The 56,114-nt window shown below is 54.7% G+C and overlaps 1 protein-coding gene and 1 long non-coding RNA gene across 4 annotated transcripts; one reads left to right on the forward strand and one right to left on the reverse strand.

Moving 5' to 3' along the window:
• On the forward strand, positions 11,015–55,825 carry ADGRG1 (adhesion G protein-coupled receptor G1). 3 transcript variants are annotated; one of them, XM_005692028.3, is made up of 14 exons: positions 11,015–11,503; positions 41,737–41,830; positions 42,394–42,816; positions 44,406–44,538; positions 45,075–45,222; positions 45,646–45,777; positions 46,226–46,342; positions 46,557–46,602; positions 46,863–46,966; positions 47,696–47,814; positions 49,846–50,114; positions 51,413–51,521; positions 52,559–52,827; positions 54,382–55,825. In XM_005692028.3, the coding sequence occupies exons 2-14, from the start codon at positions 41,743–41,745 to the stop codon at positions 54,510–54,512; spliced, it is 2,088 nt and encodes a 695-aa protein (XP_005692085.2). In that variant the 5' UTR covers positions 11,015–11,503; positions 41,737–41,742; the 3' UTR covers positions 54,513–55,825. The 3 variants fall into 3 exon arrangements, with proteins under 3 accessions (XP_005692085.2, XP_013826479.2, XP_017917534.1); XM_013971025.2 differs by lacking the exon at positions 11,015–11,503 and adding an exon at positions 20,005–20,186; XM_018062045.1 differs by lacking the exon at positions 11,015–11,503 and adding an exon at positions 32,533–32,709.
• LOC108637971 lies at positions 11,511–12,879 on the reverse strand. Its single transcript, XR_001919455.1, has 3 exons — positions 12,828–12,879; positions 12,032–12,162; positions 11,511–11,763 (listed from the first exon to the last, which is right to left on the reverse strand). It is a non-coding gene; the product is annotated as an uncharacterized LOC108637971 (long non-coding RNA).

A 56,114-nucleotide genomic window follows, 5' to 3' on the forward strand; every position in this document is an offset into this window, starting at 1 on the left:
CCTGCACTGTTGCTGCTGCTGCTGCTGCTAAGTCACTTCAGTCGTGTCCAACTCTGTGTGACCCCATAGACGGCAGCCCACCAGGCTCCCCCGTCCCTGGGATTCTCCAGGCAAGTGGGTTGCCATTTCCTTCTCCAATGCATGGAAGTGAAAAGTGAAAGTGAAGTTGCTCAGTAAGTGTCCGACACTGCGTGACCCCATGGACTGCAGCCAACCAGGCTCCTCCGTCCATGGGATTTTCCAGGCAAGAGTACTGGAGTGGGGTGTCATTGCCTTCTCCGCACCCTGCACTAGCAAACCTTATGTTAGGACAGGAGCTCAGAGACTAGGGAGAAAGAAGATTGGGAGGAGAGATAGCTGCCCCTTCTATGAACGGAGCAGGGGTGGGGGGCAGACATTCCTGCCGTGGGGGCCAGGGCGGCTCCCCAAGTTGCTGAGGCCGATCTCTGCAAGGCACAGTGAGTGCTGAGGGGACTGGAATCTGTGTCAGCTGTGGAGGTGGGCCTGAGATGCGCCCGTGCTGGCCTTCCCCAGCAAGAACAGACACCCTCTCTGACTCAGGAGCTGCGCCTGCCCGCCTCCGATTTCCTTAGTCTGCTCAGGTTTTTAGTCCTGACATGGGTTGGCATAACCTCAGAGAGCAACCAGCCAGCTGCATCTCCTGTCAGCTGTTCTAAAGATACACCTCCCGGAACGGCACGCTTTGGGGCCAGCCGCGGTGTCTGGGGTGCAGCCCTCCATCATACCCCCTCACCACAGTGTAACATTTGGTTTCAGGCTCTATTTATATCCACCCAGGTACATAGATACCTCCGGTTTTTGTTTTACTTTGATTGTGTTGCACAAAACAATTTTAGAACAGCCATAATGGAAATAATTCTAAAATGGAAAGAAACACCCACAATCCTTCCAACTGGCTTTGCTTCCTGGTAGCATCGGGCTTCCCTGGTGGCTCAGACTGCAGAGAAATCCACCTGCAATGCAGGAGACCAGGGTTTGATCCCTGGGTTGGGAAGATTCCCTGGAGAAAGGAATGGCAACCCACTCCAGTATTCTTGCCTGGAGAATCCCACGGACAGAGGAGCCTGGTGGACTACAGTCCGTGGGACTGCAAAGAGTCGGACACGACTGAGCAGCTACCATACATACAGCATTGTTTAAGTGCCGGCTGCATGCAGGCACTATGTTTTCTGTGATCGATCTCATGGAAGCTGCACAATCACCCAAGGTGGTAGGAGCAATTTACAGATGGAGACACTGAGAGACAGAGCTGTCAGGTCACCTCCCCAGGGTCACCCAGCAAGTGTGTGATAGAGCTGGGATTGGATGGGCTCCAGGGTCCCACACTTACCTACCCCTCAGGGTGGGGCCTCCTTTCCCCACACCTCTGCTATTGGAAGCTGGACCCAGAGACACAGATTTGATACCACCGGCTTTGCAGAGCATTTCTGAGTAGGCTCTGGGTACCAGCCTCACCTCAGAGGAGACAAACAGGTCCTCGGGATGGGTAGAGATGCCACATTTGTTTTCTGCTTATTTTCACCGAATTTATTTTATTTAAAAAATTTTTTAATTTATTTTATTATTTACTTTTGGCTGCACTGTTGTTGCTGCACTTGGGCTACTCTCTAGTTGTGGTGCATGGGCTTCCCTGGCGGCTCAGATGGGCAAGAATCTGCCTGCAATGCTGGAGACCTGGGTTCGATCCCTGGATCGAAATGATCCCCTGGAGAAGAGAATGGCAACCCACTCCAGTACTCTTGCCTGGAAATTTCCGTGGACAGAGGAGCCTGGTAGGCTACAGTCCATGGGGTCACAAAGAGTCGGACACGACTGAGCAACTTCGCTTTCTTTCTTTCTTCTAGCTGCAATGCACGATTTTCCTGTCGTGGTGGGCCTCTCTTGTTGTGGCTCGCGGGCTCTAGGGTGCAAGCTCAGTAGTTGTGATGAATGGGTCCAGCTGCCCCACGGCATGCGGGATCCTCCTGGACCAGGGATCAAACCTGTGTCCCCTGGATTAGCAGGCAGACTCTCCACCACTGGAGATGATTTGTCACCCTAGTGGGGGCAAGCTGGGCTGCACTTTCTGAGCCGCTTCCTGACACTGAGCACTTGGACTGTTTCTAGCTCTTGGCTGGCTGGGTCAGGAAGCCCTGTGACCACAGCTTGTCACTGGCACATCCTTCCCTCAGGACCCTTTCCTGGTAAGAAGAGACTGGGCTCTCAGGGTTCCTCAGAGGAGACGTTCAGGACTTACCCCCAGCTTTTCTGACTTGTCCCTCATCTGAGCCTGCAGGGAGGTCAGTCGGGGACTTGGGGCAGGGCTGAGGGAGGCAAGGGCCTCCGATGTGTTGGAGCCTGTTCATACTGGCCTGCAAGAGCCAGTTGTTGGTTATGAAATAGTCCTTGTTAAGCATTAAATCACATAAACTTACAATTAAACTATAATCAAAATGGTAATAAATGCTCAAAATACACTACTTTCTAATTATTATACCACATTTTGCTATGGTTATGGGCTGAACTGTATCCTTCCCCTCAATTCATATGTGGGATTCCTCACCTTCAGTACTTCAGAATGTGACCTTATTTATAGATGGGGGTCTTTAGGGAGGGAAACAAGTTAATATGAGGTCATTAGGGTGGGCTCTAACCCAATATGACTGGTGTTTTTATAAAAGGGAGACATTTGGATGCAGACACACACACACACAGAATGTCATAAAAAGATGAAGGCAGAAATCAGCGTGATGCTTCGACAGACCAAGAAATGCCAAAGATAGCCAGTGAACCACCAGAAGCGAGGAGAAAGGTTCAGAATGGGCCCTTTCTCACAGCCAGCAGAAGGGACCAGCCCTGTGGACACCTTGATCTTGGACTCCCAGCTTCCAGAACTGTGAGACAGCCCGTTTCTGTCATCTCAGCTGTTCAGCCTGTGGTACTTAGTCACGGCAGCTTTAGCAAACGAGTCATCTATGTGCTTGTGGTTTTTGACATCCATCGCACTGATACCACAGAAATGCTGTGGAATAGGGAGCCGTGGCACAGCTTTCCTCCGATTCCACGTTCAAGGCGTGATACATCTTCTGGAAAAACACCTGGATGAACTTTTTGGTCAGTCCAATACCTTGAACTGGTCCATGGTGGGAGTATTGATACCACAGAAGTCTGCGCATGCTGCAATACAGATCAGGCCTTGATTGCTCGCTTTGTTGGTCGTCTCGCTAGACTTAAGGAAGTGGTGGAGAAAATGGTGGTAGAGCACACTCAATGCCTTGTGTCACATCTGTGGCTGTTATGTCGTGAATCGCACAAAACAACAGAAAACTGTTCTCCCGTTCAGCAGTGTATTCAGAAGCTTATCCGAGTCAGCAAGAATTCCAGGCTTTGAGGACTGTGATCCAATTCAGTAAAAAAAAAAAAAAATCGCTCATGTCACTGATGAACAAGAAAAGTTCCAACATGTCTTTGTCATTTCACTCTTGTCTTAGATGTTGATTCAAATGAAAAGTTCAGTGTTTGGGACTTCCCTGGCAATTCAGTGGTTAAGACTCTGAGCTTCCACTTCAGGGGCCACAGGTTTGATCCCTGGTCATGGAACTAAAATTCTGCATGCCACGCAGTGTGGCAAAAACGAAAGACAGAAGGAAAAAAGAAAATATCACTGTTTATGTCTGAACAATACACAGAGAGCCAGGTGTTACTGTTTAGCTGCTCACTGTTGGTGAGGGGCAGAGGAGGCCAGCCCTGGACCCAAGACTGCAGAGGGCTGTTGGGCAGATAGACAGAGAGACTGCCTGATGGATGGACAGGTGACTACCTGATGGATGAACAGATGCCAGCCTTCCAGTTCTGGGGGGACTAGCTACTGTGGATGGACCAGCCTCAGTGTCTCCCTCCTTGATGGGGTGGGAAGCTGCCCTGCCCTCTGCCCTAGGGAACTTCTGCACAGTTCCTGTTTGACCCTGCAGGACCCTTGATCCTTGACCCAGCCTTGATCAACAGCCTTGACCTAGTCAGGGCAGGGACTAGTTCTTCAGCTGCTGTTGCTGCTGCTGCTGCTGCTGCTGCTAAGTCGCTTCAGTCGTGTCTTACTCTGTGCGACCCCATAGATGGCAGCCCACCAGGCTCCCCCGTTCCTGGGATTCTCCAGGCAAGAGCACTGGAGTGGGTTGCCATTTCCTTCTCCAGTGCATGAAAGTGAAAAGTGAAAAGTAAAAGTGAAGTCGCTCAGTCGTGCCTAACTCTTAGCGACCCCATGGACTGCAGCCTTCCAGGCTCCTCCGTCCATGGGATTTTCCAGGCAAGAGCACTGAAGTGGGGTGCCATCACCTTCTCCGAGTTCTTCAGCTGCTCTCCTTAAAATGTAAATGGATGCCTTCACCTCTTGCCTAAGTCCACCCATGGCTTCTTCCTGCTCTGGGATCAAGATTGCACCTCCCTCCCTGTCTCCATGGCCCTCCTCTCCGGCCTCATCTCTCTTGCCTCTGTGCTCCAGACGCATTTAGCTGTCTGCTTCCCCAATGCTCTGAGCCCATTCTGAGCCTGTGTGCACAAGCTGTTCCTTCTGCCTGGTACTCTGTGCCTCAGGCTCATTCTTTCCAAGACTGGCTCTCCCTCGTCCACCAGAACAAATGTCACCTTCTCCAAGAATCCTTCCACGCTTACCTGGCCCTGTTGCATGTCATCTCTGCCCTTATGTGTGGGTTGGTTTTTTTTTTTTTTTTTTTGCCTTCTGCTTTGCCCTTACATTATGTAGAATTATTTTTCTTCATACTTATTGAATTACTTGATTCATGAATTACTTCGCTGAGTCTTTTTTTAATCCTTCACCCCATCTGGCTATAAATTCCATGAGGGCAGATGTGATGTCTGTCTCATGTTCACAGAACCCAAGGGTGAGGTCTGGCATTATAGTGGCTCTTGTAAAAATTTTGCTGAATGAATGAATGAAATACATTTACTGAGAAGCTGCGTAAAAGAGACAAGTTATGGTCCAACACAGATATGGGTTCAAATGCTAGCTCGGGCACTCATGGGCAATATGTTCTGGGGTAGGCGACTCAATTTCTTTGTGGTTCCATCTCCTTGCCTATAATAATAGCATCCCTCCATAGCTTCCCTGGAGGCTCAGCTGGTAAAGAATCTGCCTGTAGTGAGGGAGACCTGGGTTCAACCCCTGGGTAGGAAGATCTCCTGGAGAAGGGAAAGACTACCCACTCCAGTATTCTGGCCTGGAGAATTCCATGGACAGTATAGCCCAAGGGGTCGCAAAGAGTCAGACATGACTGAGCAACTTTCACTTTTGATCTTTCAATAGGACTGTTATGGGGATTAAATGAATCCGTCCATGCAGAGTTTAGGCTTCTCTGGTAGCTCAGATAGTAAAGAAACTTCCTGTAATTCAGGAGACCCAGGTTTGATCCCTGGGTTGGGAAGATCTCCTGGAGAAGGGAATGGCTACCCATTCCAGTGGGAGAAGGCAACCTATTGCAGTATTCTTGCCTAGAGAATCCCATGGACAGAGGAGCCTGATGGACTACAGTCCATGGGATTGCAAAAAGTCGGACATGACAAGGGACTAATATACACTTTAAAGCTTGAGAAAGGAAAGGGCCTGGCATAGAGATGCTCAGGAGAGTTGGATGGTAGTATTCTTGTAGGTAAAGTGCTGAGGACTTTTGAGATGGTGGGAATCAGGGCAGGCTGCCCCTAGTAGGCCACATTGGTGTATTGATTATTTTGAATTGAAGTTTTTCAAGCATCAGCCGATGCAAGAAGGAAGCTCTGATCCTCCTCTGTCTCCTTGAAAAGCAGGAAACAGTTCTCTGATGTGAAAGGTGCCCTTCCTGTGGATGGAGGAGGAAGGACACCCTTATCGCCAGACAGGGGGAGTTTGGGCTGAGAAGCTGCATAAACAAACCTTGTTACTTCTTTCCTAATTTACAGCCCCAAGTCCAAACTCTGTTTTATTTCTGGCTGTGCTGGGTCTTCGTGGCTGTGTGGGCTGTCTCTAGCTGTGGTGAGTGGGGGCTCCTCTCTAGCTGCGGTGCAACGGCTTCTCATTGAGGTGACTTCTCTTGTCACAGAGCACAGGCCTTAGGGTGCGTGGGCTTCGGCAGTTGCAGTTCGCGGGTCCAGAGCAGAGGCTCAGTAGTCGTGGCCCGTGTTCTCAGTCGCTCCACAACTTGTGACATCTTTCTGGACCAGGGGTGGAACCCGCATCTCCTTCATAGGCAGGTGGATTCTTGACCACAGAGCCACCAGGGAAGCCCCCAAACTCTGTTTAGGTTCTTCACTAATTAAGTGATAAGTTTGTCCTGTTAATTCCTCAAAAATTTATTGTTTCTCTGTCTAAAATATATAAAAGCTGCCAGCTTTGGCCACTTCTTGGTTTCGTTTTTTTTTTTTTCTTCTTTTCTTTCTTGGCTGCACTGCAAACTTGTGGGATCTTAGTTCCCCAACCAGGGATCGCACCTGCGCCCCCTGCAGCGGAAGCATGCAGTCCTAACTCCTGGACCAGGGAAGTCCCTTGGGTCCCAGTTCTGAGACCTCCCTGCTCACAAATTAAAATTTGTTTCTTTTTCTCCTGTTAATCTGTCTTGTGTCAGTCTTATTATTAGTCCATCCAAGAACTCAAGCAGAGTAGGGTTGAGATGCCCCCCTTTCCAACAGAGGTTCAGAGGCTGAATTCCCCTAGGGAAGAATGGGATAACTCCAAGAGGCCTATCTGAAGAGGGGACATTTGAATCAGGCTATAAGGACAGAGGGTGGGATTTGTCTGAGCAGACACGAGATAGGTGATCAGGAGAGGTGAGGGACACTTGGTCCCAATAAGAGACCCGTGGGCAGGTCAGGGCCACCCTGGGACTATGAAAAGAGATTCTTTAAGCTTTTCTGAGACATAGCCCCGGCAAGAGCTGCCCTGCTCTAGGCCCACAGCGCCTGCCCCCACAGTCTTCACAGCTGGTTTGTAACCCATTTCCTGTGTTTGTTGCTACCCGGGGAGTGCTGACTTCAAGAAGACATGGGGGCCCAGCAGAAAATGTGACTCAGTTGTCCTAGAACTTAGTCAACTTGACAGAGGACCCCGGGACTACAAAAGGACAGCCTCTGCAGGGTCACGGAATGCCAGGCATGTGGCCTGGCGCCACCCACACACATGGGCTATGAGCAAAGTTTTCTCTCTGGGTTGCCCTTGGTCTCAGACACTTGGGGACAGACACTCGACAGAGTTGTTGGGATGGCGAAATGAGTCTTTTGGTTGGCAGAGTGGTTTCAGAGTGCTTCGCTGCCCCAAGTCTCCTCCTGTGATTCATTTGAAAACACTGTAGCATGGGTCATCTTATTATCCCCATTTCACAGATGGGAACACTGAGGCTCAGGGGAGGGCCCTGACCTGTTCAGCCTCACAGAGCCAGTGAGCGGCAGACCCAGAACTGGAACCAGTTTCTCCCGATCCTCAGACTGGGTGCAGATGAAGGAGCAGGTGCGAGCAGAACCTGGAACACGTGTGTCCAAGGCTGCAGAAGGTGGGGAATGAACTCCTCGTGGGAAGCAGGGTAATTCCCTTGGCTATCTCTCTGCCCATCCCAGCACAGTGAGAGCTGTGGGTTTGTACACCCACATCTGGCCAGGGAGGTCACTTTCTTCCAAATGTGGCCAAAAAGGAGGAAGAGGCCAACTCTGTTCAATACAGAGACAGCAGTAAAAACTATAACGGGCTTTGAAAGTGAAAGTCAGTCTTGTCTGACTCTTTGCGACCCCATGGACTATGCAGTCTTTGCAAGGTCCATAATTTCATTTCCCCTCTGCATGTGGGTATGGCAAACACTGACAGAGCCCTTACCACATGCCAGCCACTGTTGGAAGCACTTAGCATTTTCTCATTTAATTCGCATAGATTGATACTGATATCACTCTAATTTTGCAGAGAAGCAAACCAAGGCTACGGGAGGCAAACTGACTGGCAAGAGGAGCTGGGATGTCCCACCCAGGCAGTCTGCTCTAGAGCCCCACGGCCAGTCACAGCGCCGCTGCCTGCCCTGTGGCAGTTTGCTTTCGAAAACGTGAGGAAGGTCCTGGCACCCAGGAGTCAATCTGCAAGTATTAGTTTAGTGAATGAATAAGTGAATTAGTGAAAAATGACCCATGTGAATTAACCTGGGATTAGAAAATTATTTTAGAGATCATTGAGAATTCCCTCGCAGTCCAGTGGTTAAGACTCTGTGCTTCCGTTATAGGTGACACAGGTTTGATCCCCGGCTGGGGAACTAAGATGCCACATGGCATGGCCAAAAAAGAAAAAGGTAGAGACCATTGAGTCCTCCTCACAGATGTGGCAAGTCTCTTTTCTGCAACACTTCAGCTTAGCACTGCTTGGTTTCCCTGGGGGTGGGGAGCTCGCTCTCTGACTGTGGGTAGCACTAGCTCTCAGAGGGAGCTTGAAGACTGAGCCTGAGGTCCTGCTAGAGTGTGAGATGTCAGAGCTGGGGACCCTTTACACCCCTTCACACGTCCCCCTCACCCCAGCAATGAAGGGGTCTGCATTTCCTGAGACTCCTCTCTGAGTGGGGGTGGGGTTGAGCAGAGGGAGGCAGGGCTCACCTAGGGTCAGCTAAAGGGCCCCAGTCCTGAGCCAGACTGTCTGGGTATGACCTCAGATGTGTTACTTAACAATCCCTCCACCCAACCCCGCCTGTATCTGTAAAACCCACATGAAAAAGCAGGTGTAGTGGGAGTTGAGGAGATAATCCACAGGTCCTGGATGGGGGTTCCTAGAGACCCAGCCCCCAGCCCCACAAGTGCTTCTCAGACACCTGCTCTGACAGGGCACTTTCCCATCCATCCCCTCCCCTCCTCCTTTTGCTGCTGGAAGAGAAGCAGGGCGAAGGTGTGTGCTTTCCTTCCATAGATGGCCCAAGGCACAGGCGTTAGGCAACCTCCCCCAGGTGCATCCAGCGAATGAGGGCTCCAACCCCTCCGGTTCACCTGAAGAGCCTGAGATGACATCACTAGCCAGGGCCCTGAGGGCACAGTGGGGCAGTGTGGGGGTTGGAATGTGGGTTCAGGAGTAGGGGAGTCCCCGGCAGGTATACAGGAAGTCACAGGGACTCCCCTGGTGTCCTTATCGGGGTGGGTGGCGTCTCTGGGGCCGTGGGTTCCGCTCTCAGAGCTCCAGGGAAACTCCGTGGTTTTAGGGGTCAGGCTGTCTTCCTGCAAGCCTATTTCTCCCTGACACCCCACCACTCTCCTGGTGCCCCATCTGTGCTCAATTGTGGGCACATCTTGCTGCTGAGCAGAGCAGCCACCCAAGCTCATGGGCAGAGCAGCAGTCGTATCAGCAGTTAGAAATTTCCCTGGGGTGAAGATGGAAAGGTGATCTGGGGACAACAAACCGCCTCCAGGAAAGGGGCTGGGCTGTGGCCAAGAGGCAGACCCTCCCTCAGGGAGTTGGATCTCTCCCACACTTCACCAGACCCGCATCCCTCCCTTGTTCCCATCTGTCCATCCATCCTTCCTTCATCTCCCTGGGCTCATCTCTACTTCGACCCCTTTATTCAGCAATGCCCAGCTCCTCCTTATTCCTTAAATGCATCAAGCAGCCACTCACCACAGGGCCTTTGCACGTGCTCTTCCTGCCCCCAGAATGCTCTTGCTCCAGACATCGCAAAGTCTACCTCCCTCATCACATTCAGTCTGTGTCGTGTCATATTCTTAGAGAAAATCAAAACAAACGCTCCCTCCTCCATCCTTCTCTGCCTCCCTTGCTTTATTTTGCTCCATGGTTCTTATCACTGAAAATATTTCATATTAACTTCCTAATCAAGTTATTATCTGTCTCTCTCAGCTCTAGGAAGGCAGAAGTTTTTTGGCTGTGCTGGGTCTTCGTTGCTGCACGTGGGTATTCTCTAGTTGCAGTGAGCAGGGGTTTCCTCTCTAGTTGCAGTGAATGGGCTTCTCATTGCAGTGGCTTCTCTTGTGGAGTACAGGTTCTAGGGCAGCGGCTTCAGTAGTCGTGATGCGTGGGTTAGTTGCCCCCTGGTATGCAGAATCTTCCCAGAGCAGGGATCAAACCCATTCCTCCTGCACAGGTAGGTGGACTCCCAGCCACTGGACCACCAGGGAAGTCCAGGCAGAGACTTTTATATTTTGTTTGCTGCTGTGTCCCCCGTGCCTAGAACAGTGTCTGGTACACAGTAGGCCCTCAATAAGCACTCACTAAGTATGTGGCTGAGTCTGTCCACATGTCCATCCATCTGTCCATCCATCATCCGCTGCTCCTCCCCATATTTGCTCCTTCACCCACCAGTCACCCAGAATTTCTCTGCACCAGGCCCTGTGCTGGGGTGTGGGTTTGGTCATCTGGCAGGGTTCACAGACAAGGAAAGAAATGACTCTGACCCTGGGGAATAGGCCCCAGATGAGGGGAACCCACGGGAACCCTGTGTTGTGGCAGGGGGAGGTGAGGAAAGTGCTCAAGGTGTCTTTATGTGGCTCAGGGCTTCACCTGGGGCCGAGTCCGCAGTGGCACCGGGAACAGACTTTGCCAAATGAATCAACAACTGCCTGGATGACTTCTTGGAAAAAGTGGTGGTTCAGTTCTCGATACTAGGGACACTGGGGTGGGGGGTGGGCAGGGAAACAAGCCACCTGTGGAAGTGGGGCCAGGAGAACTGCTGGCCTCAGGCAAAGCCTCAAGGGTGACGCAGGGGCCAAGCAGGTAGAGCTGGGCAGGGGAGGTGGGGGTGGGCACGAATGGTCCACAGAGGCCCAGGACTCTATGGGGACCTCCAGGATGGACGGAGCAGAGCCTGCCTGGACTACTCCCCACTGTACCCCTGGAAAGCTGGCGCAGCTGCCCACAACCCCTCCCATTCTTGCTCCCATCCTTCCTCTGTGTCAGCTCCTCTTTGTGCCCCACACGAGGCTGAATATCTGACAGCAGGGACCGTGCCCCCAGTCCCCAGGCCCCAGAGCCCCACCCTCGCCTCCTGTCTCCAGCCAGCTGCAGGCTGTTGGCTTGTTCCTACTGCAAGCAGGTGAGTCTGGGCCCAGGCTTCAGGTGGGGTCTGAGCTCAGACAGGAGGAGGCAGGAGCTTTCAGAGCTGGTCATCACATACGGTGATGGGGGAAGTGACGCCCACCAGCCCTGGGGAAGGGGGCACTGAGACTCAGAGACATTCAGGGACCCCTGGAGGGCCACAGCCCAGGAGGCCCCGAACAGAGGTGCTGAAAGCCCATTAAGGGCTGTGGTGAGGGCCGGGGAGGCTTCAGCACCCAAGAGTTCAAGTCAGCCCCTGCAGGGAAACCCAGGAATGAGAGAGGGAGGCAGGAGCTGTGAGGCCACCGGAAATGGGAAGAGACACGCACGCGGGCGGAGCCATACCTGGGCCTGCCTGCCCAGACAAGCTCCAGCTGGGTGCCTGGGAGCCCTGGGAGAAGGTGGACGGGGAGGAAGTCGCACAGGCAGAGTCTGGCCAGGGACCTGCCCAGACCTGAGGTAAGAAGCGGCTGCTTGGGGCGGAGAGGTTGGGGGAGCGTGGCTCCCAGCCTGGCTCACTTGACCTTGGCCGATCCTGGTCTAATTCCACATCTGAAGGCAGGTGTGTGGCCCCACGACTCAGGATTCTGGGCTGACGTGAAGGTCCTGGCGATCACAGGGTCGCCCCTTGGGGCTCTGAAGGGGGTTTGGTCGTCTCTCGTGCTGGTCATCAGGGAAGCTGGCAGGTGCGGTGTGCTCCCTGGGCTCAGCTGGGGAGACTGTGGAAGGTGGGGGGCAGAGGGGAGGCTGCAAACCTCGGTGCTTGGATGGGGAGGCAGGAGGCAGACACCCAGCACCCAGAACCTACTTCCACCAGGGATCTCATGGGAAACCGGTTTGGGAGCTGGTTGGCCCAGGTTGTCTGACTTTTGACAAGGCGGGGGATGGCAGTCTCCCTGGGTGAGACGGGACAGGGTGCAGGCCTGGGGGCGTCCCTGCCCCTCTGGCCAGCACAGGGTCCTTCCCACCACTCCCCAGACCCCTCACCTGGCAGCGTGTCCCATCCCAGCCTGGAGCAAAGGGCTGGTCCCGCCACTGCCACTAGTGGAAACTAGGGCAGCCTGCCGTCTCTGGGCTGATTCCGTATCTACCTCGAGGGAGGTGGCAGGAGCAGAGATCTGAAAACAAAGACGGGAGCAGACATCTGCACCTTCACCTCCACCCACACACACCCAGTCTCCTGGCCCCACATGGCAGCCAGACGGAGGTGGGGGGCTGGAGCCGGGAGGGGGCCCGGCGCCCGGCCAGCTCTGCCCCCATGAGCTTGGCTCCCTGGGGCGTGTGGGAAGCAGAAAGGGCTCCCCGTGTTGCCGCAGTTAATTAGGCCACCCCTGCTATTGAGTATCTGTCATCATCGCCCCATTACGCCTCCTGAACCATCTGCGCCCCAGCACTTATGGGGAGACCCTGGGGGCGCCCTGGCTCCAGGGCAGAGGCACAGGTGGGAAGTGGTGCTTTTGGGAGGCACTGGGGGCATCTCCCGGGGTGAGGATGGCCTTTCCACAAAGTACACGCCTTTTTATTTATCAAAAGAGGAGTAACGGAAGCCCCAGGTTCCAGGTAAGGACGCTGAGGCACCCTCTGTATGGCTCCCAGGTGCATCTCCGGCAGCCAACACCTTCTGCACAGCTGTGTGTGTGTGTGTGTGTGTGTGTGTGTGTGTGTGTGGGCGTGCACGCTCGGTTATGTCCAGCTCTGTGACCCCATTGACTGTAGCCCACCAGACTCCTCTCTCCATGGGTTTTTCCAGACAAGAATACTGGAATGGGTTGCCATTTCCTACCTCAGGGGATCTTCCTGACCCAGGGATCCAACCTGTGATTCCTGTGTCTCCTGCACGGGCAGGCGGATTCTTTACCACTAGCACCACCTGGGAAGCCTGTGCTGGTGGGTGTGTGTGGGTGGGTGGGTGTGTGTGTGTGGGTGTGTGTGTGTGTGGGTGTGTGTGTGTGTGTGTCTTGCCGGGGGTGTGGCATTGGCTGCATGAAGGTCAAAGTTGAGAGCCTGAGCCCTGGGGAGCCTGTGGCAGTCAAGTAACATGGCATCTTGTTACCCCACGATGAAGCAAGATCTGACGTCTTTGCCTGCTGCTGTGCCACCTGCCGGGTAGTGGCTCAACCTCTCTGGGCCTCATTTCCCTCCTGCGACTCAGGAGTGGCGATGCCTCACCCCTGGCCCAAGTCTTGGGTGTCTGAGTAGCCGCCACCCAAACCTCACAGGCCAGGGCTGGGGGTGAGCACTGACCAAAGGGGCACAGCCACCAAGACATCAGTGACAGCTGGGGTGGCCAGCCTGGGTCTCCTGTCCAGGAAGGGAAGCTCCTATGGAGGAGGGAGAAGCTTCTTCTGCTCCTCCTAAGGGCCAAATTTGCCTTGAAAGAGAGCTTGGGATAGTGAGAGTAACTGTGACTGCACTCCCTGGAAGCCCTGGCCTCAGACAAGCCTGCGCAGACCCATTTTACACCTGTAAACACTGAGGCTCAGAAGCTCGAATCTGGACAGTTGGATGCCAGGTCCCGGGCTGTGCTGATTGGAGGACTTTGGGAGCAGTGCTGGGAGGAATCCAGGTGAGAGAGGGGCAGTGGGGAGCCTCCTAATTACCAGGCAAAGAGTCCACTCATTGGAAAAGACCCTGATGATGGGGAAGATTGAAGGAAAATGGAGAAAGCGGTGGCAGAGGGTGAGACGGTTGAATGGCATCACTGACTGACTCAGTGGATACGAATCTGAACAAACTCTGGGAGACAGTGGAGGATAGGAGAGCCTGGCATCCTGTAGTCCGTGGGGCTGCAAAGAATCGGACACGACTTAGTGATTGAGCAGCAGCAATCACCAAGTCTCCCCCAGGCAAGCCTGCCTCAGAGCAGGGCACCAGAGGTCCCCTTGGGAACAGCAGTTCTCCCAGATGTCAGCCCCCCAACCCCGGAGGAAGGCTGCACCCAGCTCACCAGCTCGAAAACCCTGGGCTGCAAAGGGGTGCCTGATACATAAAGACAGCATGGGATCTCACCTGTGGAACCCAGGCCTCTGCATGCCCCGCCCTGCACCTACTTCCTGCAGCAAGGGTGGTTCAGGCTGGCGGCCTGGGGAGTGGGATTGTGGAGAGGGCTTGCGACCCCTGTTTGCTGGGCCTGCCCTTGCCCTGGGTTCAGGGGCTTCTGGAGGCAGGAGTGCGGTCAGAATGGCCTTCCAGGCCTGTTCTGGCTGGATCCAACCTTCCTGCCACGTGTACTTGGGGGGCTGGGCTGAGGTCAGACATTCCGTCATGCTCAGGGAGAGGGGGTGGCCGCCCTGTCTACCTTCTGTCTTAGGTAGCTGGTCACCCAGGCGTGCCTGCCTCCGGGGAAGGTCAGCAGGGTGGTCCGGGGAGGCCCAGCCAACCTGAACTTTGTCTAAGGACCTGCATAATGTGTCTAGGCAGGAATAGGGCAACTGTGGGAGGTGGCAGGTGGTAGATGGGGGTGGCGGTGTCTGTCTGTTTGTCTGTCTGGGGCAGGTCCAAGGACACTTCTTGTTGGCATGTGGTCAAGATGCCACTGGAAACAGGAAGAGGGTGTTAAGGGAAGACGCCGGCCTTGAAGTTGGATCCTGTGTGACCTTGGGCTGGTCACACAGGACCTCCCTCTCTGAGCCTCTGTCTCTCCCTTCAGCAAAACAGGCAAGATTTCCTTGGCAGGATTGTGGTAGAAAACACAAGTCCCTTGCTTGGTACACAGTGAGAGCTCAATAGGGCCACATGGACTTGCCTGAAGCCTTCAGGGGGAAAGGGGTGGTGAGAGGTCAGTGCTGGGGACACAGGAGCCCAGCGGCTGGTATCCAGGGAGTGTCTTTTTCCTCAGACCACAAGCCCCATGCTTTTGAAACCTGATGCAGGTAAACGTGGGTGGGGCACCTGCCTGGTGACCCAGGAGGAGCCAATGGGGTTGAGTCTGTCCTTGGCCCTCCAAATAAGGCCTCAGAAAGCCAGCTTGGACCTGGGTGACCCCTGCCCTTCATTCCACCGCTGGAGCTGGCACCAGCCTCTTGCACCCCAAGTCTGGACTTGAATCTCCATTAAACTTGTCCCATTGGCTGAAGGTGCCTCTAGCTCTCCTGCGTCTTGGATTTGTCAGGCTCTCTGCTCCTTCTCTGGCTGGGGGATGGCAGAGGCAGGCTTAAAGCACCAGGCACACAGCTTCCTTTGTGAGGGCGGCTGAGTCACATGGCCTGTGCCAAGCCCCTGCGCCCTGGGGTGGCTGTGATGGAGTTATCATGGGACTGTGGCTGCCCCCACGCCTGTGGCCAGGAAGCTTTCCCACGGGAATGAACAGGGAGGTGGCTGGGAGCATTGGCCACCAAGTACATAGTCTGAGTCACAGAACCAGGGTTCGAATCCTATCTCTCATACAGATGCGCTGTGAGGCTTTGGAAAAATTCTCTCTCTGAGCCTCAGTCTTCATCTCTGTTGAGTGGGAACAGTCATCACTGTCTGTAGAGGAGACACTGGACATGAAAGAGCTTTGCGAACGGTGGAGTGTGGGCCTGTGGCATTTGCGTTGACTTGGTGATAATCATCACATTGGCCAACATTTGTCGAGCACCTACTGTGTGCCAGGCATGGTACTCAGTTATTTCCAGGGACACTCAGCTTGCAAGGGGGAGAAGCCCGAACTTGAACAGTTCTTGTCCAATAAGGACCCACCCACACACAGGCAGTGGTGACCTTCCTGATGGTGGGCACAGTGCTTCACTGTTGGCAAGGCTGCCCAGGCTGGAAGATTAGAGTCGGGAAAGGGTGAGGCCTCCAAGCAGAAGCCCCACTGTACCCTCCTACTTGCCCAAGGCTCTGCCACTGTGACCACCACGAATGTCCCGTCCTCCCTCCTGTACTGGGGACCACACATCCTCCCACCGCCCTGACAGCCCCAGCTCTGTCTCCTGTGCAGGCTTCTCTGAACAGCAAAGCCCTTGCAAATACATCAGAGCACGCATTTGTGCCAGGCTGGGCCAGGAGCTTGACGTATGTGGCCTCATTTATTACTACTGGTGGTGCTGTTACTATCTGCACAGATGGTGGATGGCTACAGAGATGCTGCCTGAGTCCCTAGGCTGCCAGAGCCAGGAGCAGAAGCCCGTTGGCCTGAGCCCAGAGTCTGAGTCCAGCCTCTCGGCAGTGGCATTACCACCTCTCCACCGTCCCTTCAAATGAAGCCCTTTTCTGCAACTTTCTGTGCTCTCCACCCCATCTCTGGCCACTATCACCAGCCAGTAATGTTCATGACCTTCCCTGGCCCTGGAGGACTCCAGCCCTTTACCCCTGAGCCCTAGCTATGTGACCTTTCGGAAGGTTCCGACTATATCACAAGGATACCCCCATTCTGCTGTGCCCAAGGGCAGCCTCTTCCCTGTCACCCAGATCTGTAGTCCATCCCATGACCCCTGCATTTCAGGGCAGTCTATGATATCGTATCCTCTCTCACATGTGGGGTGGGGGTCCCAGCCTCTGCTTCTCATTACTTGGACCAAAGTCCCTAGCCTCCCACCCACTTCCATCCCTAAAGCCCCAGCGGGGCTCTGGCCTCCCTTCCATATCCCATCCCCTCACTGCTGGTGCAGCTTCTAGAGCAGACCAAGGTTCCTCCTGCTTGAATAAATGCTGGAGCCACCTGGGATCGTGTTTAAATATATATTCTGGTTCGGTAGGTCTGGGGCACACCTGAGATGCTGGATCCCTAATAACTCCTCTGGTCACGCTGTACATCTGTGGACCACCTTTTGCATGCTGGTCACAAGAAATTCCTTCCCTGGCTTCTCAGCGCCGTTGATGAAACCCCTTCAGAAGCAAACTCCCTGCTTTCAAGATCTTCCTGAAACTGCCCTCACCCACTAATTAGATCCTACTTCCTTCCAAGGATGCCTCCCATGCCCCGCTTCTCCCCTCTCTGTTGATGCTGTCCCCTCTGCCCAGAAAGTCCTGCCTGCTGGTCTCTGTTCATTGAAACTGATTCTTCAAGACCCAGCTGCTCTCAAGGACCGACAAACCCGTTTCAAACCCTGGCTGTGACCCTCACCCTCTCTGAGCCTCGTCCCTCTTCAGTGGAGCAGGATAACAACTGTCCTGAGATGCAGGGGAGATCATGAATGTAATGAACCTAGCAGGAGCCTGGTGCCTGACAGGTGCTTGGTTAAAGCCCATGGGTCTGGAGACCTAGACACAGACCATCTGTGTCTCTGAAACACGAGCACGACCAGCCCACAGGGTGGAGGATAAAACAAGAACTCAGAGCTGAGCATTTTACTCAGAGCCTACGGACACAGCCCTGGTAATTAGTCCTGGTAGCAGTTCTAGGAAGAGGCGGCATGTGCGCTAAGTTGCCTTAGTTGTGTCTGACTCTTTGCGACCCTGAGGACTGCAGCCTGCCAGGCTCCTCTGTCCATGGGGATTTTCCAGACTAGAATACTGGAGTGGGCTGCTCTTTCCTCCTCCAGGGGACCTTCCCTAGCCAGGGACTGAACCTGTGTCTCTTATGTCTTCTGCACTGGCAGGCAGGTTCTTTCCTGCTAGCACCACCTGGGAAGCCCAGTGACAGGTAGTGTTGTGATTAATAATAATTTATTTGGTTTCTCTTCTCCTTCTCCCAGAGCTCCCTAGGGCTCTATGGTGCTGATAAGTGACTCCCCAGTGTTGCTACAACGTGAGCCAGGCTTGTCACCCAAGCCCTGAAGCCTGGCACAGTACCCAGCACATAGTAGGTCTCTGAGCAGGCTGATGGTGAGAGAGCGGGCAGAGCCTGGTGAGCAGCTCCTGCACGGCTGGGCCACCTTCTAGGGCCTTTCCTATGTGGCCAGGGTGGCAGTTAGCTGGAGGCTTCTGAATCCCTTGCTTGGACATCCAGCTCAGCAAGTCCCTGCCAGTTCAGAGTGGCGCTGCTGACCCTCCATCTGCTCCCTGCTAGCCAGTACCCTCTGTGGCGTGTATGTATGTGTGTGTGTGTGTGTGTTTGTCTGTATGTGTGTGTGTCTGGTTGCTGTCTGGCTGGCCTGGATCCCAGAGAACAGCTGAGGCTGCTCCAGTGACCATCTGGCCTGGCCCTGAAGGACAGACCTTGGAGGAACTGAACCTTAGCAGTGATGATTTGCCCAAAGACATGAATTTAAGGAATCCTGGATCCTTTTCCTGGGTCCTTTCCTCCCTGTCCTTTCTCTGATGAGGAAGAACATCTTCACCCCTTGTTTCTTGGTCTCCAATGTGGACCAGCCCCTCCTGCCCTGGCCATGAGGCAGTGCTCACTGTAGCCCTGGGAGGGAGCAGCCGGCTGGACATAGACCCAGTGCCCACCTCTCCCAGGCAGGGGCACAGCCTGGTCAGTGGGCTGACTGCTTGGAGAGCACAGAACTGCTTTCCAGAAGCTCAGGCCTGGGGGCTTCCTTGTACCCCACTATGTAGCTTTATTGCCCTTCCTCTTCCCTGCAGCTTGATTTATACGAGCAGGTAAGGGATAGACTTCACCAGCAGCAGCCCCTGGCCTCCTGGGCTGCCTGAAAACTTCCATTCATGCTGCAGCAGGTGAATTTTCCAGGCCCTTCTGCAGATCCCCGTGAGAGAGAAGGGACCTTAGGGCCCTGGGCATTCGTAGTATCCAGGGCCCGCTCCAGAGGCCTGGGAGTCTAAGTTCATGAGCGGTTAAGACAGCTGGCTGTGGAGCCAGACCATCTGGGGTCCTGTCCCACCTCTGCCACTCCCCAGCTGTGTGATCTTGTGCAAGCTAATTCCCTTCTCTGGGCTTCCTGGCTCTCCCTTCTGTTTCATGGCGAACGTTGACTGAGGGCTCATCAAGTGTCAGGCGCTGGTCTGAGCGACGAGTTTCCCCGTGCTGCCATGGCTGTGGCGCCAGGGAAGAGTCTGGAATGCAGTAAATGGTCAGTGCGTATAATCCTTATTATTAATTATTATTATTACTGTTGTTATTGTTGCTCTCATCACTAGCCCTCATTAGGCTATGAAATCCTTCCAGCATCTGTGACTTGGAAATCACTGGTTCACATTGGAGGGATGAGGGAAGATGAGGGATTCCCCGCCCTCCACAGTGGGGGAGCGTGGGCCATCTGAAGTTTCCTGACTCCCAGGGTGGCCGTGAAGGTTAACAGTGACAGGAAACTGCAGACAGAGGCCAGTGGCCAGAAAGGGAAAGGGGGCATCAGCCCATTTTCAAATTTCTCTCTCTGAGCTTTCGGAGCCCTCTGGAAGTGTTCCTCCCCTGGGCCTCAGTTTCCCCCTTTGACCCAGCAGACAAACTAGAAGGCCATTTCAAGAAGCCCCTGGAGTCTCAGAGTGCAGAACTTGAGTCTGCTGAATGTTGTGAGTGCTTGGGGAACACTGAGGTGGGTCCCTCTGCTGGGAGGACGAACTGAGGCTCAGGGAGGAGTCAAGGTCAAGTGGCCAGTTGTGTGTGGCCTGGCTGGCCACATGCCAGGCGGCTTGACACCCGCCCCTCACCCCTTCCCTGGAGTCCCTTCCGCTCTGCTGGTCAGCACCGGCTCCTGCCTGCTGCAAAGGAGGCCGGCCTTTCTTTCAGGAAGGGGCAGTTGTTGTCGGGCCCTGGGTTGGAAGGGGGGGGCATCTGGGCAGACTGTTGCCATAGTAACCCTGGCCTCTCTGCCAGAACTTTGGGGGAGAACAGCCTTGGGGAAGTAACAGATGGAGGGCGAGGAGGCAGTTATCTCTGACTAGTATCCATCCACAAAGCCTGGCACCTGGATGGGGGGTGGGGAGGAGGTGAAGCTGAAGTGCCCCCTTGCCCAGCGCTGAGTCATGGGCATCCCTCAATGTCCCCGCCTCGGTGCTCTCAGCCCTGCCCCCTCCCAGCCTCCCTCTGAGAAATCCGTGTGACTCACGTATGGTCCCGTCATCCCCGGACGAGCTTGGAGGAGGGAGGAGCCCAGCTGGGGCAGGAGAGGGGTGTCCCCCCCCACCCCCCGCAAACACACCCCTGCGCCTCCCCCGGCTCCACACTGGCTGCCTGCCTTGCACAGTCTCAGGAGACTGAGTCTTCACGCACACCAGCTCCCTCGGCCGCTGCGGCTGGCAGGTTAAGCCTCAGAGGTGGATCTTGAAAGGTGGTTCCGCTGCCTGGTCCCACTCGGGACCTTCTGCTCATCACCAGGTACCGGATCAAGGGCTCGACAGCAGGAGGGAGGCGGAACAGGGGTGTGTGCGGCTGAGGGTGAGGTGGCGGTGGAGCGGGGCTCTGAAGTCTCTAGCCCACACATGAGCAGGGCTGTGCCGGGGCTGGAGAGTTGTGGGCAGATGGGCAGCGAGATGCCGCGGAAGGGGGTGGAGCCGGAGAGGGTGGAACCTCTCAGAGCCGTTTGTTAGCGGGGGAAACTGAGGCTGGGAGTGGTAGGGTCCCTGGGTCTGCTCCGTTGCCAGGGAAGTACTGTTGTCTCCTGCCTCTTACCGTTCAGATGAGATGTAAGGTTGGTGAGAGGGCAGGGGGCTCACTCAAGATCACAGAGCAAGTGTGGGGAGGGAAAGCCAGCCCCTGGCCTCAGGGAGGAGAGGATAGGGCCAGGTGGCTGGGCACAGGCACTTTGGAGGCAGCCTTGCCTGCCGCTGCCCTGGGACTGTGTCCGGGGACCCCCCGCTGCCCACTGAGACAGGGGCAACGTGGCTCTTCATGGCCCAGGCCCTGCCTTTGGGAGGAGACGAACCTGGCAGTGGGGTCTGAACATGGGGGACCTGGGATGAGAGAGAGCGTCCTGGGAACCAGCGGCAGTCGATGGGGAAGTGCTCCCCGCTTGCTAACCGCCAGGCCCCAGGTCCCCGTCTGCTCAGAGTTGAGAGGGCCTCCCCACCTGGGGGATGTCTGGCTCCTCTCCCCACCTCCTTCTCAACTGGCCTCCTTCCTGTGGTGCCGTTTCATGGGAGTTGGGGTCTCCTATGGCTCCCACGGAGGTGGCTGGTGCCTATTTTACTGAGGAGGGTTGGGGGGACATGAGTTGAGGCAGGGGCCCCTCTCACCATGCTGCCACCACTACTGTCCTGCTTGGAGCAGCTCTGGCCTGGGTGAGGTGGGGTAGGGAAGAATAGCCTTTGTGGCTGTAGAGGGCCCAAGAAGTTAATTATATAAATAATAATTGAGTGCCTACTGTGTGCCTGGTACTGTTCTAGGGGTGGGGACTCATTTGAATGAGACAAATTGGGTGTGGGTGGTCCAGAGCCAAGCCCCTGCCCTACCCACCCCACCCCACCCACGCTGGGGATATGCTGAGGGCAGAGTGTTGATTCCTCCGGATTGAGTCGGGGAGAAGGGTCTGGAGTCAGTGAGAACCATCAGGGGCTGAGTTAGTCCCCCAGATCCCAGGCCAGGGTTCCCGTGGGGTCTTCCCTGCCAATGACCAGGGCAGGACTAGCTCTTGGAACCAGACCTGAGCCCCTTTGCTGCAGGGACCCCAGGGGCCTGAGATGCACCCCACCTTGGTCTTAGCATCACTGCAGCCACCTTGCCTTGCCTCTCTCTCTCTGGGTGCAGTTGGCCCTGCTGATAAGTGGAAGTATGTGTTGGGGTTGGGGGTGGTAGCTGCCCCGCCTCCCGTCCTGGGCTTGGCTCCGAGAGGGTCAGGTTGTGAAGGACACCACTCCGGGCAGGCATGGCTCTGAGGGAGGCAGAGGCTCTGCTCGACAGCCTGCTCTGTTGTTGCTAACCTCAGTGGTTCCCTGGGCCACTGGGCAGGATCCCCCCAACTTGTCAGGGACACAAACAAACAAGACAATTAGGATCTGAGACCAAGGAAGGAGATAAGCTTGCTGACTGAGGGGGAGAGAATTTCCTGACCTGGGAGGATGGGAGGCTCCACAGAGGGCATAGAGGCTGGCCTGGGAGGCTGGTGGGGAGAGGGGGAGGGCTGATGGGGTGGCAGGGGTGACATTCCTGGCTGAGAAACTGCAGTGGGACAAGGTCTGAGAATGATGGGGGGGGCTGGAGCAGGTGATGGTACTGGAGAGCTGGCATGTGTCATTTCGGTAGCCTGATTGCCAGGCCTGCCGGTTGCAATCTGCTCGCAGGGGAAGGGATGGTGGGAAGTTTCTGGAAGTGTGGGCTGCCACCCAAGCTGGATGAGAAGGGCAGGATTGTGACTGGGGTGGGAGAGTCTGGATACCCCAGGCCCAAGGCTCCTGCTTGGAGGGAGGAGTTTCATGGCTGAGGGGACAGAGTGGGGCGGTGGTCGGCCAGTCCAGGAGAAGGACAGGAACAAGAGGCGGCAGAGCTGTGGCCAGGTCCGCATGTGGTGGGGGTGGGCTTCCTAGCAAGGTCCAGCACGACAAGTGCAAGACGGGCAGGGCAGAGTCTGCCATGAAGGAGGCCGTGTGGACGGTGCTCTAGTTGAGTCTAGCCCCGGGTCACTGCATCCTCAGCAAGACCTGTGTGTGGATGGTGGGTGGCAGGGTATGGAGTGAAGAGTCAGGGGCAGGGCTGGTGGGAGATGAGGGAAATATGACCACACAGCCCCAGATCTCACTGCTGCTACCCCACCTAGAACCAGAGCAGGTTCAGCACCCCCAAGCCTGATCCTGGGGCAGCCCTGTGACTCTGTGTTCTGACTCACAGCAGCTGGGGCATCACGTGAGCAAACCCAGCAGCTGGGGGGACTGGGACCCCAGGGACCAGGCAGATGGCAAGTGGGGGCAGGGCAGGGCTGGCACTGAGGGGCCTCTCAAGTGGGGTGGAGTCCTGGCTGGACCCCAGCCTCCCCAGGCTTGCCCTCTGTCAGTCTGGTCCTCTCACCCATCAGGAGTTCCTTGGGGCCCCCGGGGAGCCCTGCAGATTTGGGAGTCACGTTGGGGCTGCTGGAGGAAGGAGCACAAGATATACATTTTCTGAACCCTGCCCAGTGCCTGCCCTGGCACAGGTGGGCTGAAATATCCCCACCCCCTGCAGGCCCCTCAAGCCCCAAACTCTCTTTGGTTCCCTGGGGGCTCGACTGGACTAGAACAGTCCTGGATCCTTGCTGCCCTCGGACTCTGCCAGGCCTAGGCTCAGCATTTTGAACACACCTTTATTCCCACAAGCTACAAGCTCCTGGTGTGCCCATTTTAGAGATGAGAGCACTGAGGCACAGGAGGCACCTCCAGGAGTGACCTCTTATCTTGGGGGCTCCAGAATCTGGGCTGTCGTCCACTGTGTTCTTCTGCCCCTCTCCATGGGAAGGGGACTCCTCAGCCAGGCTGGACTCTGGGCTGGGGGCCAGAGGATATGTGCCCTTGTCCTGAACCCCATCCATGCCACTGTTAAGCCCATGTGCTTTTAAGGCAACAGGACCCATGGAGAAAGCAAGGCCACTTATCCGGGGAGAGCTTTGTTCCTCTCGGTTTGTGTGAACTTGGGTGTCTGCGCCTCATTTTCCTTATCTGGAAAAAGTAGATAAAACATAACAGTATCTACTTCAGGGGCTGTTTTGAGCCTGAAGGACTAATGCAGTGAATTGCTGACACCAGCGCTTGTCCCACATGTTAGCCTTTACTATTGCGATCTACCTCTTGGGCAGATGGGTGCACAGAGGCCCAGAGACACACGTAGTAGCTTGAGGGGGGCCATCTTCCTGCCTCCCAGCCCCCAAGAGACCTAGAGCTACCTGGGCATCAGCAGGAACCCCCTCCCACCCCCCACCACAGCCTGACTTGTGTTTTGGCGGGGAGGCCAGGGTGGTGGGAGTTGGGCTCTTGGGCTGGCGCTGGCTCAGGCTCAGGCAGTTTGTGGTGCACTTGGCAGTTCAGGCAGGCTGAGATAAAAGCTGAGCCCTGGAGGAGCTGGCAAGGCTTCCAGGCACCAGTAGACAGGCTTCTGCATTAGAGAGAGATGGCCTGGGGGTGGGGGCCTCTCTGTCCGGGAGCCAGCCCCACTCTGGTCCCCTGAAAGGCTGGCGGTTAGACAGCTAATGGCTCCAGCCTGGCTCCCTGGGTTCAGGGCCACTCACACTACCTCCAAGGTGAGCAGCAGTGAGAGATCAGAGCCACCTCTGACTTCCCTCCGGTCCCCGGGTCTCTGCCTCCCTCCTTCCAGAAGCCCTGCCCTTAGCTCTCTGGCCCACGGGTGAGAGCAGAGGACTTTCGGGCTTGTATCCTGCTGCCTAAGGTCACAGCCTCCCCAGACCTCAGTGTTCACACCTGTGCATCGAGATGACAGCCCCCCCAGGGTTGTTGCTGGAATTTGGGGGAGATGGCTGCAAAGCATGCATTCAGCACAGTGTACAGCTTTGATGGGTCTTCCCTAAACCTCTGCTGAAAGTTTGGGCTTCAGGTTCGGTCACACAGTAGTTCAGTTAGAACTGAGTTCACATCCTTGAAAAGTGACCTTGAGCAGGTGGCTTAATTTCTCTAAGCTTCATTCCTTAGGCCATCAGACGGGCAGAAGGGTACCTGAATCCCTAAGTGAGACCCTGTGGGAATCATCTGAGTCAGCCCCGGGCTATAGGGGCCCTTGAACAGTAGACCCCCCCATTCCCAGCTGTCCTGGACCTTTGCTTTCCCATCGCCCAGCTCAGCTGTCCCCCTGGGGGAGGCAGCACAAGATGGGTGGCTCTGGGGTTGCCCCGTTCTGGCCCACCTGTGTGAACGTGGACAGGTATATTAGCCTCTCTGTGCCTATTTTTGTCATCTTCAAAATGAGGATAGTAAGGGCACCTTGGGGCTGCCATGGTGACTCAGTGGTGAATAACCCACCTGCCAATGCAGGAGATGCAGGTTTGATCCCTGGGTTGGAAAGATCCCCTGGAGAAGGGCATGGCAGCCCACTGCAGTATTTCTGCCTGGGAAATCCCATGGACAGAGGAGCCTGGTGGGCTATAGTCCAGAGGGTTGCGAAAGAGTCGGACACCATTTAATGATTCAACAACAATAAGTAACAGCAATGGCACCTTGAGAGGGTTAAGTGAGCCAAGAAATCTCAACCACTGGGTACAGGGCCTGGCACACCATTAATGGTGTCATTGCCACTCTTCTGGGCCATCACCAAGCCCTTCTCTGAGGGAGCCGCAGTGAGCTTATTGCAAGCATTAGCCCTGTCTTCCCATGACATCACTGGGAAAGGCCCCAGAGGACCCCCCCCCCCCACCGGACAGGAGCTGTCCCAGAATGAGGGTCCCTCCTGCGCCTGGAGACCCAAGGCGTCCCTGGCTTGACCACTGTCCCAGACCTGCAGGGGAGACCTGGGTTTGAGCTGGTCTCCTGGGGTAGCTGAGTCCCATTGGCCCCTGGGAAGTGAGGGTGGGGGTCCCTGGCTGAATCTGGCCCTCAGGGGTGTGGCTCTGTGGCTAGCATTCTGTTTTCTGACCCTAGGGCAGAGGCACAACTGCCCAGACCCACCTGCCTTAATGGTGACAAATGTGAGGGGTGACCCCGGGGGGCAGCTGAGTCATGCGTGGCCTGGCACCCTCTGCCCACTGCTCCTCTGCTTTGTCACCAGTTGAGTGGGTGTCAACCCCCCCGGGCGCCTCCTAACCAACCCCCCACCCCTGGTGCGTACAGCTCCACCGCCTACAAAGGCCTTCATTCAGTTGTGGTGCAGTTGCCCTTGGAGTTTTGAATCCGTACATTTCACAGATGAGGAAGGAGGCCAAGGTCTCCTGACTCCAAACCTGGATCTTTGCCCGTGGCCCCGCAGATGATGTTCCCAACTGAGGCAGTGAGTTCCCTGCCCCTGCTGGTATTTAAGTCTGACAGGGAAGTTGTAGGGGGACCTCAGATACCATGTGGGGTTCTTCACGGCTCTTTCCAGTCCTGAGCTTTTCCGACCCTGCCCATTCTAGCATCAGGCGATGTTTGTGGGCAGGTGGCGCCTCCATATAAAAGCCCTCTCCATAGTCTTGCCAGCACACCCACCATTAGAACCATCCATTACATCTTCAGAGGCTCCTCCGTTCAGTTCAGTTCAGTTCAGTTGCTCAGTCATGTCCAACTCTTTGAGACCCCATGGACTGCAGTATGCTAGGCTTCCCTCCCTGTCTAGCACCAACTCCTGGAGCTTACTCAAACTCATGTCCATTGAGTCAGTGATGCCACGCAACCATCTCATCCTCTGTCATCCCCTTCTCCTCCCGCCTTCAATCATTCCCAGCATCAGGGTCTTTTCAAATGAGTCAAATCTTCGCATCAGGTGGCCAAAGTATTGGAGTTTCAGCATCAGTCCTTTCAATGAACACTCAGGACTGATCTCTTTTAGAATGGACTGGTTGGATCTCCTTGCAATCCAAGGGACTCTCAAGAGTCTTCTCCAACACCACAGTTCAAAAGCATCAATTCTTTAGCGTGTAAGCTGGATGGGAGGCACAGAGGGCAAGAGGGCATCAGGGGAATGGGATGGGCGTGAGGAAGGAAAGTCTGATGGAGGAGTTGGGAAGCGTGGACACCCAACTCCTGAATTATCAGGTGCCCCTTGCTCTCCTTCATCCAGTAGTCCTGTGCCTGGTAGGTGTGTGCCTGGCCTCGTGGCACTTCCCCTCCCCCACACCTGCATGTGACATCACCTGGCGAGAGCTGCAGGCAGTGGGCAAGGCTGGAAGGAATCCTCGTGCGGTTTCCTCAAAGCTGTACTTATCCTTTGTCCATGACCACATCTGCCACACCCGGCTGGGGCTCTGCCACCTAGGTACACACCCAGACCAAAAGGCAGTCTATTATTCGGCTCCTTGGCTAGAAGCCGAGAATATCTGGGTCCCAGTGCCCGGGCCGGGTCTGGGGGTAGTGCACATTGCCATTTGTGGCGGAAAGGACAGCCAGTGTCTCCCCAAGGAGACCCTGCAGCGGGTGTCAGTGCATCTGGGAGTCTGGCCTCTGCTCCCCCACCTGGGTTTAGGGAACCAGAGTTGGGAGCTGCAGTAACTAATGACTGGAAGGATGGGAGTGCTTGCAAACCCCATGAGCCTATGGGTGAGGGTCTGGTTTCTGGGCTGGAATACTTTGGACCCATCGTGCAGCCTCTTGGGCCTCATGTCCACTTCCCTGGAGTGGCTGGAAACTCCTCTCCATGTCCTGGAGGTTCCAGGGCTGGGGATGGGACAATGGGGGCATCACAGGTGAAGGGGTTCATAGAACTACCTATAGGTTCAGTTTCAGCAGCCATGGGACCCCAGGAAAGAAACTTCTCCTCTCTGAGCCTCAGTTTTCCCAGCTGTAAAATGAACTTAATAATACCTACTCCTCTCAGGGCAGCTGCGTGCATTGCAGAAGGTCAGGAGCACATCGTGTGGCTCACGCTCCCTCCTGGTTCCTATCTCCGCCCCAGCTCCATCATGAGTCTCTGCAGGCTGGTCCTAGGGACACACCTGCCTCCAGGTGCCTAGACCCCAGGATCCTCCCCGGCCACAGGCACATGCCATTTCCCCTCCTTGCTCCACTCTGGGGAGCCCACAGGGAGTCCAGATGGGAGATCTGGCATTTGCGGCAGTGGGTGCACAACCCGCCTTCGTTGGTAAATTGCATACCTGGGCCCCTCTCTCCTGGGTCCATGGGAGCAGGTGATGGAAGGTGTAGCAGTGTGTACTCTGCCTCCACATAGAGAGAAAACTCTAATTTGGATCACAGTTCAGACAGGATCTCAAACATCAAATAATCCAGCACCTGTGAAAATATGTCTGTGGTCCCACTGGTCTAGGAAAGCCTTGGGCTTCCAGGCTTGTGCACAACAGTTCAGTTCAGTTCAGTCTCTCAGTCGTGTCCAACTCTTTGCGACTCCATGGACTGCAGCACGTCAGGCCTCCCTGTCCATCACCAACTCCCGGAGCATACTCAAACTCATGTCCATTGAGTCGGTGACGCCATCCAACCATCTCATCCTCTGTTGTTCCCTTCTTCTCCCGCCTTCAGTCTTTCCCAGCATCAGGATCTTTTCAAATGAGTCAGTTCTTCGCATCAGGTGGCCAAAGTATTGGAGTTTCAGCTTCAACATCAGTTCTTCCAATGAACACTCAGGACTGATCTTTAGGATGGACTGGTTGGATCTCCTTGCAGTCCAAGGGACTCTCAAGAGTCTTGTCCAACACCACAGTTTAAAAGCATCAATTATTTGGCGCTCAGCTTGCTTTTAGTCCAACTCTCACATCCATACATGGCTAATGGAAAAACCATAGCCTTGACTAGACGGACTTTGTTGGCAAAGTAATGTCTCTGCTTTTCAATATGCTGTCTAGGTTGGTCATAACTTTCCTTCCAAGGAATAAGCTTCTTTTAATTTCATGGCTGCAGTCACCATCTGCAGTGATTTTGGAGCCCCCAAAATAAAGTCTGCCACTGCCGTTGTGCACTGCAGGACTTCTTAAAAGCCTTTATCAGGTGGCTCTGGATGGGAGCTGAAGTTTCAGGTCCTGTCCTGGCTCTCAGTCTGTGCACAGTCTTGGAAGACCCTCTCTGGCCAAGCACCTGGCAGCGATGTGTGTGCCTCTAACTCAGATAGAAGCTGGGAAGCGGGGACGGCTCAGAGCTGGAATCCCCCTGCCCTAAGCATCAGGAACTGGCTCTTCTGGAAAAAGGCTTGGAGCCAACCTGGCCTGGTCAGCTCTGTCTCATTCACTCACCCATTTGTTAACTAGCTGTCATTGAGCATCTACTGTGGACCAGGCTCTGTGGCAGTAGGTACTGGAGATACAAGTGATGAGCAAGATAGACAAGAAAGGGCAAACACAGAGAAATGGATGACAAGCAAATCACAGGGTCATTTCAGACAATGTTAAGTGCTTTAAAGTTTATTACATAAGATGACATAGAAGAGGAGATGAATGGCGAGGATATTTTGGTTGGCTGGACGTGGAAGTCTTTTTAGGAGAGGGGAGACTTGGATTAAGACTTGAGAAGGGGGAATTCCTGATAGTCCAGGGGCTAAAACTCCAGGCTCCCAGTGCAGGGGGCCTGGGCTCAATCCCTGGCTGGGCAACTAGATCTCACATGCTACAACTAAGAGTGTGCATGCCACAGCTAAAGGTCCCACAAGCCGCAGCTAAGACTGGGCACAGTCAAAGAAAGAAGTATTAAAAGAAAACAAAAGAAAAAAGTCTTGAGATGGAACCAATCAGGGAAAGAACCCAGAAAGAATGTTCTATGCTGCAGGGAAAGCATGTGCAAAGGCCCTGATGTGTGTCTGGGGATAGAAAGAAGGCTAGTGCGCTGGAGTTGGTGTAAGCAAGGAAGGGTGGGGTGGCACAAGGTGGAGGAAATGGAGCGGGGTCACTAGCTTGTTATTTTGGTGGTCATGCTGCTCTCAGAGCATCAATTATCTGATTTATGAGGCTTATCACTTTGTCCCCGACCTCCGCCCTGGTCGGGAGTGTTGTGGGTGTTAAGTGAGAATCTTTCCGGCAGAGACTTGGTTATGGGCAGCTATGTGCTACTGTAGGTTTTTTTTTTTTTTTTTATTGTTGTTATAAGTGCTTAGTGACTCTGGGTGGAACCAGGAATCCTGGGCCTCTCTTTCTCTGCATGTGGCTGCAGTTAGTGAGTACCAAGCGTGTGTACAAGGCCAGGGGTGCCCCATCTGTGGCCCCCACTCTGGCTCCCCTGAACCGCAGCCCCCCCACCAGCTCCTTTCAAGCCTAGGGTCTTTTGATCCACAGTGACAGCCTTCTCTGGCCCAGCAGGCCCTGGAATCCTTTCCGGGCGAAGGTTCCACCGAGAACAGCAACTCCTTTCTTTGCTTTCTTTTCCTCTTCCTCTGGGCGCCAAAAATAGTGCCTGAATAGGACACAGCTCTGCGCCGCCAGTGAGACAATAGCCCTGGCTCTGGTCCATCAGTGCGGGGGGGCAGCGATGGGAATGCAGGGGCACACCGTCCCATGGACCCCAGCCTCTGCTGCCTTTCCCACGGCCTCGGCCAGAAGCCAGCCCAGAGCCCCCTGGAGTGTGAGTGCTGAGGGGTTCCTTGCTTATTCTGGGGAAGGGCTCTGAAACCCTGGGCTCCTTGGCGCTCTGAGCAGCCCCATCCTGTCTCTTAATCAGCTGCTGGTCTGGAGCTGAAGGCCCTGGTGGGGGCGCCCATGGCCCTGGTCCTCTTCTGGGCTCTGTATGGCACACAGAGGCCATCCCATGGCTTTGATGTCCTTTTGCCTTTAACTCAATGGCTATGAAAGACTTTTCAGAGGTCAAAGAGATGTGTCCTCTTGAAATGAAGTGAGCCCCCGTCAATGGAGGCAATCAAATAAAGTCTGGATATACATTGGATGGGGGTGGGATTAATCAAGCATCAGATGGACATTGGGTTTGATGTCTTCATGCCTCAGAGGAGATCATGGTTTGAATTCCATACACCTCTCTTACCAGTTAGGTGGCCTTGAACAGGTCACATCATGTGCCTGAGCCTCTGTCATTCCATCTGTAAGATGGGTTCAATAGGGCTAAACTTTAGAGTGGTGGAAATGAATTTCCAAAATGCCCAGTGGAGTGCCTGGCACATATGCAGGCTTTCAGAAGCTTTGCCTCTGTTCTCGTCCCTCCCCAAACAGGTACTTACTCTAAGGCACAAAAAGGACCCACTCTTGGCCCCCAGGGTGCACTGGAGGAAAGCCAGGGGGAACCTCTGACTCCAGGGCTATTTCAGGAGAAAGATTCCTGGTGTGCTATGGCTATCTGGGAAGGCTTCCTGGAGGAGGCACTCCTCTAAGACATTTCCAGAGAAGTATTGTACACATTCTGTTCTCTTGGAACCCAGTGGTGGGGATTAGATGGGTATCCAGGGGGATCAAGCCAAGGCCACAAGCTGGCAGCCTCATGGGCAAATATAGCTGATAGCAGACATTTTTTGATCACAAGGGTAGACCTCACTAGTGTTCTAAAAAGATTTAAAGTAAATGTTGATGAACTTAGGTGTTCCCCAGTGTGCCCCATAACTTAGTGTACTAAACTCCGCCCTTCTTCCTGCCTGTTCCATGCCTGGCCAGCATCTGAGTAAGGGGATATGGGCACAGGACAAGTTAGGGGAACTGCGCTGTGCTGGGTTGGAGTTGGGTGGTGACGTAGTAGTCACTGCAGCTGCCAACGGTTGCCAGGGCAACGGTTGCCAGGGGTTGCTGTCACCTGCGCCCCTTTCCCTGGGCTGTCGGCTGGGGCTTGCAGCCCATCTTCCCGCTGCTTTGTTTGAGGCTCTGGTGAAGGGGCGGGAGCTGGAGCTGGGGTAGTTCAGCTTCAAAGTGCCCCTCTGGCCTCTTGGACTGGGAAGAAGCTGACCTACTGCCTCAGCAGGCTGCAGCCTGCAAACAAGGCAAGCCCTTAGCCCACTCATTCACACGCTTTATGTATTGATAATCCACTTGACGGCGTGAAGGAGAAATCCAGGTATGATTCTTGCCCTCTCTCTCCATCCCGCTGACTCTCGCTCCCCAAACCCCACCCCCACTTCTCATCTCTCCCCTTTTCCTTGTCCGCCTTCCCCACCATCCCTCTCCCCTGTATCGTCTTCTACTCCCTCTGCCTCTCCCTCCCATCCCCCCAAACACCCTTCCTCCCTAAACTGAAAGCTTAGCTGATGGGGAGGGTGGGGTTGGGGCTGGGTGTCAGTGACACCAGGGGTTCAGATACGACTCCGAGGGGAATTGGTCAGTGAAACAGACAGCAGCCCAGAGTGACAAGGAAGTGGCTGTGGGTAAGGGCCTCATACCCCACACTCCTTCCCTCAGCCACACTCCAGCAAAAATTCAATTTCAGTTTACGGACTGTACCCCTGTCATCGAAGACAAGCCTCTGCCAGAGCTGGGAGTGGGTGTCCAGAGCCTGCGGAGGACAGAGAGCAAGTGTGTTGCTGGGAGGGGGTCTTCACAGCCTCCAGGACCAGGGTGTCTTCAGAGGAAGGGTTTCAGCTAATCCCAAGGAAACACATTTCTGGAAGCATCTTTTACTGGGAATTTTAAAGAGAAGCCCTTTCTAACAGGTAATGTCAAGCAGAAACGGACTGCAAAATCGAGAGCCTGCGTTCTGGAGCCAGGCCCCGATGCTGGACCTCAAGCCGTGTGATCTCCAGCAGCCAACCTGATCTTCAGGGCCTCTGTTTCCTTATTTGTTAAATGGGCAGAATGGTATTTGTCTCAGATTTGGGGGAGGATTAAATGTGCTCCTTTGGGTGGAGAGCTTAGAATCAAGTCTTGCATCTTCAGAGAGCTTCATTTAATGCTAGCTGTGTGGCTGGAGGTGGTGAGCACCCTGCCCGTGGGGGTATGCAAACAGTAGTGGAGGACCAGGTAGGGTGGCGCTGTGTGCTCAGTGAGCTGGGATGGGATCCTAGTCTGTGCCTCCACCGACCTTCCCTGGAGGGAGCTGGAACCTCAGGCTCACCCTGGCCTCCAGCTCCTGTCGGGGAGGATGCCTGGCTGTGTGTCCGGCTTGCCCCTCAGCCAGGGATCTGGGACCCGGAGGAGGAGAAAAGAAAGGGAGGGCTGGCAGCTGACCTTGGGAATGCTAAGGGGTCCTATGCTCCAAAGGTGGGCGTTCTGCCAAGTCCCCAAAGAACTGAAACACAGCCCCCAAAAAATGAACAGGGAGGTAACTGGGCTGACCTTGTATGCCTGGCCTTGGCCAGTTTGGGAACACAGATGCAGAAGGGAAACTGCAGCCAGACGGCTGAGGTCCGTCTGTGGTTTGAGAGGGAAGACAGGCTGGGCAGGAGGATGAGATGGCCAGCGCTGTTTTCCTGTCCGCTCGCTGTCAGCCGGGAGGTAAGCCCTTCCCTTCCCTAGAAGCAACCCGGGGCTCTGGTCTATGAAGAAGACAGACGGGGGGACAGGGATCTTGTCACCTCCTCAGTAGAGGAGGAAGCTGAGGCCCAAAGAGGGGACTGGGTGCTACAAAGGTCCTAGGACCAGGTAGGTGTGGCGCTAGTTCAGGACCCTATGGGCTTCTCTGATGTCTCAGGTGGTAAAGAATCTGCCTGCAATGCAGGAGACCCAGGTTCAATCCCTGGGTTAGGAAGATACCCTGGAGAAGGGAATGGCAACCCACTCTAGTATTCTTGCCTAGGAAATCCCATGGACAGAGGAGCCTGGCAGGCTACAGTCCGTGGTGTTCCAAAGAGTGGGATGTGACTGAGCGATTAACACACACGTGTGTCTAACTCCTGCCACCCCCACTCTGGGAGGGTGCATTCCCTGGGCAGGTGCTGACTGGCGAGGGCCCTGAGGCCCAGCTTCAGCTGCTCCTTGTGGGGAGGGCTGTGGGGAGCCCTGCATGTGGGTTGCAGGCTGCCCCAGGGGCATGGAGCTGTTCAGGGCTGGGGCCACTGTCCCAGGACTGCTCATGACAGGTCCTGCTGTCTGAACACCACCCCTAAACTGGGCCAGACCCAGACCTTCCTAATCCCTCCCCTTCTCTGAGGTTCTAGATTTTTTCCATCCTCACTCCGATTCCAAAAAGGTTGTGATTCTCAGCTTCTGAAAGCTCTTGCCTCCCCATCACTTTTCTCTCTTTCTTTTTCTCTCTCTGCTCCTCCCTCATTCCCTTTCAGTCTCAGCATTCCAAGTGTCTACTGCTTGAGGTGACTGCGGTTGACTTTAATGGCAATCCAGAAACACGGCTGGCACTGCCCCTTTCTCCAAGAGCTGGTGCTGCCGGCCAAAGGGAGGTGCGATGGGGCTGCCATTACCCCAGGTTCCCCCAGGACCTCTGGCCTGGAAGTGTCAAAGATGGTGATGAGTCGCCCTGGGGAACATCACAGCCTAAATGGCTCCTGTAGCCCATCTCCTGCTAGTTAATGGCCTTTGGGACAGCTCAGAGGGGAGGGGAGGGGAGGCAGCTGGAGGCTGGGAGGGAGAATGCTGACAGTTTTCTTATCTGCGTGGTGTCAAGATTTCCGAGCGCTCCTCGTTTCACATTGGTAACAGGTGTTCTGCAAAAAAAAAAAAAAAAAAAAGCTCGCACCATCACACTGGGCTGGGAAACTAAGCCCAACCAAGCTCTGTGGATTTTCTTTCTGCAGGACTTATCAGAGCCTTTGATATGTTAATTCATATGACCAAGTAGGACCTGCAGTATTTCTCTAGCTTGGGAACTAGTGCTTCTTAGGGAGGAACTTCCCTGTCGCTCATATAGTAAAAAATCTGCTTGCAGTACAGGAGACCTGGGTTCGATCCCTGGGTCAGGAAGATCCATCCTCTGGAGAAAGGAATGGCAACCCACTCCAGTGTTCTTGCCTGGAGAATCCCACGGACAGAGGAGCCTGATGGGCTACAGTCCATGAGCTTGCAAAGAGTCAGACATGACTAAGTGACTAAACACACACAGCTTCTTAGGAAGTGCTTGGCAAAGTTACCTCATGGTAAAGTCAGGGAGATAGTTCCAGAGAAGGGAAGGAAGGGGCTCTGGTGACCGTAATGGCTGAAATCACGGGCTTTGAGGTTTGGTGGACTAAAGTCTGAATCCTGGCTTGGCTACTTACTTGCCTGGGCATCACTTAGCCTTTTTGGATTTCCATTTCCTTTTTACGTTGGGGCAATAATAGTATTTGCTTTATAGAGTTAAGGTGGGATTGAACGACCATTTGTGAAAAGTGCCTTGCGCAGTTTTGGGCACCAAGTGAGTGATCGCTAAATGGGAACTGTCATCTCCTGCTCCCCTTCTTGGATTCCAGCTCCCTTTTGCTGTGCCAGCTAGACCTCTGTTTATTCCCACTCGTGGTCTGCTGTTCTGCCAGGCACTGCGAGGCTGGAGTGCAGGGCAGTCGGGGGAGGATGTGGAGGCTGAAGGCCAGTGTATGGTCCGGGACCCCACTGGGGTCTGGTGGGGGCACCTCCTTTGTTTGTCAAGTACATGGCGTTTCTAAGTTAGACCTTTACAGATATGGCACAAGGTTGGCATCCAGGGGGGAGGACCGGTGTGTGCAGAGGTTTGGAGGAGGGAACACTCAAGCCCAGGCTCATCTCTCGTGATGGTGTGCTGGCCTCTGAGGCCTCTTGAGCAAACACTCTGATTGCAGATAAAGCAGGTGGCAGGGTGGGTGGCTCTGGATAACGGGCTCTCGGGGGAACCCGGCGTCCTCTCATCTGCGCAGGTGCCCCTCTCCTGCCCTTCCTCGGTCTCCCCCCAGGGCCGGGGCTCGTCTGGGCATGCGGAGGGAGCCGTGGCCCGGGGACCTGCTGGACAGAAGCCATGGGGCGGCAGGGCCCACGCTGGTGGGGCAGTGCTCCAGAACGTGGGACTCATCCTGGGCAGTGAGCCGGCAAGGCCTTGGCACCCGCCGGCCTCCGGGAGGCAGGCAGCTAGCTTAATTTTTATTCTTTTTAATTGTAGAAAAATTCCTGGAACCTGAAGTCACTCTGTTTTCCCTGGCCAGGCCAGAACACCCTTCCTGGGGGGAGTTCTGTGTGGCCACCTAGCTTGGGCTTCAGTCCCCCAGCCTGTGACTGAGGGCGGGGAGAGACGGGCTCCATGTTTGCAAGCAGTGCCCCCTGGAGCCCCAGGCTCTGCTGAGGGGCTGGGGGCCTGGCTGAGAGTGAGGTATGGTCAGGGGTCCCACCGGGGTCTGGTGGGGGCGCTGCCTTTGTTTGTCGGGTACATGGTGTTTCTAAGTTAGACTGCGTTTATGAGAGTTTGGAAAGGGCTGGTGGAGGGTCCTCTCAGCCCCCCACCCCACCCCCTCTGCTCTGCTCTAACGTCCCTCCTCGCTCCCCTACACACCCGCACACAAGAGCACGCACACCTCATGTGTCCTTCCCTCAAGGACTTCATGCTCACCCACCCCTCTCTTGGCCAAACCCTTCTCTCCTAAGGCCCTCTGTCCAGGGCTGGGGGAGGGGGAGCCAGCATCTCCATGTTGTCCCCCGTCTGTTGTCCCCACCGTCCCCGACCCTGACCAGCAGCTGAAGATGAGGGCTGGAGCTGGGAAGCTGGGCTGGGTCTTCCCACTGCTGGCTCTCCCTGCAGGAGGGCAGGACCAGGCTCACACCTGGAGACCCGCTGGGGCAGGGGCTCCCCTCCCCACACACACCCCTGCTCCCAGCTGTGCTTAAAGGTCCCAGGCACCCTGATAAATGCTAGGTGAGCCACCCAGGACTGTGATTCATCCTCACCACCACTGAGGTGGAGACGAGACGCCACGGGGGAGGCAAGCTGCCCTGGCTCCCGTCCAGAGCGAACCATTTACCACCCAAGTGATCTGGGGCCGGGCCCCACCCACCTCTGACTCTGTAAGACAGGGCCCCTGATGGTATCCCAGCCTTGTAAGCCAGTGGTTCTATGCCCGCAGAGTGTTGGTCAACGGGCTGCCTGGTCAAGCTGGACTCCCAAGCCCCACACCAGACCTGGAGCATCTGCCCCTCACACTCCGTTATTGTTTAGTCACTCAGTGCAGCTCTTTTGGGACCCCACGGACTGTAGCCCACCAAGCTCCTCTGTCCCTGGGATTTCCCAGGGAAGAATACTAGAGTGGGCTGCCATTTCCTTCTCCAGGGAATCTTCCCAACTCAGGGATCCAGCCCGAGGCTCCTGCCCCATCTTCTGTGTGGCAGGTGGGTTCTTTACCGCTAAGCCCCTCACATATATTCTATCACAAAACGTTTATGTATCCCTGACAGTACCCTGTATGTATGTGTGCACGTGTTTTCATCCTAATGCTACTGCTCTCCTGGCAAAAGAAAAAAAAGGAAAAAAAATTGGGAAAAAACCCATCAAGCTCATAGCAGCTACTGGGTAAAAATTCCCCGCTACTTCTGATTTGCTGAATGAAGAAAAAAATCTTTTGTGCTATTTTCAGAGATACTGAATGTCAGTGTGGAGGGATCTGTGATAATGCATTTCAGTGAACTTCCTGGGGTGTTTCTGACCCATCGTGGGTTTGGGCACCTCTGATGTGAACTCCTTGTGGCAAAGGTGGGCATATAGGGTTGAGCATAGGCTGTGGACTGCCCCCTTCCCCACCACATCAGAACACAGAAGTTAATTCTGATGGCAGTTAGGGAAAGCTTCAAGGGGAGGGCGTGTCTTCACTGAGTTTAGGAAGATGAGTTGGGTCATGGAAAGAGGGAGGCGATCCAGGCAAAGAGGCTAGTCGGGGGATGGATAAGCCTGCGGTCCACGCGTGTGTTACTGGCAGGAGAATGCCTGGGGGCCTAGGTCATCTTCCTGGGGAGGCGCCTGCCTGGGAAGGGTTAACCCCAGAGCCACCAAGGTCCTGTCCACTCAACTTCCACCTCTGTCCTCTGAGGAAATGGGTTTTCCAGGGGCCTGGACTGGGCCAGCAGTGACCCGTGGCTCTAAACGGATGGCAGAGGAAGTGAGTCAGGCCTCAGGGGAGAAAGTGAGCCATAAGTCCCCTGCCCATTACCCTCTCCCCCACCGTGAGGATGGGCAGGGCTGGGCCTGCACTGGAGCTGGGGCATCTCCTCCTGGGCCCAGCCAGCTCGAGAGATGGGCAGCCGGGAGTCTTAGCTTAGATGAGCCCTGGCCCCTCTGCTCTGCCTTGATCCCTGGGGACTCTGTGATTGTGGCCCCCATTGTGTCAAACTGGGCCAGATTGTTTTGTTCTCTGCGTGTGTTTACGGAAGGCCCGAGGTCAAGGGCAGCTGCTCTAGAAGGGGCTGGTGGGGGAGGGGCCTCTACTGGGGACTCGGCCCCCTAAATTCTCTCTCCCAGGCTGGAGTTATCTGCACAGCCTGTGGTCTTGGCTGCCACCCACCCACCATTTCTCTCTCCTTTTGTTTGGGGGTCTCCCCAAACCAGAGGAGCAAGAATCTCTAGAAACTATTGGCTCCAGCTCTCCAAGGAGTTCTCTGGAATGACACTGAGGTCCGTGTCTTAGCTCCACCGGTGGGGAAGCTTACAACATCCACTGCCCTAGTCTCAGTTTTCTGATCTGTAAAATGGCAAAACAGCAGGACCAGCCTCACAGGGTGGCTCTGAGGATCTCATGAGAGTGTAGATGGTGCCCCCGTCCAGCCCTCCTTTCCCTCGGAGGCTTCTGGGGACCGGCTCATGTCCGTACTGTGAGGTGGGAAGTTTTCTGGGTGGGGTTTCAGTCTTCCCAGAAAGGAAATTTCATGCTCGAAGAATTTCCGGTTGAGGTGCTTTGGAAGTTGAGCTGGGGCCCACGAGGGGGTGACGTGGAGGCTGAGAGGGAAGATGTAGGAGTGGGGACCGGTGACGGGCCCAGGGGGCTGGGTGAGGGGCAGGCGTGAGCTGGTCAGGAAGGATGCAGAGGCACTGAGCCAACACCTATGGCACCTGCCTTGAGCGTGTTCCTGCTCTAAATCCTCTATAGATACCAATTCATCTAATTCTCACAATGACCTTCGCGATAGTCTTGATTTTTACACCTATTTACAGATGACAAAAGTGAGGCCCAGAGAAGGTGAGTAACTAGTCCAGAGACACATGGCCATTGAGTAGAGGAATTGATATTTAAACCCAGTCTGGCTCCAGAGTCTACTCTACTAAGGATGGGTTAAAGGAAACCAGGCAGTCCCTCCCCCTCAAATTCCAAGAAAGTCTCTAAGGCTAGAGTTGTTCACCCTGGAGTGGCTGTTCAAGCAACCAGGGTAGAGTGGGGATGACCAGGAGTGTCAGAGCATGCCTTGACCCCTGTCTGTTGGAATCATGGCATTTCACAAATGCAGCCTCACTTGTATCCCTCTGGTGATGGGAACCTCATTCCCTCTTTTCTGCTTTTTTGTTCTCGAAGAGATCAGCCCAGGAAGATAAATGAAAACAGATGACTCTGCCCTGTCCTAGGCACTGTTTACTGATAGTAGTAATTCACTTTTTTTTTTTTTTGGTAACTCACTTTTAAAGTCAGTGGGCCAGAGAGATACTTGGATTCTAGCCAGCTCCATCCTTGCTTGCTGTGTAAGGTCAGGAAATCACTGGCCCTCTCTGGGCTTTGAATGCAAATACCATAATGAAGAACTGGGGCCATATTTGCAAAGTGATCTGTGAACTCTGAGTTCGCAGGTATAAAACGAAAGTCAAATAGGGGTTAGGGAGTTGCCTGGAGGAGATGTGGTTTGTATTGGGGATCAGGTATAGACAGTGATAGGGACTGGCAGAAAGGAGGAGGAAAGAGAAGGGGTCCAGCAGAGGCATACTTCTGTCCCCAGATGCTGGGTTTCCCTCCACTGTTCTAGAGCGACAGTTTCAAAAGGAGTCCAAATGGGAGACACTGCTTTAGAAAGATCCTCGGTGTTCTCCTTACTTCAAGTAATAAATCCTTCACTCCCCCTAAAAATAAAAAACAAAAACACCAAAACCCAAAAGGAACCAAAATGCTCAGAGAGGATGCAGAGTGAAACCTTAAAAATCACGATTTAGGAAATAGCAACCATTCCCTCAAAGACTTCCACTTCCTTCTCTGGGGTCTTGCGATGTCACCAGGGCAGGGTGAGGAACCCAGCTGACCAACGATTAGACTGACCAGACCCAAGAAATTAGGGTTCCGTTACATATGTTGGGATACTGGAGACTGGCTTGAGGGGGCCAGGTCTGTTCAGTGAATTCCTGTCTGGGCCACCCCTTCATTTAATGCTGCCCTCAAATAGTCCATCTAAAAGTGACTTCCTCCTGGAAGCCCTCCTGGGTTCCCCCAAAAGTCCTCACATGCCCCATGGATGCCAGGCTTCCTTTTGTCTGGCTTGTAGCAGATGACTGCATCTGTCACCACAGACATATGCAGCTCCCCACAGGATTGGGGTGTCTGTTCATGACTGCACCCAGCTCAGTCACTGGGCCAGATGGCCGTGGGGTGGGCCAAGCCACCCGGCATCTCTCTGTGAGTACCAGGAACGGAGGTTCCCTGCCAGGCACTACAGTCCTGATCAGGCAGGAAAGCCCTTGGCCTCTGGAACAATTAAATGGGCAAGCCATTTAATTCCTTGGATCTCAGGTTCCCTATCTGTGAAATGGGTCAAATGGTAGGGCCTATTTCACAGGGTTGGAATGAGGATTAGCATAGATGTAGGGGTGAGGAGGCCTGGTCAACACAGGCTGGCAGATAGTGGGTACTCAGCTAACAGAGGCTGGGGGAGTGACCCATTCTACACCAGGAGAGGGCTGAGGGGACCTGGATCCTCCCCAGCTTGGACCATACTATTTCTCCCTGCCAAACTGGGACGTCCCTCTGCCTTTCCAGCTGCCTTGGGAGCGCCCCCTGGTGGCCATACCAGGAAGTGCCTCTCTCCTCCAGCCCCTGTAGAAGGCGCTGTGACCGCACTGGTCCTTCACTCCAATACCCCTGCGGCCCGGCTGCCCAGTAACCTCTGTGAACACGGGCCTGTGCACAGAGATGGATCAGGAGCTCCCTGTGGAGGAGGGGTGCACTGTCCTGTACCTTCCAGAGCTGGTAACAGGAGACCCTGGCTGGAGGCGGGAACCAAAGGAGTTGAGGACCGACTGTAGAGGGGGTTGAGGAAGACTTCCTGAAGAAGGTGTCCTCTGAGCTGGGTCTTAGGGGTCATTATGGTGAGGTTCTTGGAGGAGAGCCCTGAGAACGTCCTTTTCCTTGCCTTCTGAAGGCCCGGAGGAGGCAGGGTGGGGTGGTTCCTAGTGATGCTACCCTGATTACCCCATCACTGCTGGGTTTGGAAGGGAGGTACTATTATTAGTCCTGTTTTCCCTGACTTACACAGGGTTATGCAGCAAGCCAGAGGTGGAGCTGGGACTTGAATTCAGTCACTGCCTTTTTTTCTTTTAATTTTTAAATTTATTTTATTGAAGAATAGTTGATTTACAACATTGTGTTAATTTCTTCTTATAGCAAAGTGATTCCGTTATACAGTACTTATATATTCTTTTCATATTCTTTTCCATTATGGTTGATCACAGGATATTGAATATAGTTCGCTGTGCTATACAGTAGGACCTTGCTTTTCATGCATTCTGTATGTAATAGTTTGTATCAGCTCACCCCAAGCTCCCCGTCTATCCCTCCCCCACCCCCCTACTCTGGGCAATCACAAGTCTGTTCTCTATGTCTGTGAGTCTGGTTTTGCCTTGTAGATGTGTTCACTGGTGGCATGGTGTAGATCTCACGTATAACTGATGTCATACTGTCCTGGACTTTCTGTGACTGGCTCCGCTTGGTGTGATCATCTTTAGTCCGTTCATGTTGCTGCAGGGAGCATGATTTCACTCTTTCTTACGGCCAAGTAGGCTTTCACTGCATGTATGTACCGCATCTTTACTCATTCTTCTGCTGATGGAAGAATAGGTTGTTTCCACGTTTTGGCTATTGTGAATGGTGCTGCTATGAACCTAGGGGTGCATATATCTTTTTGAATTATAGTTTTGTCCAGGTATATGCCCAGGAGTGGGATTGCTGGATTATATGACAACTCTGTTTTTAATTTTCTGAGGAACCTCCACACTGTTCTCCATAGTGGCTGCACCAGTTTACATTGCCACCAACAGTATAGGAGGGTTCCCTTTTCTTCACACCTTGCCCAGGATTTGCTATTTGTAGGCTTTTTAATGATGGCCATTCTGACCTGTGTGAGACACCTCATTGTAGTTTTGACTTTAATTTCTCTAGTAATTAGCAATGCGGAGCATCTTTTCACATGCCTATTGGTCATCTGTGTGTCTTCTTTCAGCCACTGCCTCCTGATACTCTGCTCCTGGCAGCTCTGGGGGAGGTCCACGGACTGTTTCCACACATGCCTCCCTGCCTCGCATCCCACGTCCATACTACCCTGGTTTGTCCCTCTGTAGGGCTGGCAATCACCCTGGGAGTCAGGACCTCGGCTAACACTCCTGGCCTCTTTCAGGCAGTGATGTCTCAGGTGCCCTGGGGGAGGAAGATGACTGCCCAGGTGCTGCTGCAGATGCCATTGTTCCTGCTGGGTCTCTTCCTGGTTCCAGGTAGGTTTTCCTGGAGGTGCCTTGGGACTTCTGTTAAAATGCCATCCTTGTGTTAAGGACTAGCACATCCACTAACCCTTTTGGGCAGGCACACGCCTACAAATACAGCATAGCAAGTAGACAGTACCTTGGAAAAAAGATAGAGTCTCCCCTTCATCCTGTCAAATGCAGCCCCCCCCCGCCCCCCGCCGCCCAGTACACAGCTTGGGGTGGGTTTTGGCCCCACCCACCCCTGCAGCCAGAGCACCCTTGTGCAGTGCACAGCCTGCGCTGCTATCTGTAGCAGGTATGGCCTCGTGAAATATTTTATTGCTATTTAAAATATTATTTTACCTTTGAAAATTTTTCCTTTTCTTTCTTTCTTTTTTTTTTTAACTGATTTTGAGTTTGTTCTTTTCCTGTTTTTAAGCCAACCATCTTGGAGCAGGGTAGATTCATATTTTTGGAGACCCTTTGAAGTAGGTCCTTGGAATGTGTCTGGGTCCCAGGCACCAGGTTGCTGCGTTCTGGGCCCAGGGCCTGCCTCCAGCCCAGAGTCTTACCTGCAGTCTCTGCCCCTTCAGGTGCCCGTGGCGGGGGCCCCCGGGAAGACTTCCGCTTCTGCGGCCAGCGGAACCAGACGCAGAACAGCAGCCTTCATTATAAGCAGGCGACCCAGCTCCACATCTCCATCAGGAACTCTGAGGAGGCCCTCACCATCCACGCCCCCTTCCCTGGAGTCCACCCGGCTTCTTGGCCATTCCCTCACCGCATGGGCCTCTACCACTTCTGCCTCTACTGGAACCGCCACGCAGGGAGATTGCATCTCCGCTACGGCAGGAAAGACTTCCTGCTGAGTGACCAAGCCCTTGACCTCCTGTGCTTCCGGCATCAGGAGGAGACCCTGGCCCCGGGGCCCCCACTGTTTGCCACCTCAGTCAGCTCCTGGTGGAGCCCCCAGAACACGAGTCTGCCCAGTGCGGCCAGCTTCATCTTCTCCTTCCACAGTAAGGCGACTTCCAGACAGCAGGAAGGGTTTGGTCCAAGGCCTGGAAACTGGAAAAGCAAAGTGCACGGGGGCTGGGGGCAGGGGGCTTAAAGCAGGCTGGGCTGCCTATCATGGGGGGACTCTGTTCACAGGCAGTGGGGACTCAGGGAAGGTGTCTGAGGAGTGGAAGATTGTGATGCAAGGTGTGTTCGTGGGAAGACAGGGGTGAGGGAGGAGGGGTGAAGTCCCACCCTGTGACTGCAGTGTAGGTCCAGGTAAAGGAAGATAAGAGATGAACAGGGTGGGAGCAGAGAGAACGGAGAGACGGAACTAGAGGTCAGGAGCCGGAGGAAAAATTCTGTTTCGTTAGCCTCATCTAGACTGTTTATCCCCATTTCACAGAAGAGAAACTGAGGCTCAGAGAGGCACAAAGTTGCAAGAGTAACGAGTGAGAGAGGGAGCCAGATTTGAACCCAGCAGCTGATTGGCTTGGGGCCGGGAGACAGGAAGAGAGGTCAAAGGTCAGGAAGTGGCAAGGCTAGAGGCCGACAGTGAGGTGTGCAGGCTGAGTCTTCTGGCTGAGATGTGACAGGTGTGGCCTGGCCACTGCCTTCTATTCAGTGCAGAGTGGAGGCAGGGAGGAGGGGCTGACCAGAAGGAGCTGGAGGCTTTACCTGGGGTCCAGGACTTCCCTGATTCTGGTTCCTTTCAGGCAGCTCCAGTTTGGGGCAGGGCTCCCAAGAGAGGGGGCACAGGGCTTTGAATATGTTAGCATCTCCAGGCCTATGGAAATGCTAAGGGGTGGTGGGGGGTGGGGTGGGGAGAGGGATGGAGGGGGGAGGGATGGAGGGGCCAGAGCTGGGGCAGGCAGGGGCAGGTAGATGGGGGTCCCCGCCCCAGGCCGGGATTCTGCCCCAACCTGGGAGGGTTTAGGGCAAAGTCAGGAACAGCTGTAAATTGGCCTCCTGCAGAGGAGATCTGGCCTGGTCTTACTTGGTCTGTAGTGAGTTTTTGGAAAACATGAGCCAGAGTTTTCAAATGACTGAAAAATCAGGCTTTCTGCCTTAAAAATTCAGATGTGACCACAGGGCCTGCCTTATTTGATGGCATAGGGCCTGCCCTCTCCCGCTATGTCCCTATTTCCATCTGCCGACTTCATCAGAGTTCCGTCTAACCCCTGGAGATGCCTGAGTCTGCAGCCCTTGGATGCAGGGCAGCCCGGGTGGAGGCCCTGGAGCCACCACAGAAGCCCCCCACCCCCCAGCTCCTCCTGAAGGAGGCCTGGCTGGTCCTGGGGAACTGGCCCTCCCAGCTCCCTCTGTGTGGTCAGAAGGATGCCTGGGGTAGGGGTAAGGGTGGTCTAGCCCACTCTCCTGGGGCTGGAGTTTCTGGGAGCTCCGTATGACAGAGCCCCGTCTGGCTGGCTACATCTCTGAGTGACCTGAGGGAGTCTACCCCGCTACCTGGAGCCTCAGTTTCCTGTTCTATAAAATGGGGACAGAAGCTGTCAGAGTCACCGGGGGAGTAACTGAGAGTGTGATGAGTGTGGCCTGAGTGTGGAACCTCATTCAACAGCCTTTGGTGAGTCTGTCCGTCCCTCTCCCCCAGATCCGCCCAACAAGGCCTCCCACAATGCCTCGGTGGACGTATGTGAGCTGAAAAGGGACCTCCAGCGGCTCAGCCAGTTTCTGAAGCATCCCCAGAGGACCTCAAGGAGGCCCCCCTTCACCCCCATGGGCCAGTAAGTGTGGGTCTGCAGCATATAGGGGTAAGGAGGAGGCTTCTCCAGACCCGGGCAAGGCAGGGATTTGGAGTGGGAGACCGTGGCGACCTCCCCTTGGTCTCCATCTCGATTCGGTCCCACAGGCCAAGCCCCCGCTCCTGCCGGAGTCAGAAAAAAAGTCTCTCTTACCAGCACCCAAGCCCTCCTCTCCACCAATAAGGAAAAAGGATTGACCCATTTTACAGCTCAGCAGACTGAGGCTGACTGCTGGGTAGGGCTGCCCAGCAGCACAAAGTGGGTCGGTCCAGGCAGAACTGGACCGAGAGCCTGGTGGCTGAGTCTGAGGATAGGACCCCACCCCGCTCCTTTCCTGTTTGCGCTGAGGCCCCAGTTTCCTCCGCATCACCCCCGCAGGTCATTCTGTTGGGCCCCACACTCTTTCCTGTGTATCAGCCTGAGTCGCCTCTCTGCTCCCTCCATCTTCCTGCCTGCTGGACTACCTGGATCCACCCCTCACCCCCAGCAATCATCTCCTCTCTCCCCTGTGCTTCCAGGCAGCTGCAGAGCCTAGAGTCGAAGCTGGCCTCTGTGAACTTCACAGGGGATGCTGTGTCCTTCGAGGAGGAGCGGGTCAACGCCACAGTGTGGAAGCTCCAGCCCGCCTTCAGCCCGCAGGACCTGCACATCCATTCCCGGCGGGAGGTCAGGGGTCAGGATTGGTAGCCAAGGCAGGAAGCAGATGTAGAGGCTGCAAGCGCTCCCTCCCCACACCTCCTACCCCCTCACCTTTCCCCTCACCCCCCTACCCTTCCCCTCACCCCCTGACCCTTCATATTGCCCAGCACACCAAGGGGCTATAGGCAGGGTCAGTGTCTGACACCCAGACACCAGAATAAACATGATTCTCCCAGGCCCTTATCCCCTGGGCTCTAACCACAAGACTCCCTAGCCAGCACTGGTGCCAAGGAAAGGAGGAGTGAGCAGGGTTGTTGTGAGTCTGGCCTGGCTTCGTGAAGGAGGTAGGCTTAGAGATGGCAGTGTGCAGGAAGGCATATGCTGGGGGGACATGGCGGGGACCTGGAGGTCCACTTCTGGCTGAGCCCCAGCGGGTCCTCTGGTCTGCAGGAGGAGCAGAGCGAGATCCTGGAGTACTCAGTGCTGCTGCCTGGCGTGCTCTTCCAGAAGACCAAGGGCAAGAGGCAGGAAGCTGAGAAGAGACTCCTCTTGGTGGACTTCAGCAGCCAAGCTCTGTTCCAGGTACGGGGTGGTTGTCCTTGTGCCTTCCCTTGGGGAAAGCAGCTTCTGTCTGACAGAGAGATGGAAGGTAGGCATGGAAGGTAGTCCTCTCCTCCAAAAGTCTTTGTAAAGTCAGAAATCAGATGGCAACGTGCATGACATTTAGAGCTGCTGCTGCTGCTAAGTCATGTCAGTCATGTTTGACTCTGTGCAACCCCATTGACTGCAGCCCAACAGGCTCCTCTGTCCCTGGGATTCTCTAGGCAAGAGTACTGGAGTGGGTTGCCATGCTGGGAAAGGTCTAAATAGTGTTATTCTTACTATGGTGTAAATGACTACCCATGCAAGAACTGCTTCCTGAGGGAGACTCAAAATCTGGGAGCAGTGTACTGGGCAGAGACAAGAGTGTACTCTTCTTCTCAGTCCTGAGCCCTGTCCCTCCCCTCTCCTCCATACCCCATATATCTAGGACAAGAATTCTAGCCAGGTCTTGGGAGAGAAGGTCTTGGGTATTGTTGTGCAGAACACCAAAGTAGCCAACCTCTCGGAGCCCGTGGTGCTCACCTTCCAGCACCAGCCACAGCCGGTGAGTGTGAGCCAAGCAACCCAGGGGACAAGGGTCCCTGTTTGCCCATGTGCTCAAATCCCTCCTCTTTTCTGAAAGAAAACTGATTGACTGGCTGAGGGCCCTGGCCAGTCAGGTCAAAATAGAGTGGAGCCCTGGCACTGGCTCCCTCAGCCCGGCGGGGAAGGAGCAGACTGCCACAGGCACCCCCCCCGCTTCTTTCTTGTCCCTACAGAAGAACGTGACTCTGCAGTGTGTATTCTGGGTTGAAGACCTGACATGTGAGTGTGGAGGGGGCTCTGAGCTGGGCAGGGACCTGGAGGCAGGTAGTGGGGGGTCCTAGAGGGTGAGGTACATGGAGTTAATCAAAGAGGGCTTCCTGGAGGAAGGTGGCTTTGAAGAAAGAGTGATGGCAGGTTAGGGACCTGCTGAGGGAAGCAAAAGCTCAGAAGGGGGATGCAGTCATGCATTTGTGGGGTACTAGGGATGACAGTGGGGGTGCTGAGCTTGGTCTCAGAGCCTCATGCTGGCCCTTCCTCAGCGAGCAGCCCGGGGAGCTGGAGCGATGCGGGGTGTGAGACCATCAGGAGAGAGACACAGACGTCCTGCCGCTGCAACCACCTGACCTACTTTGCAGTACTGATGGTACATGACCCCCTCCTGCCCCATTGCTGCCGCTTCTCACACATACGGCATTCATTCCTCACAAGCCTCAAGCTGACTCCTGTTGTTGTCCCATTTTATCGATAAGGAAACTGCGGCTCAGAGAGGTTAGGCAGTTTACTCAAGGTCACACAGCTAGTAGTAAGTAAAAGGTCTCTGAAGTTCTTGCTCTTTATCCCCCAATTTGGGTGCCTGATACAAACGCGGGTTCCTGGTCCTAACCTGGATTCTGATTCTAAAGGGCTCGGGTGGGGGCAGGACTGTGTTTCTATAGAACCTTCCAGGGGATGCTGAGGCCCAATGCAGAGACCCTTGTGGTGGACTTCAGTACCTCCCCCAAGATCTCTGTGTCCTACATTCATTCTCCCAGAATTTTAGGACCCAGCATCCGAGGGACCAGAGTGGTCCTCTGGTGCTCTCTGGGTATCAGGAGCTCACTCCCTCCCAGGAGACTTATTTCTGGGTTGAGTGTTCTAGAAACATAGTGCCAGGACAGAAAAGGGGTTCTCTGGTGGAGGCCGCTGGACCTTGGTGGGGACGGGGATCCATATGAGAATGTGGTGAAAAACTGCACTCATGGGACCCCACTCTGCTCCGCTGGGGGGGCAAGAGTGGCTCACAGATGCCCAAGGTCCTCCAGGGACCACGGGTTAGCCCCATGTGGGCACAGCCTCAGCACAGAGGCCAACCCCGACCTGTCCTGTGGCGCAGGTCGCCTCCGTGGAGGTGGACGCCGTGCACAAGCACTACCTGAGTCTCCTCTCCTACGTGGGCTGCGTCCTCTCCGCCCTGGCCTGCGTCCTCACCATTGCCGCCTACCTCTGCTCCAGGTAGGGCCTGAGGCTGAGAGGGAAAGGGGAAGACGGGAGGGCCTCCATTCCCAGCCCCCGAGCTGGGACCACACAGTCAGGGAGACCCACCCTGGAGACAGGCCTGACTGACCCTGACGTGTGTGTGTGTGTGTGTGGTTTGTGGGAGCCCTGGGAGGTTCAGCTGACCTTCCCTCCTCAGATCTGTGATGTTTGGGTAACATCGCACTGACAGCTTATGTTAGCTGCCAATATTTAAAATCAGGCGAGTTGACGTAAGAATCTAGATGCCTGTCTTTGAAGGACCAGATGTGATTCCACTGGGCGCATACAGTGATATGATGATGCTGGTGATGATAATGGTGAACAATTACATCAAGCTTCCCACATGCCACACCCTGTTCTTTTTTTTTTTTTTGAGCATATAGAATACATTCCTTTATTTTAAAAATCCCATTGTTTCCCTCTATTTTAAATGCATTTCAATACTTTATTTGCTTAAAGGCTACTCAAAGATTTGCAAATTTTTTAGTACAATTTTTTTCTTTTTTAAAAAATTTATTTTTTTTAATTGGAGACTAATTACTTTACAATATTGTAGTGGTTTTTGCCATGCATTGACATGAATCAGCCATGGGCACACCCTGTTCTAAGTGCTTTATATACATGAACTAGGTTCATCCTCACAAGGGTCCTATGAAAGAGTGCTCAGAGAGGGTAAGTGACCTGACTGAGATCACACAGCATGGAAGTGGCAAAAGCAGGCTTGAACCGAAGCTGGCAGGCTCCAGGCCCACAAGGCCCGTTACTGAGCTGTCTGGCAGTGGCCTCTGTGGACAGGCAGAGCCTCCAGGGTTCTCCCCAGCCCGCATTCCCTGGTGTCTGTTTTGAGGCCCGGCCTCCTGGCTCCATGGAGGAACCTGTCACCCTAGTCGTTTGGGTGCCTGAGGAGAGAAGAGGTCACCTCTAGCAGAGTGAAGAATGCCTCCCCCACCCTCAGACAGGCTTGTGTGTGGGGTCTGGATTGTCAGAGCTGGCTTGGCCTAAACTGGAGTCCGTCTGCAGTTGGGGCCTGGAGCCATTGCGGTAGAGGGGAGACAGCCTCAGTTCTGGAGTGGCACTGGGAGTGTGCTCACTGTCCTCGTGGGGAGGAGGGGAGGGTGCAGCCGTGGGCAGGCATGGTCACAGATGCGCACGCTGTGGGCTGGAGTCGGTGTTGAAGAGAGACGGCTGGCAGGCTTAGTAGAGGGCCAGCCCAGCACTTACCCACTGATCACAAAAGTGCCCCCGAACACAGGGACGGGAACCCTTCGGGACTGAGCATCTTATCTGTGCTGGGTGCTTTATTTCAGTGTAACCCTCATCGCACCCTTAAGGGGTGCCAGTCCTCCCACTTCACAGATGAGTAAACTGAGGGTGAGGGGGTGGGGCCAGCCAATTGTGGTGCCTTGTGTTAGGGGCACGGCAGGCGTGGAAATCCAGGATGGCAGGTGTTCTTCTGCACCCTCTGGGACAGGCAGTGGGTGGTGCCAGGCAGGGCACACTGGGGGCAGAAAGGCTGACAGTGCCCTGGACCACATAGTATCTCAGGATGGGGGCAGGGCAGGCACACACGCAGACTCAAGGGCACAGGCGCACACAGCCTGTGCTCAGAGAGGTACAGTTGTGCAGACAGACATGGAACATGGGTGGCATGGATTCTCCAAAAGGGCAAAAATTCTGGTCTTTCCCTTCTGACTTTGGGAGCATCTGGTTGATGGTCGTGTCTGTGTTGATTGGATCATCTATGCCTAGCTGAGGCTGCTGTTCAATGCACACACAGTGCCCGAGCCTGTGGGTGCTGGATACAGGGTAGGTGCAGAGGGACAGGTGGGCAAGAGCCTGGCTGCAGCCACAAGAGTAGGATAGGAGGCGTGTGTGTGTGTGTGTGTGTGTGTGTAGTCTGGGAAGGCTGCCTGGAGAAGGAGGGGTGGGCGCAGGCCCTCCCACCTCCCTGCCTTCCCACACTGACCACCAGAGTGGGCCTGTCTGCCCACCCCCCAACCTGTGCAGGAGGAAGTCTAGGGATTACACCATCAAGGTGCACATGAATCTGCTGCTGGCCGTCTTCCTGCTGGACGTGAGCTTCCTGCTCAGTGAGCCGGTGGCCTTGACAGGCTCCGAGGCTGCCTGCCGTGCCAGCGCCATCTTCCTGCACTTCTCTCTGCTCGCCTGCCTCTCCTGGATGGGCCTCGAGGGCTACAACCTCTACCGACTTGTGGTTGAGGTCTTCGGCACCTATGTCCCAGGCTACCTGCTCAAGCTGAGCATCGTGGGCTGGGGTAAGTTAGTGGAGGGGGTTTGTGGGTTCCCCCCAGACTGGCCTCTTCCTCTTGGCCTTTGACAAAAGGTGGGCACTTTGTCCCACTTCTCCACCTACAATTATTCCCTCACTGCTTCCTTCAATCACCCATCCTCAGGGGTTCTTTACCTTGGCTGGATCAAGGTCCTCTTTAGGAGGATGAGGTGATGAGCCCTGTCTCCAGTAAATGCTTACATATTCTCTTCATCTCTGTTTTACAGGTAGGGTTTGCAGACAGAGCCGCCATGTGCGGATGTGCAGGTTGGGCACTGCTCAAAGGCTCCCAGTTGTGGATGACTGGGGCTGTAATCCAGCCCCACATAATGCGTCTAGGCTGGTGGTGGCCCAGACTGTGCATCCCGATGAACCTCAGATAACAGATTCCCAATGGCTCTGGCATTTGTTCTTAGCCAATAGCAACCCAGTTCACCTACAGCGCGGCCTCTCTTTTGTCAGACCCAAGGCCTAGAGGCACACACAAGTCCTTTTGATCACTGCACAGGCCCATCGACCTCCACATGTCCCTGATCCCAGCTTGCTGCTTCTCCCATATTTTTCATTTGGCTCCTTTTTGGTTCTCATCATCGATCTATATGAAATTCCTTCAGAGTTGGCTGTTCGTCAAAATCCAGGTGTTTAGTGGTGGGCAACCCCTTCCAGGGAGCTCTCAGTCTCTACCTCATGGACAGAGTCAAGGCCCAGAATAGACATCCCACTGGAGCATAACTCTAGATGTCCCCCATTGAGCTCTTCTCCACCCCACCAATGTCTGCTTCTTCCCTTTCTCCTGTGACATCCAGCCCCCCAGCAGGGACCTGCTGGCCCTTTCCCTCAAGGCCTTCCAGGATGGCGAGAAGCAGGGGTTAGGTTAGGGGAGATAGGCCCCCCTCTGGGAAACCAGGAGCTTCCCTTCATAGCTCAGTGGGTAAAAAATCTGCCTGCAATGCAAAAGACCCAGGTTCAATCTCTGGGTCAGGAAGATCCCCTGGAGAAAGAAATGGCAACCCACTCCAGTATTCTTGCCTGGGAAATCCCATGGAGAGAAGAGCCTGGCAGGCTACAGTCTGTGGGGTCACAAGAGGTGGACACGACTTGGGAAAGCAGAACTGGAATAGAGAAGGAGGGTCCAAGCTTGGAGGACTTGCCCCAGGTGGAGCTGGCTGGGCTCTGGGAGCACAGGTCTCGGAGGGCACGTGAGAGGAGGAGGGCTCACCAGAGGGAAGGGGAGGGCAGACCTGGGAAGGTGGGAGACGGAGCTCCCTGCGTTGCTGTCCACAGGCTTCCCCGCTTTCCTGGTGATGCTGGTGGCGCTGGTGGACGTGAACAACTATGGTCACATCATCCTTGCTGTGCACAAGACCCCTGAGAGCGTCATCTACCCTTCCATGTGAGTAGCTGTACAGTGGGGGCAGGAGTGTGGTCCTCATGGCACAGAAGTCAGAGCAGCCTGGGCCCAGGTCGCACTGACCAGGAGACTCTCTGGTGACAGGTGCTGGAGGTACTGGCCTGGCCTTGGCTGGAGCTCTGGGCTAAGAGTGATGCTTCTCTCCAGGAGGGTGAGGACAGGCCTGGATCTGCCACTCACTTGCCAGATAACTTTGCGCAGGTCCTGGCCCCTCTCTGGGCCTCAGTTTCCCAGCTTGTGTGTGCTGTCTGAGCTGGAGCAGATGAACCTCTAGCATGTTCCTTTGCTGCACACTTCTGTCTCCCTCCCCATGGAAAGATGGAAAGACTGAGACCCAGAGAAGGCAGGGATCCACACCACCCTGCCCAAAGGTACCCAACCAGGAGATGAATGGGGCTGAAATCCAGTCCTACATTCAGCTAATTCACCCAGGCTGGTGGTGGCCTGGCCTGTGAGTCCCTCGGAACCTAGAGTAGAATCCAGAGCTCCTAAGCCCTAGGCTAGGAAGGAATCCTTTCCATTCCTTCAGTGTTTTAAAAATTTCAGTTTTTTGCATCATAATCTTGTGATTTTTGCCTTACCTGTATCATCCGTATTATTATTGTTTGATTTTTTTCTTTAAATCTTCTGGCTTGTTAAAAGTATTTTTTAAGTCATATTACACATAAATGGGAAATAAGCATTACTTGTCATAAACAGTGAAAAGTCATGAAAGGAACAAGATAACCCTGCAACTAAATTCTTGATGAAATTGGTGATCCTAATTCTGACTCTTTTTGAAAAGGGAGACTAGCAAGTGTTAAAAGTGTTAAAAACACATTAGCTCCAAACTGAGCCTTTCTCTTGACTGTAGAGAAGGAATATAGGATAGTTGGAAGAAGAGTGACTTTTTGGCCCTTGAATGAGTCGTGTCTAAAGTAACTGCCCTGTAACTGGGGCTCACCATGGTGCTTGCCCTCGGCCCAGGAAGCACCATGTGAGCCCAGCCTTGCCCTGAGACTTTGTACGCTTGCCCATAGGTGCTGGATCCGGGACTCCTTGGTCAGCCATGTCACCAACCTGGGCCTCTTCAGCCTGGTGTTTCTGTTCAACACGGCCATGCTGGGCACCATGGTGGTGCAGATCCTGCGGCTACGCCCACATGCCCAGAAGTGGCCCCACGTGCTGACCCTGCTGGGCCTCAGTCTGGTCCTTGGCCTGCCCTGGGCCTTGGTCTTCTTCTCCTTTGCTTCTGGCACCTTCCAGCTTGTCGTCCTCTACTTCTTCAGCATCATCACCTCCTTCCAAGGTAGGTGTGGAGAAGACCCCAGACCCTGGCCGAGGAAGGGTGCCCATACATAGAGAACAGGCCACGGATGAGATGACCCAGATGACCTGAAGCCTCCCCTTCTCTGGGCCTCAACCTTCCCGTTCATAAAGTGGGGGCCACTGGGCCACAGTTGACGAGTCTCTGTTTGTACAGTAGGTACTGATGAGTACCTACTCTGTGTAGGCTCTATGTTTAAGCCCTGGTGCTCCAGCTGTGAACTAGCCAGGCAAGAGTCTTGCTCCGCAGAGCTCATCTCTAGTGGGGAAGACCCAGTGTGGCCCCGAAGACCGAGGGCCACAGGCATCAAACGGCATCTGGGAGAGGAAGGAAGTAATAGCGGGCAAGGTGATAGACAGTCTGAGCCTGCTGGGGGACACTTGGAGGGGGAGGCCCCTCCATTTAGGAGACATCCGGAGACAACAGAAGGATCCAGCCATGGATCCAGGGTAGCCTTCACTTCACCTCCCTCACGCCCCACCCCCATTGCACGGGGACCCCATGGAGGCCTCGCCTTCCCTGTTTTCCTGCGCTAGTCCTCCTCCTACCCAGCACGGTGAAAAACAAAGGTGGATCTCTCCACCCACGGAGAGATCAAGGGTCCCATCACTCCAAGGGTGTTTCTCGGACCAGCAGCAGCAGCAGCAGCATCAGGAGCTTACTGCAGACGCCGCCTCTGGCCCGCCCCAGGCCTGCTGAGTCAGAGTGCTCCTTGTTATAGATGCCCAGGTGCTCCTTAGAGGCTGAGGAGATCTGCTCTAGGGCTGGAGCGCTCCAGGCAGAGGGAGAAGCATGAGCAAAGGTCCTGAGGCCAGAAGTAGGGTGTGTGTTGGAGGAACCCTGAGGAGGAGCTGCGTAAGGGGTAGTGAGCTTGGGGGCAGATGGGGAGGAGGTGAGGGGGGAGGAGCAGGGGGGCTGGATCGTGGGGCCCTGGCTTGATGCCATGAGGGTCTGTTCCTGCTCTGCCTGCACCCCTCTGCCCTCACCCCCCAACATCACACACACACACACACCTTTGTTTTTCACTACGTTGGGTAGGGAGGAGGGCTTGGGCAGGAAAACAGGGAAAGCAAAGTCTTCATGGAGTTCCTGTGCAATGGTGTGAGGGAGGTGAGCCTTTGTTTTCTTATCTGTGAAGTGAAGGGGACTCTGTAAGGATGCCGATCAATTCACGCATTTACTGAGCTATTGCTTAATCACAGTAGTATTATTTGGGGAGAAATAACATCACCTGGTACTTAAGAGCCTGACCACTGCTGCTGGACTCCTGGCTCAGCCAAGCCCCTTATCTCCCTGGGCCTCAGTCTCCCTGTTTGTAAAACAGAATGGTAATAACGAGGCCTGGTCTCAAGGGACCTGGAGAGACTAAAGTGAGATGATACACAGAGTGTTGCCCAGTGCCTGGCGCAGAGTCGGTACTCCTGGGATTGAGTCTGTGAGGGGAGTGTGGGCAGACATGGGTCAGAGTGGAAGGGAGTGGTATTGGGGGGGCTGCCCCCAGCCTCTGAGCCCTGTACCCCCTTGCTACCCCCACAGGCTTCCTCATTTTCCTCTGGTACTGGTCCATGCGCCTGCAGGCCCAGGGTGGGCCCTCCCCTCTGAAGAGCAACTCGGACAGTGCCAGGCTCCCCATCAGCTCAGGCAGCACCTCGTCCAGCCGCATCTAGGCTGCCAGCGCACCCCGCCACTGTGAAGAAGCAGAGTCACCTGTCTTTCTTCACTGCTGCCTTCGGCCCCTGCAGCCAGGCCCGGCCCTTGGTGGGCCAGCTGAAGACTTGAGAAGGCCGGAGGACCTTGGAGGGATGGGGCTGTTGCCATGGCAGCCAGAAATTCCCAGGCTGGGCCTTCTGACTACTTGCCTCTTGGGTCCATCTCAGGGGGCCCAGAAGTGGGACTGAAGGCTGGTCTTAATGCACCACCACTGGACCGGCCCTTGTAGCTGGGGGTTGGGAGTCTGCGGGACTTGAACCTGGGAGGCTGGCGGCACCCTTGGTCCTGTGCCCTCGCCCTGTCTCTGGTGATCACCACAAGGGTACTCTGTAGCCCCAGGCATTTTAACCTAAGGATGGCACGCAGGGAAAATGAGTCGAGGCAGAGCTTTGAGCCAGACCCCCAGAAAAGCACAGCTTCCCTACCTCTGAGCCCAGGGCCCTCCCCCTTTGTCAGCCTCCCCAGCCTTCCCTCTCCCTTCCTGCTCCTCCCTTCCTCTCCTAGGACCTCCCTAGCCTTCCACTCACAGCCCCAGGGGCCCTGATTCCAACCCTGGACTTTGGGCAGTGGTTCCCAAGAGCTGCCTGGTGCCTGCTGTAAACCTTTATTTACTGTGTGGGCCTTTGCCTGCCCCTGACTCAGGCTTAGTAGAAACATTTCTGGGCTGGGCTAGGTTCATCTTTCCATCTGGGCCTCTCCAACGCTGCATCACCCTTGCTCACCACTGCCAAGCCCACACCTCACAGGGGCCCACAGCTTCTCCCGAAGCCCTCTTGCCTCACGAACTATGGGACATCGCAGTCAAAAATCCACCCTAGCCCTCCAAAGACTGAGACACGCCTCCCCTGATGATGCTGGTAGAGCCTGATGTGCCCCTTAGCGCCCCCTGCAGGCAGTTTTGATCACACCGCAGCCACTCACAGTTAATTCTGTTGGACACGAATGGCCAGACGAGCTCGTTCCCCGTTGTGAGTTCTCAGTCTAGTGTGGGAACCATGCACAAACACGAGAACTCTTAGAGCTGCAGGCACAGGGTTGGGGGAGCCATCACTCCTCCCTGGGATTCCAGGAAGACTTCCTGCAGGAGAGCAACATTTGACCTGGCTCTCAGACTCAAAGATGGGGAGGATTTCCTTTGTAATTACCAGTCCATTTGTCTTTTGATATTAAAAAGAAGTATGTGTTCATTGTAGAGAATTTCGAAGCTGTAGAAGAGTGCACAGAAGGAAATAAAAGTCAGTTGTTGTCACCTAACCAACAAATGCAAACATTTTGGGGCGTTTCCTCCTGAACTTTGTTCTGTGCTTCTAGTAAGAGTCACTGATGGGGGTGGGGCAGGGGACACAATAGAGAAACGTGAACAGGAGAAGACGGCATGTGTAAAAGAAATCTACTAGAAATGTTATCAGGGCAAGGGGGAGGAGAAATGGCAACTGGGTGTCAGCACTGGGGAGGCAGTGGCAAGTGGTGGGGTCAGTGGGGAACTGAAGGTTATGAGCCTCACGTTGAGGGTGCAGCTGCTACTTAGCTTGAGCCAATCACCACCTTGCAAGAATGAG

This window comes from Capra hircus, chromosome 18 (genome assembly GCF_001704415.2).
Source record: "Capra hircus breed San Clemente chromosome 18, ASM170441v1, whole genome shotgun sequence".
In the NCBI taxonomy this organism is placed as follows: domain Eukaryota; kingdom Metazoa; phylum Chordata; class Mammalia; order Artiodactyla; family Bovidae; genus Capra; species Capra hircus.

Excerpts from the sequence above, each read along its gene's own strand:
- ADGRG1 (XM_018062045.1), top strand. The coding sequence starts at position 32,587 with ATGCAGAAGGGAAACTGCAGCCAGACGGCTGAGGTCCGTCTGTGGTTT. Across the intron at positions 42,817-44,405 it reads CTTCATCTTCTCCTTCCACA|ATCCGCCCAACAAGGCCTCC; the intron begins GTAAGGCGACTT and ends CCTCTCCCCCAG. Across the intron at positions 51,522-52,558 it reads AGCGTCATCTACCCTTCCAT|GTGCTGGATCCGGGACTCCT; the intron begins GTGAGTAGCTGT and ends GCTTGCCCATAG.